The 72,089-nt window shown below is 36.4% G+C and overlaps 4 protein-coding genes across 7 annotated transcripts; 2 read left to right on the top strand and 2 right to left on the bottom strand.

Annotated features, from left to right (window-relative positions):
* Positions 1–20,679: 20,679 nt before the first annotated feature.
* LOC128193886 (protein FAR1-RELATED SEQUENCE 5-like) lies at positions 20,680–24,975 on the bottom strand. The gene is made up of 4 exons (XM_052868077.1): positions 22,822–24,975; positions 22,655–22,729; positions 21,042–21,395; positions 20,680–20,955 (listed from the first exon to the last, which is right to left on the bottom strand). The coding sequence occupies exons 1-4, from the start codon at positions 24,973–24,975 to the stop codon at positions 20,680–20,682; spliced, it is 2,859 nt and encodes a 952-aa protein (XP_052724037.1).
* A 907-nt stretch (positions 24,976–25,882) lies between these two features.
* LOC128193885 (uncharacterized) lies at positions 25,883–26,986 on the top strand. The gene is made up of 5 exons (XM_052868076.1): positions 25,883–26,141; positions 26,227–26,288; positions 26,455–26,556; positions 26,654–26,719; positions 26,810–26,986. The coding sequence occupies exons 1-5, from the start codon at positions 25,883–25,885 to the stop codon at positions 26,984–26,986; spliced, it is 666 nt and encodes a 221-aa protein (XP_052724036.1).
* Positions 26,987–28,869: 1,883 nt separating this feature from the next.
* Positions 28,870–31,536, bottom strand: LOC128193884 (uncharacterized). Its single transcript, XM_052868075.1, has 11 exons — positions 31,265–31,536; positions 30,994–31,177; positions 30,781–30,906; positions 30,188–30,681; positions 30,013–30,094; positions 29,836–29,925; positions 29,630–29,752; positions 29,413–29,541; positions 29,244–29,347; positions 29,056–29,146; positions 28,870–28,971 (listed from the first exon to the last, which is right to left on the bottom strand). The coding sequence occupies exons 1-11, from the start codon at positions 31,534–31,536 to the stop codon at positions 28,870–28,872; spliced, it is 1,797 nt and encodes a 598-aa protein (XP_052724035.1).
* Positions 31,537–33,853: 2,317 nt separating this feature from the next.
* LOC108346995 (uncharacterized) lies at positions 33,854–40,243 on the top strand. 4 transcript variants are annotated; one of them, XM_017586081.2, is made up of 10 exons: positions 33,854–34,406; positions 35,289–35,457; positions 38,185–38,588; positions 38,676–38,757; positions 38,836–38,925; positions 39,012–39,137; positions 39,224–39,352; positions 39,434–39,537; positions 39,653–39,743; positions 39,824–40,243. In XM_017586081.2, exons 2-10 carry the CDS (start codon positions 35,362–35,364, stop codon positions 39,956–39,958), a joined length of 1,257 nt encoding a protein of 418 aa, XP_017441570.1. In that variant the 5' UTR covers positions 33,854–34,406; positions 35,289–35,361; the 3' UTR covers positions 39,959–40,243. The 4 variants fall into 4 exon arrangements, with proteins under 4 accessions (XP_017441570.1, XP_017441571.1, XP_017441569.1 ...); XM_017586082.2 differs by having other exon boundaries at positions 35,285–35,457; positions 38,203–38,588; XM_017586080.2 differs by having other exon boundaries at positions 35,285–35,457.
* The last annotated feature ends 31,846 nt before the right edge of the window (positions 40,244–72,089 follow it).

Raw genomic sequence — 72,089 nt, 5'->3', positions numbered from 1 at the left:
ACTTAGGAAGCCACTACTGCTGCTCTGGAGTTTTGTAGCTGTTGCTCAAGCAATTCTTTCAAGCTTTTTTAATTTGTTTTAATGATGAACTTGTGTCTCAACAAGTAGTGTTTAAACTTAGCCAAAGCCTTTATGATGGCATAAAATTATCTGATATAAACAGACTGTTTCTACATTCAAAGAGAAAGTTTCTTTGAAAAATAAGTAATTGTATGTTGAGCTTGGCTAATAACAACTCTAATTCCAAACCCCGAAGCATCAGTTTCCAAAACAAATGGCTCTTTGAAATTAGGAATGGCAAGTAGAGGAGCATAGGTCATTTTGTGTCCATTGAATTGATTCCTTTTTTAGCAAATCTGTTAGAGGTGCAGTTATTGTGGCATAACCCTTGACAAATCTCCTATAGTAACCCATGAGGCCTAAAAACCATCTCAATTGTTTGACTGTTGTAGGTAGATGCCACTGTTTTACAGCCTCTAATTTAGAAGTGTCCATAGCAACACCCGTACCTGATAAGGTGATGTGATCATGGATGGGCCAAGTAATGAAGAGAATAAAAGAATGACAAGAAGCATGACTAAAGGGAATCATTTTACTTCTTGTCTTCTTTACACGTTTGTATCAAAAAAAGTAGAATAGGTTCTATTTGGGCGTGTATTTGCCTTTTGATTTCTTTCTCTTAGTTCTTGTGAATAATTGCTTATAAACTCTTCTTTCTCTTTAAGAGTAAGCAATATGGGACTTTCCATAGCTTGGTCTTAAAAAAGAATAGAAGAGAAAGTGAGCATTTTTAGGCGTGTAGGAGTTAGGAAGCATAGCTAGTGTTAGTTTTTGAACTCTAGGAGAGCTAGGAAGCTTATAAACCCTTTTGGAATGAGAGAATTAAGCAATGTGGGGCTCCCATGCACCTAGGGACGTTGCAGCTGCTGCTGGACAGAACTTGGAGCCTTCCAAGTCCCACATCTCTTGAAACTCATCACCAAAGTCATTCCAAAAGCTATATAAGCAACCTAGGGGTTCTTCTTTGTAGACACCTTTGCATTGAATGAAATTTGAGTTGAATTGCAATCTTGCATTCTTCTTTGAGATAGAATTCTGTCTCTAAAGTCCCAAATTTGGGCAGGCCTTATCTTGCTCAAGCAAGTGGCGGTCCTCTTCATGATGCTTATCTTGGAAGCTTGTTCAAGTGGCGCATCTTCATTTCCTAAGTTTCCTTTTCTCTAATCTCTTCCATTTTTAATTTCTCTTCCATTTCTTAAATGTCATTTAGTATATTCTCTCTAGGTATGCACTTCCCCATCATGTGGTATCATGAGCCTTAGGGTTTTGATCTCTTAGGAATTGCATGCTAGAGTAGAATAGCTTAGATATGTTCATTTTCGCTGAGCCATTTTCTGTCTCGCCCAGCCTCTGCGTGAAAATACAGTGAACTTGTATGATTTAGTTTAGCTTCATTTCTTGTCCGTTTTCCATGAAATTTTTTTTCCTAGTTTCGTCTGGATGTCTAGTTTCATGAACATATTTTACTTTTCTCAAATTCGTTCTGTGCTGTTCCCAGTAAATTGTTTTCTCCACTGTGTTCATCCAGTTTTCTGCTGTTGAATTAATACTCCACTGTTTTGCTTGTTGTTGGCTGTTTGGACATTTTGGTGGCTGGAATTGCTCCCTGGACGTTGCTACACCCTCTCAATACTCTTAAGCAAGGAATCAACACTTCAAATCAATGCTTTGAGGGACTAAACCGTGGCTGTCCAGAGCCTTGTGCAAGTAGACATTTCATCAAACAGCAACAATGCTATTGGAGGTCTTCAACAAGTAGGTGTCCTTTTTCCTTTTGTTTGTTTGTTCCAGCTATTAATTCTTTGTCTTGGCTGGATTGTATGTGTCTTTCTTAATTTCTTAGCTTTTAATTGAGTCATATGTGTTTCCTCTTTAGGAGTTTTCTAGAGTATTTTTCTGAAATTGCATACCTAAGAGTAAATTTTACATCTCCTTGATGGTATGCTGAATTGAGCTTGATCTTTATAGGATTTAAGTGTGTGAACCTTGCTTATATGTTCTGTATTCATAGAGGCATCCATCCATTCTATTTGGCATATTAATCAAACACACTTAATGTGTTAAACTTAGCTTGGCCGAGAACATTCTTGCAAACTGCACCAAAACAACAAAACAAATTTTTGGTAATTGGTGTGCATGCTTGCTGGCCGAGACATCTTCCTTGTGTTTAGTGTGTTTGAGCATTGTTTTCAAGCCTCTTTTCTCATTTAAATACAGAATATATTGGTTTGAGGTTTGCCAAAATTATTTCCAGCATTAATTTGGTCTTGCTCTTCATGTATACTTAGTATGTTGATGTATATTTGCTTCTTGGTTGTGTAAATTTCTTTGCTGTCTTGTTCATATTGTGCCACTGTTTTGACTCCATTTTCTTGCTGTTTTGTCTTCATAAAATCATTAGAGTGTTGCCTCCTTGTTTTTGTGCCAAGTTTCTTGATTTTTTAGGTTCCATTTTCATCATTTGTCTTGTAGTTTTCATTCTTTCTTTGGCCTCTACCATGTGCTGTCTTGATTTGGCTTCTTTGCATTAAAGTGGATTGTACATCTTTCCATTTGCTTTGGACTTGAGTTGGTGCTCTCAAAGTGGACTTGTGAGACATTTTACTATCTTAAAAGAAGGGTGCTGCCCTTTCCTTGTTTTTTGAGACACTTGCCGTGAGTTTTGAACCATTTCATTGCTTTATTTGAGTGAAACCGTGACCAGAATTGTGGCTGCTGTATTGCCGTGATTTTTCATTGGTTCTAACCTGTTTTTGGTGTTAGTTTTTTGTGGTTGTTGCCTTACCATGTCTGCAGGTTCCAGCCGTGCTTCATTTCATGGCGATAGCCCCCATGGAAGTCCTTCTAGCAAGTTTGATGTGATGAAGGCTTTCCAACAAATGCAACATCAACTTGATGCTATTAGCAAGCGGTTAGACGCGGACACAAAGGCTAAAGGGAAGCAATCTCATGGTCATGAGCATGGTTCATCCAAGAAAAAGCAAGAAGACAAAGCTTTGGATCCCAACCTTGCAATGCCAAAGTTGTCTTTGCCAAGTTTCAAGGGAGATACCGATCCTAGTGTATTTTTAGAGTGGATAGCTAAAGTAGAACAAGTTTTTAGTTTGTATGCTGTAGATGAACATTTGCGTGTAAAGTTAGCTACTTTAGCTTTAGAGGGATACGCCATGCAATGGCTAACTAGGATGAACATTACCAGGGGCTCACCCGCGAGCTCTTGGGAACATTTTCGGTGCTTGTTGTACCAGCGATTCGTACCTCCATACTACCATAGGGACCTCCTGATTAAGCTCCAACGGCTTACTCAGGGTAGACGAAGTGTGGAGGAATATGCACGTGAGCTCGAAGTGCTCTTATACCATACTAACACTAATGAGACTGACCACGCGAAAATAGCTAGATTTATTAGCGGTCTCAATAGAAACATCCAAGATGTTGTAGAGCTCTATGATGATGAGGATTTAGATGTTGTGGTACATCGGGCTATGAAAGTAGAGAGACAAATTTTAAGAAAAGAGTCCTACCGCAACAAATTTTCCACTTCTTCAAAAGATAATTTTTACAAAACCTCATCATCAAGGGACAAAGGAAAGGATGTTTCTAGAGAGATTCCTCATAAATCTCGGCCATCTTCTACTAACCCCGCACCTTCTTCTTCTAAACCTAAGTCACCAACGCGACCTAGTCAAGTCAAATGTTTTAAGTGCTTAGGTCATGGTCACATTGCATCTGCATGCCCAAACAAGAGGGCAATGTGCATTAGGGGAGAAGAGGTTGTCACCGATGACTCTCCTCCTTCTTCACCTTCACACACTTCTCACTCTTCTTCTTCCTCTAGTGAAGATGAGTACAAGGTTCCATTTGATGGCGACCTACTAGTTATAAGACGTCTCTTGGGTCAAGTCCACACGGACTTTGACACCACTCAAAGAGAAAATATTTTTCACACTAGATGTCTTATAGTTAGCAAGGTTTGCTCCATGATCATAGACGGGGGAAGTTGCACTAATGTAGCTAGCACACGTGTAGTGGAAAAGCTCAAGCTACCCATTATTGCGCATGCCAAGCCATACAAACTTCAATGGTTAAGTGAGGAGGGTGAAATCTTGGTCAATAAGCAAGTCCATATTTCCTTTTCTATTGGCAAGTATCAAGATGAGGTTCTTTGTGATGTTGTACCCATGGAAGCTACTCACATTCTATTAGGAAGACCATGGCAATTTGATAGAAATGTTCAACATGATGGTCTTACTAATAGGATGACATTCACTTACCAAGGGCGCAAGGTCATATTAAAACCTCTCACTCCAAAGGAAATACATGAGGACCACCTCATCATGAAGTCCAAGAGAGGTGAAGAAAAGGAGAAGGTCAAGAATAATCTCCTCATCTCTCATAAAGAGGTAGTTAAAGTTATTGAAAAGAGGGAACCTATCTTTTGTGTTGTTCCGTCCCAATGTCTTACATCCACTCCTATTATTACGTCTTCCAAGCTAGATAGTTTGCTAGAAGAGTTCCAAGATGTGTTTCAAGATCCTCCAAATGGTTTACCACCTATTAGAGGAATTGAACACCAAATTGATTTTCTACCAGGAGCTTCTCTTCCAAACCGTCCAGCCTATAGAACAAACCCCATGGAAACACAAGAAATACAAAGACAAGTAGAGGGGTTGTTGTCCAAAGGGTGGGTGCGAGATAGCATGAGTCCATGTGCTATGCCGGTCATACTTGTTCCTAAGAAAGATGGTTCATGGCGCATGTGCACAGATTGTAGGGCCATTAATAACATCACCATTAAGTATAGGCATCCCATTCCTAGGTTAGATGATTTATTAGATGAGCTTCATGGATCCACTATATTTTCCAAAATTGATCTTAAGAGCGGATATAATCAAATTCGAATCAAAGAAGGGGATGAATGGAAAACCGCTTTTAAAACCAAATTTGGACTATATGAGTGGCTTGTCATGCCTTTTGGTTTGACTAATGCTCCTAGCACATTCATGCGTCTCATGCATCATGTTTTAAGACCTTTCATAGGCAAATATGTAGTGGTCTATTTTGATGACATTCTCATTTATAGTGTGTCTCTAGATGATCATTGCATGCATGTTAGGAGTGTTCTTCAAGCTTTAAGGGAGGCATCATTGTTTGCTAATTTAGAGAAGTGCATCTTTGGCATGGAGCACGTAGTTTTTCTAGGCTTTGTTATTAGCTCCCAAGGAGTTAAAGTCGACTCCTCCAAAATTGATGCTATTAGGGAATGGCCTATTCCTCAAAACATCAAGGATGTGAGGAGTTTTCATGGCCTAGCTAGTTTTTACCGTCGCTTTGTGCCTAATTTCTCTTCTCTCGCCGCTCCTTTAAGTGACATAGTAAAGAAGGATGTTGGTTTTAAGTGGGGGGATGAACAACAAAAGAGTTTTCAAGTCCTTAAAGACAAGTTAACTCATGCTCCCATTTTAGCCTTACCCAACTTTTCTAAGTCATTTGAAGTTGAGTGTGATGCTTCTAATGTAGGCATTGGGGCCGTACTTCTTCAAGAAGGACACCCTATTGCTTACTTTAGTGAGAAGCTTAAAGGGAGTCACTTAAATTATTCCACTTATGATAAGGAATTATATGCTCTTATTCGAGCTTTGCAAACTTGGCAACATTACTTACTTTCCAAAGAGTTTGTGATACATAGTGATCATGAAACTCTAAAACATTTGAAAAGCCAAGGCAAGCTCAATAAGAGACATGCTAAGTGGGTGGAATTCTTAGAACAATTTCCTTATGTAATCAAACACAAGAAGGGTTCTTCTAATGTAGTTGCAGACGCACTATCAAGAAGACATACTCTTTTGACTACTCTTGAAACCAAGTTTCTTGGGTTTGATCACATAAAGGAATTGTATCAAGATGATAGTGATTTCTCTTCTTTGTTTAACCAATGCACTCATGGACCACACAAGGATTTTTTCATTAGCAATGGTTTTCTTTTCAAAAATAAATGCCTTTGTGTGCCCAAGAGCTCATTGCGACTTCTTTTAATTAAGGAAGCACACGAGGGAGGTTTGATGGGGCACTTTGGGATTGCAAAAACTTTAGCTATTCTTCATGAGCATTTCTATTGGCCACATATGCATAAACATGTAGCTAAGTTTTGTAGTCAATGCATTCCATGTAAGCATGCTAAATCCACCACCCACCCTCATGGCTTGTATACTCCTTTACCCGTGCCTAGTAGTCCTTGGGTTGACATTTCTATGGATTTTGTTTTGGGCTTACCTAGGACACAGCGAGGGATGGATTCTATCTTTGTGGTAGTGGACCGTTTTTCAAAAATGGCACACTTTATTCCCTGCCACAAAGTAGATGATGCGGTACACATTGCTAATTTATTTTTTAGAGAGGTTGTTCGATTGCATGGTTTGCCTAAGACAATAGTTTCTGATAGAGATTCCAAGTTCCTTAGTCATTTCTGGCGATCTTTGTGGAACAAGTTGGGTACTAAACTTCTTTTCTCTACAACTTGTCATCCACAAACCGATGGTCAGACTGAGGTGACTAATAGAACTTTGGGACAATTGTTGAGATGTTGTCTTGAGGGCAATCCACGCCAGTGGGAAGAGTTGCTACCCCATATTGAGTTCGCTTATAATAGGGTTGTCAACTCTACTTCCACTCATTCTCCTTTTCACATTGTCTATGGGTTTAATCCCCTTACTCCATTGGATCTTCTTCCACTTCCCGACCTTGAGTCCATGTGCTTAGATGGTGTGTCCAAAGCGCAATTCATTAAAGATTTGCATAGTCGAGTTAAGACGCGCATTGAACACACCAATCAAAAGCATGCATCTAGTGTCAATAAGCGTAGGAAAAAAGTTACTTTCTCTCCTGGTGATTGGGTATGGGTTCATTTGCGCAAGGATAGATTTCCTTCGCAACGGAAATCCAAACTCAATCCTAGAGGCGATGGTCCTTTTCAAGTCCTCTGCAAAATAAATGATAATGCATATGAGATTGATTTGCCCAACACTTATACTGTACATCCTACTTTTAATGTGGCTGATCTTTCTCCTTTTGCAGATTTCACAGATTCGTGGTCGAATCCTCTCCAACCTGGGGGGGATGATGTGATCATGGATGGGCCAAGTAATGAAGAGAATAAAAGAATGACAAGAAGCATGACTAAAGGGAATCATTTTACTTCTTGTCTTCTTTACACGTTTGTATCAAAAAAAGTAGAATAGGTTCTATTTGGGCGTGTATTTGCCTTTTGATTTCTTTCTCTTAGTTCTTGTGAATAATTGCTTATAAACTCTTCTTTCTCTTTAAGAGTAAGCAATATGGGACTTTCCATAGCTTGGTCTTAAAAAGAATAGAAGAGAAAGTGAGCATTTTTAGGCGTGTAGGAGTTAGGAAGCATAGCTAGTGTTAGTTTTTGAACTCTAGGAGAGCTAGGAAGCTTATAAACCCTTTTGGAATGAGAGAATTAAGCAATGTGGGGCTCCCATGCACCTAGGGACGTTGCAGCTGCTGCTGGACAGAACTTGGAGCCTTCCAAGTCCCACATCTCTTGAAACTCATCACCAAAGTCATTCCAAAAGCTATATAAGCAACCTAGGGGTTCTTCTTTGTAGACACCTTTGCATTGAATGAAATTTGAGTTGAATTGCAATCTTGCATTCTTCTTTGAGATAGAATTCTGTCTCTAAAGTCCCAAATTTGGGCAGGCCTTATCTTGCTCAAGCAAGTGGCGGTCCTCTTCATGATGCTTATCTTGGAAGCTTGTTCAAGTGGCGCATCTTCATTTCCTAAGTTTCCTTTTCTCTAATCTCTTCCATTTTTAATTTCTCTTCCATTTCTTAAATGTCATTTAGTATATTCTCTCTAGGTATGCACTTCCCCATCATAAGGTATGGCCCAAATAATCAATTTCCCTCACCCCAAATGAGCATTTTGAGAGTTTGACATATAATTGCTGCTGTTGTAATGTTTTCAGAACTAATTCCAAATGATACAAATGATTTTTTCCATGTGGCACTAAACACCAATATATCATAAAAAAAGACTAACAAATTTCCACAAATACGCTTTGAAAATCTCATTCATTAGACTTTGAAAGGAAGTCGGGGCATTAGTTAACCCAAAGGGCATTACAAGTCATTCATAATGTCCATGGTGGGTTCTGAAAGCAATTTTATATCAATATTCTAGATTCAACAATATTTAGTGATAACCAGATCTTAAGTCTAGTTTTGAAAAGAAAATTACTCCAAATAACTCATCTATAAGTTCATCCACTATGGGAATAGGAAAATTATCTTTAATTATAATGGAATTAAGGGCTCGATAATTAGTACATATCCTCCATGAGCCATCTTTCTTCTTGGCCAGAATGATTGGAGAAGAGAAGGGACTTTTGCTTGGTTGTATTATGCCTTCCTTAAGCATTCCTTGCACTAGTTTATCAATTTCTTCTTTTTGACTATATGGGTACCTGTATGGTTTAACCTTGACAGGTTGAGAGCCTTCCATCAAAGGAATTGAATGATCCTAGAATCTAGGAGGTGGAAAGGATTTAGGTACATCAAAAACTGAACTGTAAGTGTGTAACAATAGGGCTAATTATGGTGCTACATCAACAGGCAGTTCCAACAATGGGAACTGATAAGAACTATCTTTGCGCAGTTGCATACTAAAAATCTCAACAATAGAATCAATGTTCATCATTCTTCTTATGCGATGTAAATGTGCCTGCGTAGGTGAAGAATCAAGATTCCCTTGTAAAGTCAATTGCAATGCATCATAATCCGCAAATATGAGATCCTATGGTTTTTAACCAATTGGCCCCCAAAATCAAATCAGTGACTGAAATTGGTAACAAAAATACAGGTAATTCAAATCTAGCCCCTTGGACGTGAATATTGAGAGCTTTAATCAATCCTTCAGCTTTCATATAACTTCCATCTCCCACCATGACTTTGAACAAAGAAGCTGGTTCTATGGCCAACTTAAGAAACTTAGCAATCCTTGGCTGTAAAAAATTATCTAAGCTACCTCCATCTTCTAATACCGTGATTGACAAAGTATTAATATGAGCAACAAAACGAATGATGCCAACTCCTAAGCCTCCTTTCATAGCATTTAAAGACAGACGATGAGTATTTTCTCATCCATCTTCACTATTTGTATGAGTGACAGATTGAAGATTTTCAGTATCATTATCATGTTCAAAATCCTTCTCTTCAGCTTGTAACATCAACAATTGTCTATTAGCACATTTATGATTAAAAGTAAATTTCTCATCACAGAAATAACATAACCCTTTTTCTCTCCTCAATTGCATCTTCGTAGATGTAATTTTTTTACATTGGAATTTCGGATTGGTGGACTGGTAAGTGTGGGAAGTAATGAAGGTAATGGTTGTTTCACTGTATTCTTTGTTGTAGTAAGATTGGAACTGGTAGATGATAGTGGAGAATATCTATGAGTATAGGTGGTAGAACATTTGTGCACAAGAGGAACATACTTTTCTTCATACAATTTGGCCAAAGACACTGCTCTAAGAAGATTAGTAGGACATTGAACCACCATATCCCTTCTAATATCACGATTTAAACCACTTAAAAAATAGTTTAACACCGCTCCATCAGTGAGACCCTCAGATCTATTAGCTAGTGCCATGAATTTTAAGTAGTACTTCGAAATTGTTCTTGACTAATACAATTTGAACAATTTTGATGTGGGCGAATCGAAAAGAGATGGTCTGAAATGGCTCTCCAAAGCTCTCGTCAAATCTGACCATGTTCGGACTATTGTCATATTGTGTAACATTTGAAACCATGGAATCACATCCTTCTCAAAATGAATATAAGCTATCTCGACTCGCTCTTGATCAAGAGTATGGTGATAATTAAAAAACTACTCAGCTTTGAAAATCCACTCTAACAGTAGTGTTGTGCCATCAAAGTGAGAAAATCCCAAGGAAATGTTTTGTACCAGCACCACATAAGTAGAAGGAGTCACCAGCAACGACGAACCAGATGAGTTCGAATTATCAATGTGTCGATTGTTGCCATGCGTTAACGAATCGAATAATTTTTTTCATCTGATCCATGCGGTTGTTGTTTGTTGTTTGAAATTGAATTATCAAATCGCGATTGACTTTATCACGATCTAGTTGTTTCTCGATCCAATTCAAAATGGAAGTGAGCTGGGTTTGCATCTTGCTGATAGAGGGAGCTATGTGAAAGCTAAACCCAAACCCTTGTGTGTTTTTGATGATGACAACAACATAAATGTTTCAATAAGTGACTTGTACAACAACATAAATGTTTTAATATGCAAAGCTACGTTTATATGTTTGTTTGAGCTTAAACTATTTGTTCTGCATACTTACTGTGGTTATACATGAGTTTATATTTGTGGTATGCATATTCATGGTTTTGAATGATAAAACTCTTTGCACAATGCATATCTGTATGAATTAATCAATTACAGTGTTTATGTAATCAGTTAGATTCATTAGATATAAGAATATGCTTAACTGTGACAAACTGCAAGTTTTAACCGATTACATTATATGTGTAATCGATTAAAACTTGTGTCTTTGCTTATACCTGTTTGTTGAGTATAGTGATGTGTTTTCAAATGAAAAAGTTTTCAAAATTGCTTAAGTGTTATACTTAACCGATTACACGGTTTTCTTAATCGGTTAAATCTCGTGCACAGTGAAAACTGTTTTCATGATAAGTTTTAACTACCATAACGATAATATTTTGAATTGTTTTAACTTACATTAATTATGCAATCGATTACATTATATGCGTAATATGTTAAATGTGTTTTAATGTAATTCTGGTATAACAGTATTAATTGCTTAACCGATTACATTAATATTGTAATCGATTAAGATGCGTCAAACTTGAGAACACTATATATTGACGCATAGTTCTCTGCATAAAGAACTTTTGAAATTACATTGTTAATATCTAACAAAGTGAGTTGAGATGAGAAATTGCAGGGTGCTCATTCTCCAAAAATCAAGAAGCGTTTAGTTTGGAAGGGTCTCTATAATTCATGCTATATAACTCATCTATATAGTGAAGTGACTTTCAATCTCAAGTTGATTGAAAGAGACTGGATGTAGGCATTGAGGCTGAACCAATATAAAAATCTTGGTGTTTGTTTTTCTATCCCTTATATCTTTTATTGCATTACAATCTTTATTTTCTTGTGTTTCAAGAAAGGGTTAAAGATTTTCCAAAGGTTTTGAAAAGAACAATTTTTTATACAAAACCAATTCACCCCCCTCTAGGTTAGGAATTAAAGCCTATCTTTTTCTACACATCTCTTTCATCCGAGTACTCAGCCATTGACGTCAACGAAAGCACCAATGAAGTAGGGGATTTTATTGATAACAATATTCAATCAGTATAATTTGTGAGTATGACTTACAACATGAACAAGAAAGCAACAAATAAACTGTAATAGAAGAATCAAATGCTCTTCAATTATGTATTCTCCTAAGCTATCACTAGTAAAAAATTGGGTTTTTACAGCGCACATTATGCCACGGTTCACTAGAAACCGCAGCATAATGGTGCGCGGTGGCAGTTTTGTAAATAAATCGAAGAAATATGCCGCGGTTCAGAGGGGAACCGCGGCATATACGCCAGTCAATCATTCCCTTTGACGCCACGTCTGAAAAAAAAATTAAATAACAGCTTATATGCCGCGGTTCTCTGGAAAACCGCGGCATATACCCCTGCCAATTTATTGCAGGGGCTGACTGAGTCAGAGAATTTCAGAAGTTACAAGGGTATATGCCGCGGTTCTCAGTGTAACCGCAACCTATTCTCCTACCTGAAATAAATTTAAAATGAATTTGAAATATTTAGAGGAATATACCGCGGTTGCCCTCTGAACCGCGGCATATAGTTTAAAAATAATTTCAAAAATGCCATCTTATACCGCGGTTGCTGCCGAACCGCGGCATATAGTTTAAAAATAATTTCAAAAATGCCATCTTATACCGCGGTTGCCGCCGAACCGCGGCATATAGTTTAAAAATAATTTCAAAAATGCCATCTTATATCGCGGTTAAGTAGTGAACCGCAGTAGATTCCCCAGTCAGAGTTAAAAAATAAAACTTTGGAACAGTATCGTCTTGTTCGCGCAGACGCTCGCTGGACTTCGAGTTTTCTTCTCCCGCCGACCACCCATCTCAGTTCCCTCGTTTCTTCACCGTTTAAACTCAAAATTGTTCGGTCATTTCCCATTTTTGACGATAAGAAACACTTTTAGCCGATCAAAATCGTTTGAAACGCCTGTCATTCCTCTCCGCTGCCATTCCCCTTTGTTGCACCAAGCTTTTTCGCCGCCCCTGTTCCAGGTATTTATGCCCTTTTGCATTCTTAACATGATTTCTTCATTAGTGGTAACTTTAACAAATTTTGATAACTTTAACAAATTTTGATTTTTTCCCAAATGTTGAATTCATATACACTAATTAATATGAATTGTCTTTTGCAGAGATTCAAGACACTACTCTATGCAGGTCTGTTTTTGTGGTAGTGGATATCACAAAAACAGACCTGCAATTTTAAAAAACTGCAGGGGAATATGCCGCGGTTGTAACCCCAACCGCGGCATATAGTGGACAATTTTTTTTTTTTAAAAAAAAGGATTTAGGCAGCGGTTCTTTGGACAACTGCGGCATATTCCGCAACCTATATACCGCGGTCATAACCGCGGCCTAAAGTCTCTGACTTACTACCGCGGCTGAATATGCCGCGGTTCGTAAACCGCGACGTATAGTGAAAAATAACCGCGGTAAAAGCCCCTCGCTGCACTAGTGTATATGGTTCTACCTGAAGAAGAAGAGAAATATGGGTGAATGAGAAGGTTTCACTTTCAGTTTCAGAGAGAATAGGAGATAAGAATTTAACAGAAAAAGTAGAAAAGTGGTTCATACCAAAGTCATGCTCTTCTTACCGAACAATGTCCTTTAATAAAACTCTCTCCTTGCATACTCTTACCCTTTTACACGTGTCTCTTCTTAAAGTTTTTTCGTGTGTTCCTTTCTAGCAGTTGTATTTCCTTCGTCATCTCCTTCACTTATTACATACACTTAGTAAAAATACAAACGATAAACTATGTAAAAGTAAACTTTATAAAATTAGAATGGGTATAAAATGCAGAAAATGTAAAGACTAATGATCCAAAAGTACAAAAGATATACCATAAAAGAATGTATAATAAACTTTCTGAAAAATATTAAAGATAGATGATGTAAAAAAATATAAAAAATAAACAATTTAAAAATACAAAAATAGATAATACAGAACATGTAAAGAGTAAACACATTCTAAAAATAAAAGGTAATCTGCGCTTTGAATTTCAACGGGATACATGTAGACAAAAAAGTACATGATTTAGTTAAGGAAAATGATACTCGAACAACCAAATTTGACAACATTTGAACACGGCACACGTGTCAGCGTTCGAGCGGTCCACGTTTTAAAGAGAAAAAGCTGCTGCATTTTGAGAAAACCTGCTGCAAGTGTGACGTGGCGAGGGACGGGCACGGGCAGCTTAGGGTGTGCGTTCCAAATTTGAAATGATATTCGTAGAGAGAGAAGCGGGCGCGAACATTGGAGACGCTGAAATGTGACCTAGACAGAGAGACGAGAGAGTTCGAGAAAGGGTTGACGAGCGACAAAGAGAGAGACCGAGTCCGCGCCGGAGTGCCGCCGTCCACTGTTGAAGGCCGTGTCGAGAGATCGAACGCCTCCAGCCCGTTCCGTTTGACGGCGCCGCAGCTCCTTCGTCGAGCGCTCGACGCGAACACGACATCGTCTTTCCTCCGTTCCGGCCCAGCGACCTAGGGAGGCGTTGAAGGTGTCGCATCGTCCCAGGTGGTTCCGTCCCTGTCCCGGAGTGCCGCCGGAGGGTCGCCGGAGTCTCGCCGGAGTGTGGGCTGTCACACATTTGTCCAAAAAGAGGGGTTTTCCGCCACACGTCGTCTTCACTGAAGGTTGGTTTGCTTTTTGATTTTTCAGTGGAATGAATGTTGAATACATGGATCATGTTGTTATTGGATTGGATTTGGTGTTGTTCTATTACTCATTTTTATACAAGTGCTGTGGTTAATCTTACATTGTTGCTGTAATTCTGTTCGATTGGTAGTCATCGACCTAGTTGGCCTTGCTGTCAAAAAATGGAATTTAATAACCCACTTCATTTGGGTTTGGTAGCAGTGATGTTGGTGAACCTAGGGTCCTAGAGAATGTATATTTATGGGAGACGATTTTGTTAATAAAATGTTAAGAAATTGTTCCCAGATTACTTAGAAGTAGCTGAAATGAGGCAAAACAAACAAGCCACCCTAAAATGAGAGTGATGGACGTAGGTGGTCTTGGTGTGCAAAAACTGGAACCCAGGTACCCACTTATATTGCATAACGTACCATTTCTGTTCCTGTAGCTTGAGTGTTTGAAAACCAGAGTGGTTTTATGTGGCACAAATTATATGAAATAATGTTAACATGAGTGTTCCCCGATTACTTAGAAGTAGATAAAATGAGGGAAAACAAACAAGCCACCCCAAAATCAGAGTGCTGGACGTAGTTGGCCGTGGTGAGCAAAAACTGTCACCCAGGTACCCACTTATTTTGCCTAAGGTACCAGTTCTGTTGCTGTAGCATGAGTGTTTGAAAACCAGAGTGGTGGACGCAGTTGCCTGTGTTGAGCAAAAACTGTCACCCAGGTACCCACTTATTTTGCCTAAGGTACCAGTTCTGTTCCTGTAGCATGAGTGTTTGAAAATGTTGTTTTATGTGGCACGAATTATATGAATTAATTAATGACTATTATATTTTTGTTGTCTTTTTTGTTGTGTTTTAACAAATGCTGACAATGTTTGTTATGATTTCCAATTAGTTGTTTTAGTTGATTGTGTTGGTGTAATGTAATTTCATTTTTTGTGTTGGTGTAGTGTGATGGAGGAAGAACTTGGTGAACAAAGTGACAAAGGAAGTGATAGAAGGAAGAAGGTACGTAGGATTGTATTTCATTTCCATACATTTGTTGTTTGACTGTATTTAATTAGTAAGCATGACTGTCAACACCCAATTTCGTCCGGATTGATTATTTTGGTTTTACTGTAGTCTATTATATTATTTACTTATTTTTATTTTTTATCTTTCATTTTCGTTTTTTATCTTTTATTTCTTTATTTATTGTGATTTATTTATTTATTTCTTTTCTCATTATTTTTTTTATTATTACTATGTTTGTATTATCCTAGTTTTATTTGCATATATTATCTTATTTTTCTCCATATATATGTATATATATTTTTCTTACATTTTTATTATTTTATTTTTATTTTTATTTTTTTTATTTTTTTTATTTTTATTTTATTTTATTTTCTATTTTTATTTTATTTTCTATTTTTATTTTATTTTATTTTCATCTTTAGTTTTACCTATTTAAAGTTTATTTTGTTTAATATAATTAATACGGTTAAAAATAAAATAAAAAATAAAAAGAAGAGAAGAAAAAAAGATATGAGAAAAGGAAGAAAAGAATGTTTGGTTTGGAGGGATGTGTGTACTGGGAAGAGGGGGCAGAAACTGTTTCTAGAGAAAGCCAAGGTGGTGGCAGAGACGTTTTGGAAGAGAGCAGGGTGGCAGACGCGATTTGGTGCGTACGAAATTAGTACAAGCAATTTGGCACAGAGAATTACACAAAAGAAGCACGGAGAGCAGATTGGAGGTGGGAGGTTTTTGAGGAAAAGAAAAGGATTTTTACACAGCTCCGTGCCTTCATCTTGGATCATCCATTGCCGAGGAGTTTTTTCACCATTTTTTGCACCCGCAAAGAGAGAGAGAAGTCAGCCACTCAAGGGAAAAGAGTACTCATTGGAAGCACGGGATTGACCATAGCAAGCGGATCTTCGAGAAGTAAGTAATGCTGTTGTTTATTTGCCCTTACACGTATCTCTGTTGAAGTTGCTGTTTGCGTATGATTGTTGTTTGAATACTTTCCACTGTATATGTTCACTGTTGCATCATCACCCATCATCTTCATCCCTTCCCTCTTCATTTTCACGGCCAATACCCATCATCATTTTTTTTTTCATCCTTATACCTCACGGCCAAACACCCATCCTCCATATTCACCCACTACCACAGCCATCTTGACACGGCCCACATCATCATCCATCCCCTGCTGCAACTCCCACTGGCCATCACGGGACACACAAACTTTCTATTTCTCCATTCACTCAACAGAACCTCATACTTCCACCCAACTTCAACTTCATCTTTCAACTGTCAAAAACCCCAAAGCCATTTTCATTTTTTTCACACACACAGAAAAACACCTTTGGAACTCACTCGGTTCCTAACCTCAACCATGTTTCCCATCACATAAATTCATCCCAACACCCAAAACAGAAAATAAATATGGGAACAATTGTCGGCAGCAAATTCTAATTTCAAACGAAGGAGGGCAACTGTCAGAGTTAGATTAATGGCAGTGTCGTATGAAAAATGAAGGGGAAAAGGATTTCCTCCTTGTCAGCGAAGAAGAGAAAGAGAAGAGAAGGAGCTGGCGGACTGGAGCTTGGGCTGACGCTGACTCCGGCAGTGCGCGTGGTTACTGGTGATGCCACGGAGGAGGTTCCCGATGGTCTGGTTCGAAGCGGCCCGCGTGCTTGCACTGGCAGAGGCGAACCCCTCCCTGGGTTGCCGTTTTCGAAGCGAGGAAAAGGAGAGGACGGTGACGCCGTAGTATCGCCGACGACGTCAAGGTGGGTAGGAGGTGGTGGCACCGTGACTGGTCGGACGGGAGCGGCGGCATGCGCCTGTGTAGGGGATGCTCACCTGGGATTCTTGCTCAGAGAAGAGACCTTGGGTCTCATGTGTTTCAGAGTGAAATGTGCAAATGGGGAGGAGGATAGGAAACCCCTAGGGAATCCTAGGTTAGGGAGCAGAAACAAGCCCTGGGCCAGCGTTTCAAAAAAAATAAAAAAATTATTCTGCACCCCTTTCCGCTTGGGCTTAGGCCTAGTCCGTTGTTAGTAATAAACTTGGTTCAGACACTCCGTTTCTCACCCACACACCCCTATCCATTCCCTTGGCCTGCGCTCAGGCGCGTTCTGTTCCTAAAAAACAAAAAAACTAATTTCTTCCCCGTGCCCCCTTATTCTCATTCTCGCACCCCTCTTCGCCTGGGCTTTGGTCCAGTTCGTTTTTTTTGTTTAGCACCCCAGTTTCTTATTTAGCACCTCCGCACCCCTTTTTTATTTACTTATTATTTTACTTTTATTTTATTTTTTCCTTTTACTTTTTACTTTATTTTCATTATTTATTTATTTATCCTTTTATTTTATTTTTATGTTTTTTTTTCTTTTTTTCTCTTTTGTTTCCATTTTAAATATTTATCTACTTTTTAAATGCACTTTCATAAGAAATAATAAAAATGTTTTTAAGGTTTAAGCACATGTGTGATCGCACGCATCGTCCTTGTGCTAAAACCTTTTCTTCTTCTCTTTTAAAAAAATAATAAAATATTTTAAAGGTTAAGCACATGTGTGATCGCACGCATCGTCCTTGTGCTAAAAACCTTTTTTGTTTATAAAAATACCAAAAAAATCAATATTTTAAAGGTTAAGCACATGTGTGATCGCACGCATCGTCCGTGTGCTAAAAACCTTTTATCTTTCTTTTATAAAAAATACAAAAAATATATTTTAAAGGTCAAGCACATGTGTGATCGCTCGCATCGTCCTTGTGTTAGAAACCTTTTCTCTTTCTTTTATAAAAATACAAAAATATATTTTAAAGGTCAAGCACATGTGTGATCGCTCGCATCGTCCTTGTGCTAAAAACCTTTTCTCTTTCTTAAATAAAAAAAAATACCAAAAATATGTTTTAAAGGTTAAGCACGTGTGTGATCGCTCGCATCGTCCTCGTGCTAAAAGCCTTTCTCTGTCTTTTATGAAAATATCAAAAAAAATATATAAAAATCTTCAAAAACTAAAAACAACACTTTCAAGCAAACAAACAATATTTCTAGCTAGAACTACGTGATCCTTGATTCTCCATCAAAAGTGGAGATACGTAGGAGCAAGGCTAGTACTTGTCAGGTTCACTTCCCAAAAATCCCAAAATCATTTCAAGACAAATCTTTCAATCAATTTCTCAGACAAATATTTCAATCAATTTCTCAGACAAATCTTTCAATCAATTTCTCAAACAAATCTCTCAAGCATTTTCAAAAAGAACTACGTAACCCTGATTTCTCATTTTGAATGAGAATACGTAGGAGCAAGGTCAATCCTTGTCGGGCCCAAAAAAACTAAAAAATATGTTTTGTTTATTTAGAATTTTATTTTAGGGGATAGTTAAACATTTTGAAAACCACATCATATTCGTGCATTTAGTTAAAGGTACTGCCTTAGGGCAGGCGTTGTGGGGTGCTAACACCTTCCCCACGCGTAACCGACTCCCGAACCCAGAATCTGGTTTTCGTGGACCGTGTCTTATTATTTTATGGTTTTTCCGTAGTTTTCCAGAATAAACTATGGTGGCGACTCCAAAATCTCTTTTTCTAAAAACCCGTTTCTTTTTTTGGATCGTCGTCCCGTCGTGATTTCCGGTTGCGACAATGACTTCGTATGCAGTTAGTGTTCAGACACTACTGCAGAACCAAGATGATAGGTGTTTTGAATGAACGGTTGACTATTGAGCACAAGGGTTACATTGAGAACAATGTTTTTGGTTGGTTGTTATACTTGCCAAGTTGTATTAAGATAGGTCGGAATTTATTATCTAAGTTATGTGGTCAATGGGTAGATAACATGAGTGGGTTTTATTTTGGGGGCAAAGTTATTAAGTTTACTGAATTTGATGTGTGTCTGTCGTTAGGGTTGCCTATTGTTGGTGAAGTGATAGATTTAAATAAAGTTGGGCATCGTAGTGTTTGTAGGGAGTACTTCCCTGAGGGAAAAGTGGATGTCAGCATGGTATATGACTTTTTGTTAGAGGAACATGAAAATTTTCCAATAGAACATTTTTGCAGCTTGTATATATTGGTAGGGATATCAGAGTTCTTGCTTCCGAATCGAAGTGGAGTAGTGTTTCCAATCATTTTTGACCTTGTTTGGGAGTTGGGGTGTGTGGCTAAGTACAATTGGGGCAGTTTAGTTTTTCAGTACTTTGTTGAAAGTGTGTGTAGTGCTTCAACAACAATGAAGAATGAAACAACCAAAAGCCATATTCATGTTCAAGGATGTGCTTACCTGTTGCAGGTACGTGTTTGTTATGTAATTGTTAGTGAAAGACAATCATTGTTTATTGTTTGAATAATTTTTATTGTCTTAGTTGATGGATTAAACATTTCCAGGTATGGTTTTGTCACCATTTTGTGACATCGAAGTCCATTTACAGTACACGGGTAACAAAATTCCCAAGGTTGTTGAATTGGATTGATATGAATATTGGGGATAAGTTTATCAAAACTGCTTTGGCAAAGGGATCAGTGAGTAGTTGTTGATTACAGGAAGGTGCAAAGTTATTTATGATTTGTGTTATTATGAAACAAAAATTGTTAATGACATTGCAGGTTGTTATTGATGTTGGTGTGTCCAAAGAGGAGCTTTGTTATGGTATGGTGAAAGACGCTTGTGAGAAATTTGGTATTCCATTTAAGAAGCAAAATAGAGGAGATAGGGAAAAATTAATTTTTGTTGTACAAGATCAAACACGGGTAATCGCGGACATGCAAAGCAGTATTAACGATTTAAGAAAGTTGGTAGAAGCAAAAAATGAAGATAAGAATGAAGAATTTGTGGAAGAACCGTTGTGGGGAAGTGAAGATGGTTGTCAAAGTACACCGGTTCAGCATGACCAGCAAACCCCTGTGGTTGAACGTGGATTTCAAATGCAACAAAGCACAATGTATGATCGTATGAAAGCGCAACCCCGAATACGGGTTAAGAGTGTCGTAAAAAGAAGTCCTTATACTGCAGGTGTTAGAAGAAAAAAATGAGTACCTCAATAAGTTGTATTACATTACGAATTTCAGTTTTAGATAATGTTATCATGTTTGGAATCATGTTGAAATAGTTGTTTTAATTTTGAAAACATTGGAATCCTTTTTTGAATTGTCATGATTTCATTCTTGTTGTCTGTAATAGTTTATGACAGAAGCAGGGAGTTCAAATGAAGTGGGATGAACATTAAATCAAGTTCTTTGAATGTGTTTTGATGTGTAAAAGGTTAAGAAAATTATAGTAATAAACCTTTTGTTTGTTAGAATGTTTTAGTTCATGTTCCAAAATATTATTTACTTTTCATTATTTATTACTATCTTATTCAGTAAATGGGAAATGTTAGTGATCATTTTGACAACAAATGTTTTATTGCAATGGTTTTAATGAATTAATTAATTTATTCTTTTTTACCTTAACAAATGAAGTTAAGTCAAAATTATTGAAGTTGAAGTACATCAATTGTATGAAGACCAACGTGGTTGACAGAAATAAGTAATAATTGCATTTTCATTAGATCATAAAAATTCAAAGACAGTAACATGAATTCGTAATGTACATTATGGTTTACACTGAGATTGGATGTATCACAGTACAGAGACATCCATTAATATAAACTTCAACTAAAATGTCATTTCCAAGATTGTTAACCTCAAAGACTAGCACGTCTCCCTCCTTCAACCCATATTCCGTGCAAAATTCCTTCCATCCTTTGCCAAACTTTGTGGAATTACGAGTGACAGAAACCAAAACACTACACATGACGCCGTCCTTCTGTCCAAGGAGCATAACCTGTGTCAAGCCTTTGCTCCGGATAAGATTCCCAAATGCAATTTGCAAGTCCTGTGGCAGTAACAAAAATGAAGTAAATCACATTGTCCAATTTATGACAACTATATATTAGAAAAAAAAAATTAGTGAGGACATACCAAATGACTTCCCCGTGCTTGTGATTTTGTCAACTTCACCGAAAACAATGACGTATCAGGATAATTGGTACCATCATAAATGAAGGATTCCCTACGCTCTTGGGAGCAAGCATCGAAATATATGGTGATATGGAAATTATTATTACCCACATAGTCGAAGCTTATGTGGGAATCATTCAATCTTTCAGGGTATATGTTTCTCATTTGACCCCAACCATTAGTTATTCTTGGATTGACGGTATCCATGTTATAAGTCACCACATGCGTGTGACCATTGTTGTCGAGCAAGGACCATGTCGGTCCTAATTCATTTTGAAAGGCCGCAACAAAGTGCCTATCAACGTACCCAATGTCCTGCACAAATTTTTTCCAAGTATAAGGTCACTTTCATGAGAAGAAATTAATTAAGAAGAACATGCTTACTGAATGAGAAAAGTGGATGGATCCAAATTTCCACAACACTCGTAATGTTAGAGCGGAGGTTGAGGCAGCCATAACTTGAAATAGCAAAACCAATATGTTTGGCTCTTTCCATTTACCCAACCCTAAACCACAAATATATATACACAATGAAGAGGTTTCACGAAAAGTCAGAACAGTTCACCGTCAGACGTGTCCAATGAATTGGTAGAGTAAATTAATTGGTTGGTTACAAGAACGTTGAATGGCATTGGGAGATGTGGAATTTGAATCCGTTCCACGAAGCAGTAAATGTGTTGAACCGTTTCAACAACCATTTATTTCATAATAAATGAGTCGTAATAGTTTATGACGTGGTGGTTGGGGTACATTAAATGGATAATAGAGGAATAAAAACCACATTAAGAACGAACGCTACTAACATTGAGAACGAACGTTGTCGGAATAAGAATATTTCGGAACGGGCGCCAAATAAGGACGGTCCTAAGAACCAAGTTCAGAAACCGAACGGCTCTAAAAATGGGTCGAACGGTTACCATGGATAACGAACGACCTCTTCAGGAACGGCCTGTTAACGAACGCCGTCTTAACCAACGATATAAAAATGCAACAAAGTGCATGGCAACGGTCAAATCAACGTAAACAGTACGTCAACTGCTGAACGTTCGTAGCCGTCAAGGAACGCTATGGAAGTTACCAACGAGCGCTGTGTTAACTAAATCTGTGAACTCGTTCGGCAGTTACTACGGCAGAGCGTTCGTTAACGAACGTTTTGTAGTGGTCCGCGTAAGTGGAAGCTTGAACTCAAGAGTGGGTAGTGATTTAACGGTCGGTCGTTGACGGTTGTTCGTTGACGCTCGTTCGTTGACGTTCATTTTGGAGGACGTTCGGTGTCCATGCTTAGCTTTATGCGAATTCATGTGGACAGCGTTCGGTATTCAACACATGGTTCGGTATTAAACATTCCTCAGTAACCATATTCATGAAAAATAAATGTAACCAAGTAATACATTAATGTTATTTATTTCAATGTAAGGACACACATAATATTGAACACCATACATACCCCAAAAAATAAGTTTATACCCACAGTGCATGGGTTAAAGGTGTGTATAAGTATTTGGTGAAAAGTCATCATTGTGAACGATGCATTCTCCGGATGTCAATAAAGACATGAATTCTGATTGGGTGACTTGAGATTCAAACATATCCTCATTTGGAAGTTCCTGAACATTGTGGACATCCGTTATGTCTTGGTTACTTGTATCCTGAAATAAGAGTAGTAGTCAAGGTTTAAATCAATGAAGTTGATTACTAAGAAAGTACATCAAAACAAACGAAATGTGTGTCTGTTACTGACATTGGAATTCCTTGCATGTTTGGTTTTAGTAGCATGGGACTTTTTCTTTTTTGTAATTTTTTCAACTGTTGATTGCAACCTTTTTGTCCTGGGTCGGCCTTTGCGTTTGACAGCTACAGGACTGCGCACAAGTAAGCCGTCAATTTCAGAACTAGGTCGAACGTCTTCATTACAATGCAGACGTCCATCCATGTGAGAGGCATCATTGACCATCGACAATGTCGTTGATGTACATACACCCAAAGTTTTGGCTATACAGTTTAAATCCGACAGCAAGTTATCAGATGCAGTCTCAGAATCACAAGCAACCTCTGCGATGTCATAGAAACACTTACACAAAGCTTGGTACCTTTGCATCTTACGGTCTTCAATGTTGTTGGTGTAAGATGCTTTAATGAGAGTATGTCTTCTACGGACGTTTTTGCTCCACCTACGCAAAACATATTTTGTTGGTACATTACGCACATCTTCCTGCCCTAGGACCAATAACGAATGTCTACACAAGATTCCCCTAAACTCAAATAGTTGGCAACTGCAGTGAGTGTCGGTTGTCACAGGATCAAAGACTACTACATGAAATTTTGAACGACACTCACCCTCCCATATGACGTCTTCTTTAACAGTGTACCTAGTTATTGTACCTTCTTTTGTCATGTTTTTAATGAAGCAGTTCATGCGTGACCGAAATTCGTTTTGAACTTCCACAAATTTGGCCTGTGTGTACTCGGTTTGGTATTGTCTTTCAATAAGAGATTGAGATCCGCATGGTAGAGTCGTATTCATTGAAGAAAAATCGGCCTCAAGTTCTTTTTGCGCTTTTTGTCGCAGGGCGTTATCGTACTGCTGCACAAATTGTTGAAGTGTTGTACTTGAATTTATGAATCCATCAAAGAATGCATTCATGCCCTCACTTCGTTGGGTAGTTGACATTCCCGCCCAAAATTGATGTTTCATATAACAAGGAACCCATCGTTGTCTATCTGCATACAATGAATTTAGCCAATCATTATTCTCTAACCCTTGACATGACATAAAATTTGCCCAGCCTAACTCAAAGTCTTCATAACTGACTGTGTCATACACAAGCCTCTTAAGTTCACTTTTGATTGCTTTATAGCATTTGTAGCCTTGCAACTTCTCAGGTATTTTTTTCATTATGTGCCACAAGCACCAACGGTGTTTTGTGTTTGGAAACACAAGATTTATGGCATTGGACATTGCCTTGCATTGATCAGTCACGATACCTTGAGGACCCTTGTTTGACATACATCTAAGCCAAGTTGAAAATAACCATGTGAATGTCCTAGTGTCCTCTGTAGAAATCAAAGCACAACCCAGTAATATTGAATGACCATGATGATTAACACCAACAAATGGTGCAAATGGCATATCATATTTGTTTGTTAGGTAGGTTGTGTCAAACGACACAACATCACCAAAATCTACACATGCTGCGCGACTTCGTGCATCGGCCCAAAAGACACTGCTTATTCGGTTGTCGTCGCCCATTTCCATATCATAGAAAAAATCATTGTTTAATTCTCTCATTCTTGAAAAATATCTTAAAAGTGTTTGGCCATCACCTTCCTTACAAAGAGTTCTTCTCTGCTGTCCAATGTAATTACGGGCATCACGTTCCACGAATTGCATATTTTCAAACCCACCGGCCTCATTCACCAAAGATATGAAACTTTTGTTAATGCGAACACCAGAATTATCATTGATATTAAGGGTGTGCTTCGCATGCATATTAATTCTTCGATTACCACGTATAAGGTTGGAGTTATTTGGACACATGTCATGGCTGTGTTCAATAACAACTGTTCTCACCTGCCATCTTCCTTCTTTCATAACAACAGTTATTCCAGCTGGACATTGGTTTTTCTGAGTTGGCTGGGTTTTCCATTCTGGAGCAATGGAAGTTAGGTACTTCCCTTCCCTAGAGCAAACTAATTTAAGGAAGATTAAGTCGTTGTTCTTATTTCTCCTAGAAGTCCTTATCCGAACACCAAAACCACTCCTCACAGCATAGTCAGTGTAAAAACTTTTAACCTCTTCAATTGTATCAAACCACATATGAATTTTAGGGACAATATCGTTCACATTCTCAGTGGAATCGTTGTTCACCGCACAAGCTACTTCTTCACACGCCATAATACGTGACAAACACATTCAAAAGCAACGCCTAGTCCAACATCACATGGACGTCAAAGGTTAATGAAATCAATCATTAAAACATGACAACAACATATTTCATATTCCGGCACCACTAATGTTCATGCCCACACTTTCTCATAACGAAAAATTTGTTGTATTTGCAACTTTCAAACAATATTGTAACAAAAGACAATATTTTTCTTTGTTCAATCAACCAGAAAATAACTGTTTAATACAAGGCATATCATTTGAAATCAGTAAAACATTAACTTACTAAGAGAAGGAACGTCCTTTCACAACCGCTTCAATAAATGGCCTTCAATATCCCACCAAGGTCCAACGGCCAAGCTCCTGGGGATTAAATGCTCTTCAATGTCTGAACAACTTGCTGGGATTAAATGCTCTTCAATGTCTTACCAACTTCATACACGGAAGCTGTTGCTTTCGGCCATACACTGTAATTCTTGAATGACAAAAGGTGAGTAATGCGAACAAACAAATTAATGACAAAAGGCCGGGTTTATTTGGCTTTATACTGCATTAAATGGAAGTTCGTGGATGGGCGGGAAACTCCATCGGCTGGAACGCCTAGACATTAATTGCATGACAAGCCAATTAAGGGTTTTAGCTGGACAAACGTCATTTCAAAATAATATAATATTATTATATGATTATTCAATTGTTAAGTTATCCCTGCGTCACTTGTGTGAAAAAGGTTTGAAGTGTAATTATGGCCATTTAAGTCAATATTATAATATTATATTCCTCTATATAATACAGCTTTCGATTTCCTATTGGCATACCTCTTCAAAGTAGTTTCGACGTCAGGTACAGTTGCTTATCCTTTAACTACAAGTTTATTGTTTTTTCGTTGGGCCATGCATAACCTAATTCGTTTTCAACGATGCAGTTTGAAAGAATAGAGCCATGGGAGGGACTTGATATAGACGACAGTGATCTCAAAGCATTCTTAAAAAAGTGCAACTCAACTGCAACGTTGATACCAGGACCTGCTGGAAATGTACAAGCGGCCATGCTAAACAGGCAAACAGATGAACCTAAGTCAACACAGGAATTTGTTAATGACATTGCAAAGGCAACATTTGATCGAGATTTCAAATCTAATCCTTGGATATGGGCTGAGAAGTTCATTAAACACCATGGTGAACTTTTTCATAATCAGTGGACACGGTTATATAGTTTAAATGTTTAATGTTTTGAATAAGAATGGTATGATATTGTTTGCAGGACTTGTACAAGATGGCAACATTAACAACGTCACCCAGCTAGAACGCGTTAAGTCAATGCATGTCCTTCCGTGCATGCATTGTTAAAGAGTGCAACCCAAATGGATTGGGTGACATGAAAATTGTTGTCAAGGTCTATCACTAACAGGATTGAACTACCACACTGTCTACATTGTTAACTTTGTGAAAAGCGTGGTATGTTAACTTCTTTGGTTTTCCTTCCTAACAGGATCAAAGTACCTCATTGTCTGCTTCGGTTCACAACAAAGTCCTTCTGCATCCAGAGTTTGGGCCGGATATAGGAGTTGGTGCTGTGTTATTATTGCAAAGTGTAAACCAACTACAACTTCTAATTATAACCTTTAAGAATCATGGACCACGTGAACTTATTCGTTGTTTTAAAATGTTATACATGTCTTTACGCACAGGTTGGTGCATTGAGTTCTTTTGGCAGGATTTACTATTTGAATATAACAGTCCGGAACGTTGTTAAGGTAATATGGTCAACTCATAAGTAAATCTTAATTATTTTGTTGTTTACGTACGGGCGTCGTATTGTTAAATTGACTTTAACCAATGTGTAGGTCTTCAAAGCTGACATAGGTCCTCCAACTGAGGAACTACTTAACGCTTCATCAAGACCTGTAATTCGACCCAACCCATGTGCCGAAAACAACAACAAAGACAAAGATGTTGGTCCATCTGAAAAGGCTTGTCCTTCTCGCTCTAATAATAAAACAACAACCACCATGGAAGATTGATGAGCGTTTACAAATTGACGTTATGTTTGTATTTCAAGCATTAGTTAACATAAATATTAGTTATGTTTTGTAACGTACTGTATGCACTTATTTCAATATCAATGAAGGTTACCTATTCACAATTGAAAGAAATGAATAACCATAATTTACGTTCGACATCATTGTCACCCACCTTACCTACCCTTGCTTTGCTTTCAGCATTTGCTATTGGATCCATCCGACATCGTTCATGTCAAACAAATTGAGCTGAATTCATATCTAGAAGGCCTGTATGCAAGGACAACATACCCAACAACCAAGTCGTCCGTCCTAATCATCCCACAAAACCCCACTTCATCAAACGAAATAGACGACATACTAAGGAAACTTGTTAGTCCCTGATGCGAACGTTTTCTTGTTAAACATTTACGCACATTCTGTTTTCCGTCATGCTGTTTTCATTAAATTTTGGCTAATGTGTTCGACTTCTACGTAATTTCGAAACAATTATTTAATGATCTCCACTGGTATCAATGGGTAAATTAGTGGGTACTTAAGTTTCACTTTTTGCACAGACATGCCAACTTCGTAGACCACAGTCATCAATGGGTAAATAAGTGGGTGCCTAATGTCCTCACATATCATTCCTTCTGTTTGTCATCAATTTGGAAACAATTATTTCTTAATTTATTAACAAATTCGTGCCACTGGAAGCTCAATTGCTAACGCTTATACTGCACCACCAGAACGGGTACCACAGGGTAAATAAGTGGGGACTTACGTATAACTTTTTGCACAGAAAGGTCAACTTCGTAGACCACAGTCATTTACGGGTGCCTAATGTCCTCACATATCATTCCTTCTGTTTGTCATCAATTTGGAAACAATTATTTTTTAATTTATTAACAAATTCGTGCCACTGTAAGCTCAATTGCTAACGCTTATATTGCACCACCAGAACGGGTACCACAGAGTAAATAAGTGGGGACTTACATATAAGTTTTTGCACAGAAAGGTCAATTTCGTAGACCACAGTCATCAATGGGTAAATAAGTGGGTGCCTAATGTCCTCACATATCATTCCTTCTGTTTGTCATCAATTTCGAAACAATTATTTCTTAATTTATTAAGAAATTTGTGCCACTGCAAGCTCAATTACTGACGCTTATATTGCACCACCAGAACGGGTACCATAGGGTAAATAAGTGGGGACTTACGTATAAGTTTTTGCACACAAAGGTCAACTTCGTAGACCACAATCATTTACGGGTGCCTAATGTCGTGTCGCTCCGCTCGTTCAGCCCTTCTTGCTTCCACTCGCTCAGGACGCTCGTCCTCGGTCGTCGCTTAGGACGCTCGTCCGCACTCCTTGTTACCTCCACTTGCTCAGGACGCTCGTCCTCGCTCCGCTCGCTCAACTGTCTTTGTTTTCCCCTTCTCGTTCGTTCATCGTGCTCCTCCCTTTCAACCGTTCGGCCACTGTCCTCTCCCGTACGGTCCCCTTCTCTCTCCCTCCTATATCTTCTTCTCTCGTAAACTGGCCAGGCCCTAACATTTTCCCTCATTGCTTGTGTTTGTCATTCACTTCGATACAATGATTAGTCATTTTATTAACAAAATCGTCCCACACCAACCTCAATTGGTAACGGTCCAGCTGCAGGACCACAACTGTTACGAAAGTCAAAATAAGTCCTTACTTTGGCATAATTCTTTGGACACACAGGACCAATACGTACCTGGATAAAACGTTTTGCACATGAAAGTCAAATAAGTTCAAATCACTTAATTTGAACTACCAAATATATTTCCTTCTCAAAATTTTCAAAATTCAGATTGGATGTGCAACCAATACATAAATATCAAATGTATCAACAACTGTTCAAACATCATTAATCCCCTACATTCTACAACATGCCTAAATCTTCCAAGACTTCATTCCTCCGGACGTTGTCCACATCCAAAATCCATTGACATACATAATGCTCCCTAACTTGTTGTAGTTCTTCCTGCCAACACAATAATGCACAAAACATTAATCCAATGCAACATTTTTATCAACGATGCACAACATAGAAATATAGACAACTTACAGTTGTGTAACTGGGCATTGTCTTTCTTTCATATTTGTCAATGCCATCCCACAACTCCATAATTTTCAAAACAATTACTCCACAATCAAAACTACATCAAAACAAGTCCAACAACGTCACTATCATATTTAACATATGAATTATACAATAAAATATTATACTTAAAATAATGAACATTACAAACATACTTGTTTGGTTGGATTGGAGTATGCAAGTGTTGTACCTCCAATGATGGTTTGTTCTCTTCCGCACAATTCAACAAATGTCCAAAAAGCAATGCAAGATTATGTGCCTGGAAACAACAAACTTCCCTTATAAATTTGGAATCACAAAGTAAACATCAATTACTATACATACAATGACATTGTCAATCTTTTGTCGTTCCTTTCTTTTGTGCCCAAAAGAGTCCAGTGCAAACATTTCCAATGATGGAATCTTCACAGCGTAGCACCACCAATGGCCGTCATGGATAATTGGGACAAACAACTACAACAAAAATAATATCACACCATCAACTACTAATAACCATAAACATACTCTCCACATAACTTAAATGAAATGTAATTGCACTAACAAATTCGGCATTAACAATGTCATCAAATCCGATGATATTAGACTGGAAGTAGTGAGAGTAGTCATTCAATGTCCAAACTTTCCGATTACTCTTTCTCTTTCTTGACTCAATTAAAACATGGGTCTGCAAGGAACTGACACGGTTAGCTTTCATTTCTCATGTTAATAGATTATTAGGAGCATAAAACAACTAATATTTTAACCTACCGCATATAATGGACTAAAACATATCCTTTTCACTACTCCAGTGCTCCTTCTTTCAAAGAACATGAACACTGATGTGGCAAACAAAATCCCCTACAGAACCAACAACTTCTTAATACTATACAATTCAAATCACATTTAAAATAAATCATAAATTCACACATCAAATTTCATTATTACCGTGTTGCCAACCTGCATCCTAGGTCCAAAAGAATAACACTCTTGGGTTCCAAATGTTTGACCGGAAATTTCAGAAACAACCCTTCAAACAAAAATATGACATAAGTCAACATGTTTCATCATCACACTATTAATAAATGGAATTTAAGAATTGTCAAAGTGTGAAATTCATTACCTCCAAGGAAGTTTAAACGGAATCACCATGTTGTACAACTGTGTTCGATTTACATTCAATAAATTATCATCCTCAGTGTCATCATGTAGTGGCATAGTGCTTACAACAGGTCCAATATCCATAACGTCCTCAACGTCATCCTTCAGTCTTGAGCAACAACCACCCACATCACTATACGTGAATGTTTGAAAACATTGCCCTTCCCCATGTGCCCCACCATGACCATGAACATCACCATCCTCTTCTTTACCATCATTCCCTTTCTCATAATCTTCCTTCCCAACACCTACCAATGTAGCCAAACTTCTTAAATCTTTATCCATTGCAACCATTTTTCTTTGGTTGTCTTCGATTTTCTTCATGACCACTTGTTCCCAACTTAACCCTAACTCATCTCCATCATCTTCCGCTATTGACCCTTCTTCCAAATGAAGGGCCACACAAATGATTGAGTTTTGACGGTCCTCGTCCCGCAAAAACCACTCCCAACATATCTATAAACATCCTTATGTAAGTAATCATTTAATAACAAAATTACACAATTCATGTACTACATATCAAAAAAATGTCAATTAAAATAACACCTAACTTACCTCTTTCCGTTTAAACAATTCCTCTATTTTGTTACACCTTAACTTAAGCGAACGCCAATTCATTATTCGCGGGAAGACAATGTCATGTGCACCGTTCGCTAAACCCAAACGTTCGACCACCCATAGCTAAAAAACAAATATTAACCAAAACATTAATCATATAATAAACAAATTATGCCCACATCAAACGTAATAAAATTTTCAATTTCTTACCTGCAACACGGCAACATTCCCACTAAGACCGAGGTCCCTTATGTCACCTTGCCTTATCTTCCTTGAAGCATTTCCTAAACTATTTAGGACAAATGTGTGCACAGCTTTTGCCCAATTATATTCGTACAAATTATCAATGTTATCTAATACTCTAAAAGGCATGTTACTAACTGCCTTTGAATGTCTAGGAAAGTAGAAAACAATAAAACAAACTAAAATATACAAACGACAAACACAATCAACATCTGTCTCATTATTTTGTATTAACAACTTTATCCTATGTATGACATCTTTTACAGTGAATGACTTTGACGAAAATTGATGACAAACAACAGCATCAAAGTCATCATCAAAATTTACATCTAAACCACCAACACCCAACCCTAAACCCATGCAAACATCGCCTACTGTAAATGGTGCCATTGTTTGCTTCAAAACAAAAGATTCGTTGCGGCTAACCCAACGTCTAACCATTTCCTTCAACAAAGGAGTGCAGAAGTCAATTGGACTGTTCATATAAACACACCACTTGAATGGAGTCATTTCGATCCGTGTCCTATGACTGTCGCGTAGTATGGAATTAAGGTCCACTATCGGTTTTGTGTCACTCCATGCCCGCAACCGCAACTACAATTCATTTTCAAACAATTAAACCATTATACCCTGTTTTGAAAGAAAGGTTAAACTTTTTGTATTGTTAAATATACTTATATTCTTGTAACCTTCTTCGTTATTGCAATCCATGACTACCAATCGAACAGAATTACAACAACAATGTAAGATTAACCACAACACTTGTATAAAAATGAGTAACAAAACAACACCAAATCCAATCCAATAACAACATGATCCATGTATTCAACATTCATTCCACTGAAAAATCAAAAAGCAAACCAACCTTCAGTGAAGACGACGTGTGGCGGAAAACCCCTCTTTTTGGACAAATGTGTGACAGCCCACACTCCGGCGAGACTCCGGCGAACCTCCGGCGGCACTCCGGGACAGGGACGGAACCACCTGGGACGATGCGACACCTTCAACGCCTCCCTAGGTCGCTGGGCCGGAACGGAGGAAAGACGATGCCGTGTTCGCGTCGAGCGCTCGACGAAGGAGCTGTGGCGCCGTCAAACGGAACGGGCTGGAGGCGTTCGATCTCTCCGACACGGCCTTCAACAGTGGACGGCGGCACTCCGGCGCGGACTCGGTCTCTCTCTGTCGCTCGTCAACCCTTTCTCGAACTCTCTCGTCTCTCTGTCTAGGTCACGTTTCAGCGTCTCCAATGTTCGCGCCCGCTTCTCTCTCTACGAATATCATTTCAAATTTGGAACGCACACCCTAAGCTGCCCGTACCCGTCCCTCGCCACGTCACACTTGCAGTAGGTTTTCTCAGAATGCAGCAACTTTTTCTCTTTAAAACGTGGACCGCTCGAACGCTGACACGTGTGCCGTGTTCAAATGTTGTCAAATTTGGTTGTTCGAGTATCATTTTCCTTTAGTTAAAAACTATGCATTGCAATAGTTATTCCAAATAACTTGTGATATTGGAACTTACACTTTACCGATTTCATGTTTGTCAGTCTAATCTTCCCATATTTGGTCAAAGTAATTCAAAGTAAGAGTGGTATAGATTTAATATATATTTTTTTAAGAAAGAGTTGTTTGCTACAATTTGCTCCATTCCTAGTTCTATTCTTCTTTTCATCTGGGATGTTAGTTCCTTTAGCTTGTATTTAGCTAGGACTGTAAATATTATATATATATAAAACTCATTATATAATTATACGATCCTATTAAAAAAATATATGATAGTTTTTGAATCTGATATATAATATAAATAAAGACAATAAAAGAAAAAAGACATGTCATAATCTAGTAGATCCAGTAGATTAATAAGTCAACAAAACTTTACTATAAATATTTTGTTAATAAGAATCATTATCCTATAGATAAAAACACGATAATTACTTTTTTGATGAATTCAAATATAAATAATATTTACAAATTATTACAATGCAAGTATAACTATATATATAATCTATGCATCACAAAGAAGGTCCAATAACATTGTACCCGTAATAAAAGCGAAAATTCAATTGTTTTTTCGTCCAACAAGTATACACAATTTTTTTTTTAAAAAAATGCAAAACTTACACTTACAAAAATAGAAGCTAAAAACTATTCTATGAGAATTGCAAGTTATGTTATTTAAATTTCAATCTTCATTAAACATTATTAACTTTAAATAGATATGTTTTGTTCCTTGATCTTCTAAAAAATCATATGAAGTACAATTACTCCTCTTTAAAAATTCTTTTCTTATAAAAAATTTCTATCAACAAATGTCCTAATTTACTTGAATTAGACCGAATCAAGCTCTTCTTTGTATAAATAATTTTTAAAAAATATTTTTTCTTGTAATGATAATAGGAGAAATATTTTTTTTTCTCCAAAACATTGAGTTGCAATAATATACCATTGCAAATCTCATTCAAGAAGTTTTGGGTAAACTGTGAACAACTAATTTGGTCTGATAATAGTATAAAGTTAAGATATATATATATATATATATATATATATATATATATATATAATAATAATAATAATAATAATAATAATAATAATAAAATTAACTTGAAAAAATGAAAAAAAATCGTTTGAAATAAAAATTATTTTCTTTATTTAATTTGAAAATTTAAAAAATACTATTAGATAAAACCATACATTTTCCTTTGAATTGGATAGAATTAAAAATGAAACAAAAATAATAATGTCTAAAAATTAAAAATATTGTTTTAATAAAAATAAGAAAACGTCAACTTACTGTTCTGGGTATGATATCTCTAATTCTCTCATATGCGAATCAACTCGGTTTAAAAAAGGAAGATCTCCATATCAGCTAAAAGAAAGTTGTTGCAGTACGCTTCAGCTCTGCATTTTCGGTTGGAGGAGACACACCAATTTTGCCGTTTTGGTGGAGCAGCATTGTCCGGCATGCGCAACACTGGAAAGAGGGGAGAGAAGAAAACCAGAAGAATAGAGAAAGAAGAGCGGTTGTGTGGTGTGTCTCGCGAAGTGTAATGTGATTAAGATCATATTTCTTTGCCATGGAAATCCCAACACAAGAAATCAAACAACCATAGTCACAGTCCACACCTTCTTCAAGCTTTTGTATCTCTGCCACAACACCAATCTCTCTGCGAACCATGGACCAAAGCACATTGGGTGTTATTCCCTTCTCCGGAAGTTGATTGTGAAGTTTTCCCTAGACTCAGCGGTGCCCCTTTTCAACAAAGTCAGTTAACGACAGCATTGTTGGGTTTGAGGAAAAGGTCGTGGTGGTCTGGGCGGTGGGTTCCCTTCTCCTGAGGCCATCTCCGTGCATAGGCAGAGGGTGGTGTTGCGCCGTCGGTTCTGTAAGTGCTTTGATATTGTAATTGCTTTTGTTGGTTGATATATATGTGATCGAAAGTTTTTCCAAATTGGTTACCTTCTCAACATTCTGATTAGAGAAATTAATTTGGGATTGCTTGATTTCGTTTTTGCAAAACTTGTGATGCATTTTTTACTTGTCCCCTGTTGTGGGTTCCTGAGGTGATGATGATATCGTATGTAAAGTCTCCTTCTGTCCAGTGTTTGGCATATCAGGTTCTGTGTTTGGATGTCTCCCCTATGAGTCTAAGTAAAGTGAGAATCCTGTCTTACCGCCCATGGTGGGGAAGGGAAATGTCAAGATTAGGCTAGGCTACCACTAAGACTGGTTTAGCTGAGTGAAAGGACTGGTTTAGTCGAACCCAAACTATGGTCTCGATTTCCCAGCAAATATTTGCCCCTCCCTTTTGTGTTAGTCAGTTTCGTCCTCAAGACAATTAGTGAAATTAGAAATAACAAAAAGCATAAAAGCCTAAAAATTGGTGAAAGTGGAAATGAATGGATAACAGAAAACTGAATGGTAATCGAAACTACTAATGGTATGCGCATGATCTAAAAGCAATACAAGAATGATTAGAACTGGAATGGGTGAAAAAAAGTGGAAATGGAATTCTATGTAAGTGAATTAGAAAACAATAAACGAAGTAATGTGTAAAGAACATTCAAGACCTGGCTCATCCTGTTCACGCTTCAATTGCAAAGAGGTCAATCTGATGTCTTTGTTTTGTGAGAAGGAAGGACAACCAATCAGTGGTCCAATTCTCATAAGCATTCGATCCTTAATGAAAAAACTAAAAAGTAAAATTAAATTTGTAGAATTATAGAAAACAAACCACTTTGTTGAATGAATTCTTCTGTGTAGACAGTTTGTTTCTTTATCGAAGACCTTGCCATGGAGCATAAATGGTGGCCTAAATTAAATGCCGAAAGAAAAATGGTATGAATGAGTACATTGAAGAGAACAACAGAGAATCTAAAAGGGCAATTTTACTGAAAGGCAAAGAAGTGGAACACAATTGCTGGAAAATGATAAAAGTAAGTTACTGAAACTGTACATTAAAAACTGAACTATTTAAACTGTGTTGTGGTTGACTCCTGTTTATAGAACTTCAAATTATACAATGTCACAGTCCAATGAAATGTGAACAGGCTAAAACAGGTTTCAACTTACAAGATTGCTTCTAACTACAGGTGAACAGTAGTAAACTAAAGCTACCGCAGCTGCAGCTAGTTTAGAATTCTATGCTTTAGCTGACTTGAATGGTCTAACTCCCGTGCTGGTTCAGTTGAAACTTTATTTTCTGCAAAACAAAAGTCAACTAAACTGGTATTAAAATCATAATTTCTAGGTTTAATACGTATTTTGGTCCCTACTTTTGGAGTTTTTGTTCAAAATGGTCCCATTTTTTGAAAAAGTTCAGTAAGGTTCCATATTTTGTTTAAAAATGTTCAATTCGGTCCTTTTCGTGGACGCCGTTAAAAACTTAACGGTGCTGATGCCACTGTGGCCAAATCTGAGTGAGCTGTTATGTTTGATGAATACGTGGCACGTTGCACTGTTAAATATTTTAAAAAATTAAAAATGACGTAATAGGTAGGCACTTGAAGTTGCAGCAGGGCCACCGCCACTGTCATCACTACGGCCACCACCGCCACTGTCACCGCTACGGCCACCGCTACGGCCACCTAAGGGGACACCTTCATCACCCATCCCTGTAACAGCTCCCATCACTCTCTCTCTCCACTCCTCAACATCAGACCTTCACCTTCAAGAATCCTCGGCCTCCCTCTCGTACACGCTATAACAGATCAACACACAAAAATCCATCTTCGAACCCCAACCTCCATCGCCCATTCTTACCATTTTCCAATCGCCAAGCCAAACTCTCACAGGGGGAACCCACTCACTTACTGGATAACCTTCTCCGCCCAATCCCTCTCCATTCTCTATCAACACCAATAACCTATTTTTCCTCCATCACACACAACTCGTATTCACCCTCACCAACCTCATTCGTCCTACACTGGAAATCATCTCCAGCACCTTAAGAAAACTCCTTCTTCTTCTTCTTCTATTCTCATTTTTTCACCAATTCTTGGCCTACACAAATCATTGGATCCAGAACATATAATTTGCATCTTCCATCTCCCATCTTCTTCTAGTGGAGAACACATCTGCCTCCATCATCACCACTTTTCTCCCACGCACCGATCCGCCAACCAATACCATACAAAACCAAATTCAAACTAGTGAAGTACGGTCAATAAGATTGAAAGGGGAAATGAAGCAATAGACTCAGCGGCTTTGTCAATGGTGGTTCCTAGTGATGTTTCCAGTTGCAATCCCGGTGCTGACCAGGTGCGCCAATGGCAGCGACGCTGCAAAAAGAAAAACCCAAGCAAAGGTTTGGTGTCGCATTCGTAGAAAATGATTAGACTCGAGTAGAGACGAGAGGAACGACGACGGAAGTGTTCACAGACCTCTGGCGGCGGCGTTGACGGTGCTTGAACAGTGCTGAATTGGTGATATTGGCACATAAAAATGGTGGAAGGCGCCAAAGAAACTGGGGAAAGAGAAATCCCCACACGCTCTAGTAGAGATGAAGACAGTGATGGTGGCGCGATGGCGGTGGAGAGAGCTCGATGGAGAGTGACGACTGATTTTAGGTGGAGTTTATCACCAACAACCCTAACTTTGATTTTTAATTTGGGAAAAACAACCATGAATCCTTTGCTTTCAGGATGAATCACCAATTCACAGTGCCACCTCAATGAAAAATGTACAACTCATCAGTTTTGTGCCAGTTGGGCAGCTGTGCCGTTAGTCTTTTTAACGCCGTAACCAAAAAGGACTAACGTGCATCGTTTTTGCGAAAAGTATGGATGTTAGTGAACTTTTGAAAAAAAGGAGGACCACTTTGAACAGACCCTACGAAAAGAGGGACCAAAATACGTATTAAACCTAATTTCTACTACAAGGCTAGAACTAATACCACTTTAGCGAAACAGCTAATTGTTGAAAATAAAAAAATTTATTCTATGATAAGAATTTGAAAATAGAAACAGTTCTAAAGAGTTGCCATTAGCCTATATATTGAAGATTAAAGCAAGAGTAATCATTGAGAGAATTAATAAAACCGAAGACATAAATAAAGCAAATTGCATGAAAAGAAGAAATATTGTGGCTGGTTTAGTGTATGACTCTCTTTGCTATATTAAAATTTTCCGCAGACTTGTTTTAGTGTAAATTGAGGGATGGTAAATTATTAGAAGATATTGAATGTTTAGGGAAATATGATTGGGGTGGGGTAGTATATAAGTTTTTGGACCACAACCTCACTAGGACTTCACAGTGTTATGTTGAAGGAGTTAATAGTAGCCAAATCCACCTCGTGGGTTTCGCTGTAATATTGCAGATGGGAAGAGTTGAATAGTGAAATTTATGTTTTGCTGTTATAGATATAAGTTTAAAGAACTGACTTACTGTTTTATTTTTTATTATGTTGTGATATTGGACATGTCTCACTTTCTAGTGTGTAGAAGATGAGTTTCCCTTGAATGGTTTGCAATGTGGTAAGACATAGGTAAGAAATTTTGAATTTAATTTGGCTGTAGAGCTTGGTGGTTACGTTTGGTGGATTTGTTATAGTTGGTATATTAATTGGTAGGAGTTTTTTTTTTTTTTTTCCTTTTTTTTGGAGTGGTTGGTATATCCATAAACATATGTTGTGTGGAAGTTAATTTTTATGAGTTTTGATACAGATTATTCATAATTTGAAGGTAGATGATGGAGATAAAGTTCATGTTGTTGTGACGGAAACATTGGAAGCTGCTTCAATGGGTTCTATGTGCGATAATTATGGAGACTTTAACATTGAAGAAATACTAAGTGAGCATCACACTTTGAAGAAAAGCAATGCAGAGCTGGAGGGACGAATTGCCAAACTTGAATCAGAAGTAAATTTGTTAAAAGAACTTGTTAGAAGTGGAAGTTGTGTAATTGCAGCAGAACAGGATCCTTCCGTTGAGGTAGAAGGAGTGGAAAAAATAAAATCTTTCAATATAGATGCTATGAGTTGTTCTATGTCTGGTTCGATGTTGAAGAAATTGTACTTGAGATTGTACAATTTTTGTGTTCAAAGATGTTCATTAACTGAGGGAAAGCGGTATGTGGAATTATTTTCTATAGTATAGTTCACGTAAATTAAGTTAAGGAGGATAAACTTTTCGCTGACAAGTAACAATTTTTTTAGAGTACTGGTGAGTATGTATGATGGGTATTTGGAGCGTAATAATTTGCAGTCACTGAAGTCAAGGAATTGGGTTGATAATATGGTTAGTATTTAAGCAACGATGACTTTGTTGTCATTTAAAGCATTGATGAGTATTAATGTAATTATATTATTTGTATAGGTTGTGTACTTTGCTGCAAAATTCTTCATGGCAAATGAGTTAGAAAAAGGTGTAGGAATTAAGCGTTATATTTTTACACCACGTTTTTCGGTTAGTGAAAGGAGTTTGTTTTTATTGTTGTGTTTGGTTCATTCTATACTATACAAACTAATGTTTGTTGTTTAAATGAATGGTAGGATATTGTTGTGGCCAAGGTTGGATGCTTCGGAACAAAGTCTGTAGGCAAATGGACAATGAAGGAGTTTAGTTGCTTGGCCACGAATAGAAACACTCCAATTAGTTTAATTTGTGGTTGTGATTTGGTAAATATGTATATTAAAGTCTATATTATAATTGTCACTTTTTCTGAAATGGAATTGAAGCAAATGATTTTGTTGATGGTGCGTAGGTCTTTGTACCCACCATATTGAATAAGCATTGGTATTGCTACGTGCTTCATTTGGAGGATAGAAAAATATTTGTGTTGGACTCCTGTCGTGATACTTCAACCGAACGAGAACGTGTGGACGAGGCAATGGTATTATATAGAACTTGTAGTTATTGGATTGTGACGTGTTTAGGTTTTAGAAACTTTTTATGTGTTATTGTTGTTTTGCAGAAAGAAAAACTTCAAGAACTTTTTCGTTTGTTGTTGCCAACAAGGACAATTGTCGATGCTGATTTTGAACTTATATATGATCCGCTCCCTCAACAAAGAATGATGTTTGTATCCTTAACTTTTGCAGTTTCGACTTTATGATATAGCATTGATTTTCATTTTGTAAATTTGTTTCATTAGGTGTTGAAGAACAAATTTGATATTTGACTTTATGAATAGGTGTGATTGTGGTATATATTTGCTCAAGTACATGGAGTTGTGGGATGGAATCAAGAGTTGGGATGGAATGCACATGCCCGACTTTACTGTGGTAAACATAAGCATAATTATCTAAATTGTTAAAATTGGACTGAGTTTATGGATTGTTAATGTTATTTTATTTATGTGCAGGATGAAATTCAACAGTTTCGTAGGGGACTTGTCTGTCAATGGGTCTTGCATCCATTAAACGAACACAAGACAACTACTTTGATGTCAGCAAACTTGGTAGAAGATTTGTATTATGATGAACAATTTGCATTATGATGCACTTATGAGTCTGATTAGGGGATTTAGTGTGATGGGAGTACGAATAACATGCTCACAAGAAGAAGAATGTCGTTAGTTGTGTTGTAATTGTGGTTGTCTAACAAAAATAACAAGTCAGAGTATTGTGCGTGTTGTGATGCACAATTTGTAGCAGGGTCAAATGTGGTAATATTCAGCCTTGATTATGATGTTCCAACCTTGTATTAGGTTCATATGTTTGTGTTTGTTGATAACGAGGGTTGTAAGATTTCATCACAAGTTAGACAAATTTTTGTAGTTTTACTTGATGTGGTTTTTGTATTTGTGATTAAGCATTAATGGTATTTATAGAGGTTAGCTGGAGGGACTATTTTTGGGATGTTCCAATCGAAAATGCAAACTATATATCTTATCTAAAGTTGGGTAATTGTTTTAGTGTACTTGTTTGATTTCCAATAATTTCTAATAGGTAAACACAAATCAACTCAATTGCAATTCAAAGGTTTGTTTATATTGTTAATGAAGTTAAAGTGTCTTTCAAGGTTAAAAACTAGAATACATCATAAAAAAAACTTGTATAATAATTTGACTATGTTTATAACCTTTTAACTATTTTTTTTAACAAATTTAACCTACTTTTTTGTTCTAGAATTTAAATGAAGAATAAATAAAGTTTTAAAAATTGGAAATCATTGATAACCATTTAAATTATGAAATTCAAATGTTTATAATCAGTGTTAATGAAGTCCTAATGCTTCTCCATGTTCATATGATCATGTAACCAATTCTATAAGCTGTTTAACCACTTGTTTAAAAGGATTTAACTCACTTTTTGTGTTAGGATCTACATAGACAATAATTCAAGTATGTTTCCAAAAAGTCTCAATCATTTGTAACCATTCAAATATAAAGAAATGGAAAGGTTTAAGATTAATTTTTTTTGTTTGTTAAATAAAAATTAAAATTAGTATCTCTTTGAAACTGAATCAATTTAGTTTCTTAATTTTAGAAATTTGTGGATTTAATCATTTTAACCAAATGTTAAATTTATTTAACGTTTCAAATACGTTTCTTAACTAATGTTGAAATAAAAATGTATTAAACTGAGTAAACAACTCAAATGATATCCTAAACATGTTTAAAATGTAAAATAAACTTAACAAAAATTTGGTTAAAAAAATTAAATTTACATATTTCTAAAGTTGGGGAACTAAATTAAACTAATGTTTTGAAAGAAGACTAATTTCAATATTTAATTAAAGTTAAGGGATTAAAAATATATTCAATCCAAAGGTTTATAAAAAGAGGTATTAAAGTCCTAAAGTTTTTTCAAAGTCATATGATCATTTAACCTAGTTTTATAATTTGTTTAACCACTTATTTGAACTCATTTAACAAACCTCTCTTTGAGAGAACATAAATAAAGAATAATTATATATGTGAGAAAGTGTTCATTGGTAACCATTTAAATATAAAATAAGTGAAAGGTTTATAAAAATTGTTACTGAAGGTCATGTGATCATTTATCCAAATTTATAACCTATTTAACAACTTTGTTTAATTGACTTAACCACTTTTTTTTTGTGTCAGAGTAAAAATGGAGAATAAATGAAATATATTTTCAAAAACTCTCAATTGGTAACTGTATAGTATAAAATATTAACCGAGTGGTTACAAACAACCAACCGGATATTCAGGTAATCTGTTTATATCTTAGTCTGTTTATATTTTGTTGGGCTTATATCAGCTTAGGATCCATGAGGTAAATTATAAATACAAAGTCAGGGCCAAAAGCCAGGTACGTTCCAATTACGTATTATTCAGTCTACGCTACTCTAAAATACTCAGTAGTGAAAATCATTCACTAAACATTCAACTGAGAGCCGAAGCTCCTCAAAATCACACGCCTAACTTGAGCGTCGGAGTACCTTTTGCAGGTACATCCACCCCCGTCCAAAAGGAGACCGATCGGCTTGCGCCAACACCGATCGACCAACAGCTGGAGTTTGAAGGCGAGCGAGCGGCCCAGACGCGTTAGTAGGTTAGTCTCTCGGTCCCAAAACTTTCCACCGAAACATTTTGGCGCCCACCGTGGGGCCGAGCGTCAAACCCAATGATGACCACGAGGAGCATGGAGGAACAACAGAGCACCAGAAAGATGATTAGAAACCACAAGAAACCAAGACGAGCGTTTGGTCTCGACATCACTATTTCGGATCAACACCAGAAACTTTCGACAAAGTAAAAACTACAGTAGATGAATCATCATCTCTACGTGAGGCGTCGTCAACAAGATAAGTATTTTTTGAAATATGAATATTTCATAAAATATCTAATTGATAATAGATATTATAACAACTATTTTTATGTTAAATATATAGTATAATCCATAATATATTATATGATATATGATATATAATATAGTACATAACTATAGATATAGTTATCTAATTATTATAACCGAAACATTTTTTGGCATGATTAAAATAGTCAAAGAAATTGTTGTGTTAGAGATAATTATCAACAATAATATTATAAAATCTCAAGGCGGTTTTGATACCTTGTTTATTATATATGTTATTTATTCGGTGCAATTCATAATATCTGGTAACCGAATCATTTATTATACGGTTATATACCATAATATATATCATCATGAGAATTTCAACAAGACAACATCTTGAAAAAAAAATATATATCAAAATCCACGCCATCAACTATGCAAGTGCAGACTAAGATCTAGTCATAAACGGACTTCATGCTTAAAGTATCATGGAATTCAATTAACGAAGGAGAGGTCTCCTATTGCAAACACTGATTGCCAATTTCGTCAGCAAAGTTCATAATTAACCATCAAGTCCAAGATCGAGCGGTAAATCCCTCTCGGGAGAGAGGTAAAGCCGTCTCAAAGACGAACGGTAAATCCCGTTCACTAGGAAACACTCCTAGCTCAAAGCAGAGGTAAAACCCTCTCAAAGCCGAACGGTAAAGCCCGTTCCCTAGGAAGCACTCCTAGGTCGAAGACCGAGCGGTAAATCCCCCTCGGGAGAGAGGTAAAGCCCTCTCAACGATGAACGGTAAATCCCGTTCACTAGGAAACACTCCTAGCTCAAAGTAGAGGTAAAATCCTCTCAAAGCCGAACGGTAAAGCCCGTTCCCTAGGAAGCACCCCTAGGTCGAAGACCAAGCGGTAAATCCCCCTCGGGAGAGAGGTAAAGCCCTCTCAACGACGAACGGTAAATCCCGTTCACTAGGAAACACTCCTAGCTCAAAGCAGAGGTAAAACCCTCTCAAAGCCGAACGGTAAAGCCCGTTCCCTAGGAAGCACTCCTAGGTCGAAGACCGAGCGGTAAATCCCCCTCGGGAGAGAGGTAAAGCCCTCTCAACGACGAACGGTAAATCCCGTTCACTAGGAAACACTCCTAGCTCAAAGCAGAGGTAAAACCCTCTCAAAGCCGAACGGTAAAGCCCGTTCCCTAGGAAGCACTCCTAGGTCGAAGACCGAGCGGTAAATCCCCCTCGGGAGAGAAGTAAAGCCCTCTCAAAGACGACCGGTAAGTCCTAGGTTAAAGTTGAAGACTGAGAGGTAAATTTCTCTCGGTTCCTGTTGAAGGACGAGCGGTAAATCCCGCTCGGTTTATGTCGAGGTCGAGAGGTAAAACCCTCTCGATAAATGTCCAAGACCGAGAGGTAAATTCCTCTCGGTTCCTGTTGAAGGACGAGCGGTAAATCCCGCTCGGTTTATGTCGAAGGTCGAGAGGTAAAACCCTCTCGATAAATGTTGAAGACCGAGAGGTAAATTCCTCTCGGTTCCTGTTGAAGGACGAGCGGTAAATCCCGCTCGGTTTATGTCGAAAGTCGAGAGGTAAAACCCTCTCGATAAATGTCGAAGACCGAGAGGTAAATTCCTCTCGGTTCCTGTTGAAGGACGAGCGGTAAATCCCGCTCGGTTACTGTCGAAGGTCGAGAGGTAAAGCCCTCTCGATTAATGTCGATGACCGAGAGGTAAATTCCTCTTGGTTCCTGTTGAAGGACGAGCGGTAAATCCCGCTCGGTTAATGTCGAAGGTCGAGAGGTAAAACCCTCTCGATTAATGTCGAAGACTGAGAGGTAAATTCATCTCGGTTCCTGTTGAAGGACGAGCGGTAAATCCCGCTCGGTTACTGTCGAAGGTCGAGAGGTAAAGCCCTCTCGGTTAATGTCGAAGATCGCGAGGTACATTCCTCTCGGTTCCTGGTGAAGGATGAGCGGTAAATCCCGCTCGGTTACTGTCGAAGGTCGAGGGGTAAAGCCCTCTCGGTTAATGTAGAAGACCGAGCAGTAAATTCCTCTCGGTTCTTGTTGAAGGACGAGCGGTAAATCCCACTCGGTTACTGTTGAAGGTCGAGCGGTCAAACGCTTTCAGTTCCACCAACGTAGCCTCCCTCAAACTCATCAGTCCTATAGTTAACCACGGCTCAAGCCAACCGCTTAACTCGGACTTGGGGGGCATAATGTATAGTATAAAATATTAACCGAGTGGTTACAAACAACCAACCGGATATTCAGGTAATCTGTTTATATCTTAGTCTGTTTATATTTTGTTGGGCTTATATCAGCTTAGGATCCATGAGGTAAATTATAAATACAAAGTCAGGGTCAAAAGCCAGGTACGTTCCAATTACGTATTATTCAGTCTACGCTACTCTAAAATACTCAGTAGTGAAAATCATTCACTAAACATTCAACTGAGAGCCGAAGCTCCTCAAAATCACACGCCTAACTTGAGCGTCGGAGTACCTTTTGCAGGTACATCCACCCCCGTCCAAAAGGAGACCGATCGGCTTGCGCCAACACCGATCGACCAACAGCTGGAGTTTGAAGGCGAGCGAGCGGCCCAGACGCGTCAGCAGGTTAGTCTCTCGGTCCCAAAACTTTCCACCGAAACAGTAACCATTCAAATATTCTAAAATTCAAAGGTTTATAAATATGGTTATTATGACAATATAACCAAGTTTTTTTAAAACTTTTTTGGGATTGGTTGCACCAACATTTTTGTTCCATAATCTAAATGAAAAACAATTCAAGTATGTTTCCACAACGTCTTAGTCATTGGTAAAATAATTAAATAAAAGAAATTGAAAGGTTTATAAACATTCTTATTGAAGTCTTAACGCTTCCCAAATTCGTGTGATAATTTATCCACGTCTATAACATGTTTAATAATTTTTACAACTCATTTAACTAACTATTTTGACAATGTAAATGAAGAATAATGATATAAATGTGTGAAAATCCAATTTTTTGCGGATAATAATACAACAATAATGTAAAATTTTTAAACAATTATTACAAAAATTAACGGATAAGGATATTTGACAACATTTTTTTGACAAAATTTTAACATCATCAACGTGTCATTCTGTGATTGGTCCAAAATTACTCCACAATCAATAATAATAATCATAAACATCAACATGGACCAATCATAAAATGACATGTAGATGATGTTAAAATATTGTTAAAAAATGTTATCAAAATATCATTATCCAAAATTAAGATAAGATTAACCTGAATAGGGACAAAAAAAATACCAAAAAGATACAAAAATATTAAATCGAGAAAAATGAAAAATATATCTTTTTGTGATAACAAGTATTTGCTTTAATTTCACAAAAATTCTTAACCTTTTTTTAAATTGAAATCTTTTCTTTAGAACATCAAATATAAAAAGGTATTTTTTAGATGTATAATATTAAAAATTATCTTAATAAAGAAAACAAAAAAGTAAAAATACAATGGGTACTATTATTTTGACACCCAACAAATTTTTACACACTTTCATGGTTGTCTTTGTCACGATTATTTGTTGTGGAGTTTGGTTAATTAACATATTTGTATCTTTTTTCAGTAGCTTGATACAAGTTTTGCTCGTAGTGCTCTCGTCAAGAAACTGAAGCACTATATGCTCTCTAATGTTATCTGAGTTGTGATTGGAAAAAGCTTTTGTGAGGACAATAACTTAGCTGCTGTAGATGTGATAAGATTAGAGGTTGACAAAGAACATGACAACTTGATCAATGTTGTCGAAGTGTAGAATGTCTTAGTTTAGGACTACTATATTTTAACAACTTTTTTTAACAACTTTTTAATAATAGACTATATGTTATTATTTTATTGGTTTATATATTTGAAACGAATCAATCACGAGTTATATGTGATTGTAAAGTTATAAAAAACGTTATTAAACAAATATTTTCCTTTAGTTTAAGTCGGTTGGCACAATGTTTTTTGTTTTTTTTTTGTTGGGAGATTTATGATTTTGACGTTTGTATATTTTCCCCTTATGCTTATAACAATTATGGTAGTGTTATGTTGGATGAGAATGTATGTATGCTTTATGTCTATCAGGGTAGTAAATTTAATGTGACCACAATTTCTGTTGGAATTTAAGAGTATTAGAGACCGTTTTCGAATTCATGAAGAGTTACATTTATTCATGAAGAGTTATAACCAATGAAGAGTTACAGTTATTCATGAAGAGTTACAATCATTCATGAAAAGTTACAATCATTTCTGAAGAAATGTAACTAATTAGAATTTGGTATTTCTTGGATTTGAAAGATGTCTGATCAACATCTATATAAAGGGATCTTGTGCTCTATTGATGTACACAAAAAGAGAGACTTTTTCTCTACATTATGTCATTCACTTAACACACAAATCAATTCATGAGAATTTTATTTTTGTTTGACGTTAATACTAAGAGTGAGTATTATCGTTGTATTTCTTCTTTGTATCTCAAAAGTGGATTTCGTGATCCCTTTCACTCTTATAAGGGACGAAATATTACTTTTAGGAAAATGTGTATTCATTCCTAGAAGATTATATCAAGTCTACATTGTTGTTCATCTTATTGTTTCCCTAAGTTCTTGGAAAATTGTTCCAACAGTCTAAAAGCAATATTTGCTCTAAGATGACAACAATTCGTGAGATGTCTGCAAACTTTCACAAATTAGACAAGTTTAAAGGCGTTGGTTTTCGATGTTGGCAAAAGAAGATACATTTCCTTCTCTCGGCTCTAAACGTGGCATATGTTATAAGTTTTCCCCGACCTAAAGAAAGTGAAACCGAGACATTGGAGGAACAACGAAAAAGGAACAAATGGGAGAATGATGATTATGTTTGTCATGCTCACATTCTGAACGGTATGTCTGATCCTTTATTTGACATATATCAATATATAGGTTCTGCAAAAGAACTTTGGGATAAACTTGAAAGCAAATACATTTTTGAAGATGCATCAAGCAAGAAATTCCTGGTTAGTAATTTTAATAATTACAAAATGATTGATGCTAGACCAATAATGGAACAATTTCATGAAATCCAAAGAATCCTAGGAAGTTTCAAGCAACATAATATTGCAATGGATGAGACATTCATTGTTTCTTCTATAACTGACAAATTAGCACCAAATTGAAAAGATGTTAGAAATTCAACAATTATGAATGCTCTCTTGTTTCAACCCCTATGGATCCTAGTTTAAAGATATTACCTAATAATGGTAAAACAATTTCACAACTGGAATATGCAAGGGTAATAGGATGTTTAATGTATTCAATGGCAAGTACAAGGCCAAATATTGCTTTTGCGGTAAGCAAATTGAGTAGATATACTAGTAACCCTAGTCTATCACATTGACAAGTAGTACGTCGAGTACTTAAGTATTTAAAGAAAACTATTAATTATGGATTAACATATAGTGGTTATCCTTCAGTTTTGGAAGGATATTCTGATGCAAGTTGGATTACAAATGCAAAAGATCACTCTTCAACTAGTGGTTGAGTGTTCCTCCTTGGGGGAGGTGTAATTTCTTGGTCGTCCAAGAAACAAATTTGCATTACAGATTCCACTATGGCTTCAGAGTTTATAGCTCTAGCCTCGGCAGAAAAGGAAACCGAATGATTGAGGAATCTCATGTTTGAAATACCATTGTTACCAAAACCAATATCACCAATAGCAATACATTGTGACAATGCTGCAACATTGGCAAAAGCTTATACTCAAGTGTACAATGGAAAATCAAGACATATTGGTGTGAGACATAGTTATGTCCAAGGACTCATCAAAGATGTAATTATTATAGTAGATTTCGTACGAACAAAGTTTAATTTGGCTGATGGATTTACTAAAGGCATTGGCTAAAAATTCCATTTCTAGAATGACAATTGGAATAGGAATGGAGCCCACGATTAATCACAAGTAAGGGAATCTTAACTTAATGCTTAATATGACATTGAGTCTTAAGTTCAATAAGATTAAATCTCTTATTTGATGATTGGAAGCACAAATAATTATTTTAAGAGTGCTTTAGATCTGTGATGCTTAGGAGGTTGACTAATTCTTAATTGATTTCTTGAATTTATGTTTTGTCACAGAAACATGTTTACCTAAGAAATCAACTTATGTAAGTGCGAAGTTTGGCCGCTTCAAGAAGTCAAGGGGGCATGACTTTATTGCACTTATGACTAGATATGGATGCATGACCCTATTGTGTCAAGTATAACAAGAATATGTAATTTATCTTATATGTAGAGTATCTTCAAGACTTCATTATGTATTATGTTGGTTCAATCGTTTTGTCACCAATACAATACGAATTTCTGAAATGTGTATTCTACTAAGTGAAAGTTCAAGTCTATGTACACTTTCATTTATGTGTAAGATTGCAATTATTAAATTGATGTTTGTGTTAAGTAATTATACAATACTCTCAAATGGTGGAGGATTGTTGGAATTTAAGAGTATTAGAGACCGTTTTCGGATTCATGAAGAGTTACATTTATTCATGAAGAGTTGTAACCAATGAAGAGTTACAATTATTCATGAAGAGTTACAACCATTCATGAAAAGTTACAATCATTTATGAAGAAATGTAACTAATCAGAATAGAATCTGGTATCTCTTGGATTTGAAAGATGTCTGATCAACATCTATATAAAGGGATCTTGTGCTCTATTGATGTACACATAAAGAGAGATTTTTTCTCTACATTATGTCATTCACTTAACACACAAATCAATTCATGAGAATTTTATTCTCGTTTGACGTTCTTGTGCTCTATTGATGTACACATAAAGAGAGACTTTTCTCTACATTATGTCATTCACTTAACACACAAATCAATTCATGAGAATTTTATTCTCGTTTGATGTTAATACTAAGAGTGAGTATTATCATTGTATTTCTTCTTTGTATCTCAAAAGAGGATTTCGTGATCCCCTTCACTCTTATAAGGAACGAAATATTGCTTTTAGGAAAATGTGTATCCATACCTAGAAGATTATATCAAGTCTACATTGTTGTTCATCTTGTTTCCCTAAGTTCTTGGAAAATTGTTCCAACAATTTCTCGTATACAATATAAAATATTGTTTTTAAATTGATTCTCATATTTGAATAATTGGATTTATTGAATGGTAATTGTTGTAATTGACTTTATAGAGTTATTATTGACTTAGCGTTTTGAAGTAATTCTTTTTTACTCTAACAAAATTAACTTTAATGTAATTTTTTTAAATATTAGAATTATAAAGAAAGTAAAACACCTAATAAAAGGATTTGAACTAAAATTATAGGTGTAGTATATTATTTTAACTTGCTATGTATGGTGTTATCATGTAGGTGAATAAAAGTATTGTGGTGGTGTAGTTAGGAAAACATACGGTATGAGTTAGTCCAAAAATGAATTATTTATTGTTGTTGTGTTGGTTGGCGTTTGGTTGATCTTATTTTAAATGATAAGGCTTTTTTTGGGTAATAACATATTACATATGTGTCGGATGAAGGTCCCATAGGAGGAAAAGAAAGGACAATGCTGTTTTTTGTGTAAGAAATTGTTCACTCCAGTTTGTATCTCATTTTTGTTTAGTTGAGATTAGGATGCAGCGTTTTGTTCCAGTTTTTATTTCAAAATGAAGTAAGCCTTAGTTTTCCTAAATATCTATTAATGTTTTTAAATTTGGTAGTCATAGCGATATTAACTTCAATAAAAGTCTGTAGATATGTTTGAGATCTTTGTTTGATTTACTACTGTCGTTAGAAATCTTTGAATTTATGAGACCTTTATATTACTGTTCATTACTGTTCATGTTGTTTTGTCTTGTTTATTTTTGAGTCTTAATCTGATTTTGTTTTTTTATCATATATGTGTTTTCATTAACAATATTATGTATTATAGTAACATAGAGTTAATTGTTATTGATTTTATTTGAGTAATTATGCAAGACTTAAACATTCTATATCCAAGAAAATACCTCTGTAAATTGTAGGAGTCAATGAAGTCAGTTTACAGAGTGGTTATTATGTATTATAGTAAAATAAGTTCATGGTTATTTATTTTATTTGAGTAATAATGCTAAGCTTAAACTTTCTATATACAAAAAAATACCCCTGTAAATTGTAGCAGTAAAGAAATAATGATGTCCATGAATTCAAAATTTACATAGTTGTTATTAGTAAAACATTTTGGAAGACTTGTTTGAACAGAACATTGGTTGTTGAAGTCAAAGGTCTTTTCTCTGCATCATGGATCAAGATCTTTAATCATGATTTACTCTCTAAATCCTAGATACTGCAACATACAATTGCATACAATTCTGAATTTAGAATGTATTGTTCTTGCTCCCGGTAATAAAAGAGATGCTATACCACTTGATGCTACTGTTAGTACAATTCTTCCCTTTGAACGTAATGCTGAAAGTTTTTCCTATTCTTCCATAGCCGTATAAAAAGAACATGCCTCCTTCATTTTTTATGACAACTTGGTTGATCTTTTCAAATATCTGCCTGTGTTCAGTTGTAGATATATGTATATTAAGTTATGTCAACTAAACCAAGCATATATTTAGGACAAATATGTATGAAATGAGATAAGGATGCTTAACTTGTCATGGAATTATAGTTTTTTTGGAATAGATTATGTTCATGAGCACCGTTATAATCAAGTTCTGAGTATATCAATCTGTTTCCACAATGTTCTGTAACGAACCCATTTGGATAAGGCATTGATGGGTATTGTTTTAAGGTCCTTTTATTATTTTGTAACAACTGCTCTATTTCCAGCAATGTTAAGTTTTGTAAGGTGTCATTATTTAGTTGCAGTTCTCCATGAAAACATAATTTAGGTTCGTAGTATGCTATTGTATTGGATGATGAAATTGTTGTAATATTACAAAAGTTACGTTAGTTTTGGAACGTTTTACAACGTTCATATTCCTTTATTAATTGGCAAACGATAATGCTAATGTGCCAACGTTCAAATTTTTAACGTGAATTAATTTTGCAACGTAAAAATCACTAATTAGTTTTAAATGTTTAAACTCTTTTATTTTTTTTATTCTTTCCTAGTTTTATAAATAGAGAGCCCCCATTCCAAAACATATCAAATTCAGTTTTCTCATTCTCTTCTCTTCTAAAAATAGTCTAGATTATTTTATACTCTTTTTAGAGATTCTTACTAGTTTTGTGAGATCCTCAGAAATTCTGAGAAGTTCCTGTTGTATCTTGGAGAACTTGCGCAATACACCACGGATAAGTTCTTAAGGACATTGACTCTACACGCCTCAGGAAATACTGTTTTGTCAGCTTTTTACAACAATCATAAGGAGTTATGGCTGACATCAACAACAGGCCTTCGGAGAGCCAAACCATCGTTTATGGAATCCAGACGGTCTTCGCAAAATGACTTCCGGACGTGTAAAAAATCGAGGTTTTCTCTGGACATAACTTCTGGCGCTGGCAAGAACGTGTGTCCACCCTTTTAGACACGTATGGAGCTGTTGCTCTTTCATCTCCGAAGCCCGACTCCACTATTCCTTCAAACTCAAAACTCGTTGAAGAGTGGACTTATGAGAACAAGGTATGCCGACACAATCTACTTAGTGCACTTTCTAATGATTTGTTTGATGTGTACTGTTCCTACAGGGAAACAAGACATTTGGGACTCGTTGATTCTCAAATACACTGCCGAAGATGTCGTTAGACAAAGATTCGTCATAGGAAACTACTACCGTTGGGAGATGATTGAAGACAAGGACATCAAAACTCAAATCAATGAATATCACAAGCTGCTCGAAGATATCAAAGCAGAAAATAATCTTCTATCGGATTAATTTGTTTCAGAACTTCTGATCGAGAAATTGCCGCCATCCTAGACAAATTACAAACAACAGTTGAAACATAGGCACAAATAAATGTCACTACTAGAATTCATTACATACATAATAATTGAAGATACCAATAGGAAGGAGTCTGCTACTGCAAGGGCCAAAGCTTTATCTAGAAAAGCAAATATGGTAGAAGTAAAACCTGTTCCCAAAAGGTATGAATACAAACCTGATCACAAAAAGAAAAATAAATTTCTTAAATCCTGTCCCAATGAATCTAAACCCACCTTTAAGAAGAAAGGAAATTGCTTCGTTTGTGGGAAGCCGGACCATCATGCACCACAGTGTAGACGTAGTGCGAGAAACGACAATCCTCCTAGGGCCAATATAGCCGAAGGAGATGACATTATTGTTGCGGTCGTTTCTCAAGTAAACTTGATGACCAATGTGAGCAAGTGGGTGGTAGACTCTGGTGCTACCAGGCATATATATGCAAACAAAAGTGCCTTTACCTCTTACACTAGTGTAAGGGATGGAGAATAACACATCTACCTCGATAATTCCAGGACCACTCCTGTTCTGGGAAAAGGAAAAGTTCATCTCAAACTCACATATGGAAAGACTCTAGCCTTGAGTGATGTGCTATATGTGCCATCAATCAGAGTTAATTTAATCTCTGTAGCACTATTGGGAAAAGTGGGATTAATTAAAGTGTCATTTGAGTCTGACAAGATCATTATGACAAAAAATAATGTTTTCGTGGGAAAGGGATATTGTGATCAAGGACTCTTCATTTTAAATGTTTATGAAAATATTAATGAATCAAGTTCTTCTGCTTATATTGTTGACTCGTATGATATATGGCATGCTAGATTAAGACATGTGAATTCCTTGTATGTTTTGAAATTACAACGCCTAGGATTGATTAATATGCATGATAAACAAAGTAGTAAGTGTGATATATGTGTAGAATCTAAAATAACAAAGAAAACATGTTTTTTTGTAGAACGCCAAACTGAACTATTAGGCTTAATTCATACTGATCTAGCCGATTTGAAACAAACCATGTATAGAGGAGGTAAAAATTGTTTTGTGACCTTTATAGATGATTTTTCTAGATACACCAAAGTTTACTTAATCAAACATAAAGATGAAGCCTTTGATATGTTTTTAACCTATAAAGAAAAAGTAGAAAATCAATTGAATAAGAAAATTAAGAGAATTAGATCAGATAGAGGTGGTGAGTATGTACTGTTTAATGAATTTTGTGTTAAAGAAGGTATTATTCATGAAGGGACCCCACCATATTCACCTGAGTCTAATGGAGTAGTTGAGAGAAAAAAATAGAACCCTTAAGGAAATGATGAATGTTATGCTTGTTAGTTCTGGTGCACCTGATAACCTTTGGGGAGAAGCCTTGCTTACTACATGTTTCTTAAAAAATAGAATACCCCATAAGAAAACCGATAAAACTCCTTATAAGTTGTGGAAAGGTTACAAATCTAACCTTAAAAATCTAAAAGTGTGGGGGGTGCTTAGCTAAGGTGATGTTACCTGATCCTAAGAAAAGGAAAATATGCTTTAAAACCTCTAATTGTATGTTCTTAGGTTATGCTGAACATAGTGCTGCCTATAGGTTTCTAGTTGTTATAAGTAACATACTTGAGAGAAATTCTATAATTGAGATGAAAAATGCTGAGTTTTTTGAACATGTGTTTCCCTTAAAGGTTAGTGAGATTTCTCAACCTATTGATGGTAATAATAATAATAATATTAGTACCATGAATGAGGATTTGCGAAGAAGTAAAAAACAGAGAAAGAAAACTTCCTTTGGAGATGACTTTTATACTTATCTTGTTGATAATGATCCAACAAGCTTTTTAGAAGCTACTAGTGCTCCTGATGCAAAACAATGTGATAAGGCCATTAGGACTGAAATTGAATCAATTTAGAAAAACAATACTTGGACTTTAGTAGATTTGCCTAAAGGAGCAAAACCCATTGGTTGTAAGTGGATATTTAAGAAAAAATATCACCCTGATGGATCCATAGAGAAATATAAGGAAAGATTATGATATGATCATACATAGGTCAAGAATGAAGAGTTTCAGAGTGACAAAAAAACACAAAAAAGTAGAATAGGTTTCATAGGCGTGTATTTGCCTCTTTGATTTCTTTCTCTTAGTTATTGTGAATAAACGGTTATAAACTCTTCTTTCTCTTTAAGAACAAGCAATGTAAGACTTTTCATGGCTTGGTCTTAAAAAGAAAAGGAGAGGAAATGGGTGTCCTAGGCATTCGTGCAAGATAGCATAGGTAGTTTTCATGTTTTGAACTATAGGAGAACTAGTTGCCTTATAAACCCTTTGGAGTGGAGATATTTCATCATTGTGGGACTTCAAAGCTCCTCGAGGACGTGCAGCAGCTGGCTAGCCGGCCTCCTCACTCTAAAGTCCCACATCTCCTAGATCTTGCATCCAAGCTCATTCCAAAGGCTATATAATAAGGCTTAGGGGTCTCGTTTGTACACTCACCTTTGAATCAATTGATTTCTTGAGTTGATTTGCACATTTGCAATCCTCTTTTGAGATAGTATTCTGTCTCCAAAGTCCCTCTTTGGGCATACCTTATCTTGCTTAAGCAAGTGGCGGTCCTCCTTTGATGCTTATCTTGGAGGCTCCTTCAAGTGGCGCATCTTCAAGTCATAAGTTCCCTTTTCTCTAATCTTTTCCATTTTTAATTTCTCTCAATTCTTTTGTATTCCATTTAGAATATTCTCTCTAGGTATGCTAAATAGGAGATACTTAACCATGGCCTCACCCACGAGTACATAGGAACATTGCAGGGACATTTTGTACCAACGTTTCGTACCTCCATACTACCATAGGGACCTCTTGATTAAGCTCCAACGGCTTACTCAAGGTAGACGAAGTGTGGAGGAGTATGCTCGCGAGCTCGAAGTGCTCCTACATCGTACTAACCTTAAAGAAAATGATCATGCAAAAATAGTTAGATTTATTAGTGGACTTAATAGTAACATCCAAGATATAATTGAATTCCATGATGATGAGACTTTAGATGTAGTGGTTCATAGAGCCATGAAAGTAGAGAAGAAACTCTTGAAAAAAGAAGCTTGTCACAACAAATTTTCCAAATCTTCAAGAGATGTTTTCTACAAATCCTCATCATCAAAGGATAAAACCAATGATGTTTCTAAGGAGCCCACTAACAAATCTTGTCCTCATTCTTCTTCTAACCATTCCTCTTCCCCACCTAAATCTCCTTCTAGACCAAGTCACATTAAATGTTTTAAATGCTTAGGACATGGTCATATAGCCTCTGCTTGCCCCACCAAAAAGGCAACATGCATTGTGGGTGAAGTAATTATGACTAATGAGTCTACCTCTTCCTTACCTTCACCAACCTATATCTCTTCTTCCTCATATCAAGTGATGCCAAAGAGAAGGTCATGCTTAATTGTTTAAATAAAGCAAGAAAAGAAAGAGAGGAGAGAGTAAAAGAAGAGACTGAGAGGAAAGAAAGAAAGGAGAGAGAAAAGAAAGGACAAGAGGACCTTGTGAGAGAAATGGACAAGGAAAATGTCCTACATACACAGGAAGTGCTACTGAAGGCACCTTCCACTCCCATCATTCTACATGATTCAAGCAAATTTAGGGGAGTTTTTCCATCCTTCCACTTTTGTCCAATTATTAAGCTTTCTTCTTTTCCTCAAAACTTTTGTGAAAATATCCCACCTTTCTCATCTCTTATTCCCACTTCTTCACACACCCTTTCCAAACCACATCTTGAATTAATGTTTTCTTTTTCAAAAGACAAAAATAAAAGTTTTTTCAAAAGAAGGATTTTTAGTTTTCACTAAAAAAATAAATCCAATTTCAAAGACCCATTCTTTCAATATTCCTTTTCTATATACATTGTTTGGTAAAAATTAATTCATTCACAAAATGTTTGATGTTTTTTGCAGGTTAACAATTGATCTAGGAGGAGTTCCTTTGGATTATCAACCAAATAAGTCACTCATCTCTCTTTTTTGCAGCTTTTTCAAAGATTCGAGGTCGAATCCTCTTCAACCTGGGGGATGATATGATCATACATAGGTCAAGAATGAAGAGTTTCAGAGTGACAAAAAAGCACAAAAAAGTAGAATAGGTTTCATAGGCGTGTATTTGCCTCTTTGATTTCTTTCTCTTAGTTATTGTGAATAAACACTTACAAACTCTTCTTTCTCTTTAAGAACAAGCATTGTGGGACTTTCCATGGCTTGGTCTTAAAAAGAAAAGGAGAGGAAATGGGCATCCTAGGCGTTCGTGCAAGATAGCATAGGTAGTTTTCATGTTTTGAACTATAGGAGAACTAGTTGACTTATAAACCCTTTGGAGTGGAAAAATTTCATCAATGTGGGACTTCAAAGCTCCTAGAGGACGTGTAGCAGCTGGCTGGCCGGCCTCCTCACCCTAAAGTCCCACATCTCCTAGATCTTGCATCCAAGCTCATTCCAAAGGCTATATAATAAGGCTTAGGGGTCTCCTTTGTACACTCACCTTTGAATCAATTGATTTCTTGAGTTGATTTGCACATTTGCAATCCTCTTTTGAGATAGTATTCTGTCTACAAAGTCCCTCTTTGGGAAGACCTTATCTTGCTTAAGCAAGTGGCGGTCCTCCTTTGATGCTTATCTTGGAGGCTCCTTCAAGTGGCGCATCTTCAAGTCATAAGTTCCCTTTTCTCCAATCGTTTCCATTTTTAATTTCTCTCCATTATTTTGTATGCCATTTAGAATATTCTCTCTAGGTATGCTATTCCCCATCAGATTAGTAGCAAAAGGCTTTACTCAAAAATCCAACATAGATTACTTTGATACTTTTGCTCCTATGACTAGGATTCCTCTATTCGAGTGTTGTTAGCTCTAACAGCTATCCACAAACTAGTGATACATCAGATGGATGTTAAAACAACCTTTTTGAATGGTGATTTAGAGGAAGAAATTTATATGACTCAACCTGAAGGGTGTGTTGTATCTGGTCAAGAGGATAAAGTATGCAAACTCTTAAAATCCTTGTATGGGTTGAAACAAGCACCAAAACCGTGACATGAAAAACTTTATAATGTGTTGCTTTGTGATGGTTTTTCACCTAATGATGCTGATAAATGCGTGTACTCTAAATTTGAAAATGGTGATTTTGTCATTATATGCTTGTATATGGATGACATGTTAATCTTTGGTACATGCAATGAGATTGTCGCTACAACTAAATTGTTTCTAGGATCAAAATTTGAAATGAAAGACATGGGTGAAGCCAATGTGATTTTAGGTATTAGAATCATAAAGAAGGAAGATAGTATATTACTATCTGAAGAACAATACATTGAGAAACTTCTTAAAAAATTTGGGTTTTATGACCTAAAACCAGTGAGTACCCCTTATGATGCTAATTCTAAATTAGTAAAAAATAGAGGAGAATCATTATCTCAGCCTCAGTATGTCCAGATAATTGGGAGCTTACTGCACTTGATGAGCTTTTCTGGACCTGATATTGCTTATGCAGTAGGTACACTCAATGTCCAAATCAGGAACATTAGGATACACTTGCTAGGCTTATGAGATACTTAAGAGGTTCAATGAATTATGTCATTGAATATAGTGGATTTCTTGCCGTACTAGAAGGGTACAGTGATGCTAACTGGATCTCTGATTCAGATGAGACAAAATCCACTAGTGGTTATGTATTCACACTTGGGGGTGGTGCAATTACATGGAGATCAGCCAGACAAAAAATTATTGCAAGATCAACAATGGAATTTGAGTTTGTTGCTCTTGAGATGACTGGTAATGAGGATGAGTGGTTAAAAAACTTCTTAGCGAACATTCCACTAGGAATGAAACCAACCCGATAGGTATCAATACACTGTAATTGCCAATTGGCAATAACTATAGCTAAAAATAAGAATTACAATGGAAAGAATAGACATATATAATTGAGACACAATTTGGTGAAGCATCTGCTAAAGAGTGGAAGTATTTCCATTTATTATGTGAAGTCAGAACGAAATCTTGCAGATCCTCTGACAAAACTCCTAGAAAGACAAATGATATTAGAAACATCGAGGGGAATGAGACTTAAGCCACTTGCAAACAAACAAGTGATGGTAACCCAACCTTTGTGATTAGAGATCCCATGAATAAGGTTCATATGGGTAAAAACAAGTCACTTGTTAGTTCTGATAGCACTAAATTGATTTTAATCAATTATGTCCCATCCTATGGTGTCTGTATGAAAGTGCTAAAGACTGCATTGTTGAGAGGCTAAACTTTGTCATTAAAATTCTATATGGTGAAAGAATTTTAGCTTAAACAAAGTTTTTAATGATTTTCATATCCCTTATGGGTGGTGTATGATTTGCAGCATACATTTGATGAAATCGCCTATATGAGTGTCAAGTGGGGCCTCTTGCATGAGATCTTGGCATGATCTTTAGAGCTCTCATGAATACCGGGCATGCACATGACCTAGTAAGCGCAACACAACGATAACAACAAGGATTGTGGGGGTGTATTGTGATTGATAAACCTCTAACACACGTCAAGTGTCTTTGGTTCATATAGCTTGCTATACCAACTACACTGTGTGTTAAGTTTCTAAATCTAAGACTGGTTCATATAGCTTGCTATACCAGCTCTTATGCATTACATCCTTTGAGACCAAGAATGAAAATTTGTTATCTTTCTTTTAGTATTTGAACTATTTGAGTAAAAGACTTTTCTTTCAACTTCTTTTGCTATATGTGGGGGATTGTTGTAATATTTCAAAAGTTACATTGGTTTGGAACGTTTTACAACGTTCATATTCCTTTATTAATTGGCAAACGATAATGCTAATGTGCCAACATTCAAATTTTTAACGTGAATTAATTTTGCAACATTAAAATCACTAATTAGTTTTAATTGGTTTTAATTTCTTTTATTCTTTCCTAGCTGTATAAATGGAGAGCTCTTTCCCCATTCCAAAACACACCAAATTATGTTTTGTCATTCTCCTCTCTTCTGAGTTTCATTCTTTAGCTCTTTGCTTCTTCTAAAAATATTCTGGGTTATTTTGTACTCTTTTTAGAGATTCTTGCTAGTTTTGAGATCCTCAAAAATTCTAAGAAGTTCCTGTTGTATCCTAGGGTACTTGCGCAATACACCGCGGATAAGTCCTTAAGGACAGTGACTCTACACGCCTAAGGAAATACTGTTTTGTCATCTTTTTACAATAGAAATAGTTTATCAATTTTCTATACCTGACATTGCAACTGTAAATCTTTCTCTATATAGGATTGCATTAGAAAGCCACTGCCAAGTTTTCTCGCATAATTCAGACTATTAGAAAAAAGCAAGGTTACAAAATGTTTCCTTAGATAGTGGCCATACCCCCAATTTTTTCTTCTTTGATGGCTACTATATATTCATTTTCATATGCTAGAAATCCTGAAGCTATACATGCTTCTTAAATGTAGGGTACTTTATATTTTGAACTATCCTAATGTCTTTATAAGACAACGGTTCTATTACCACTATAAGCATTCTCCTTAGATAGAAAAGTTCTCCGCTACTTGGTGGAACCCAAATTAGTCTTCCAATTGTGTGACTCATTTTCCTTGATTGCCAACATCTATTGTTTTTGACATAAACAAACTTTAACACAAACTTAGGATATCTTAATCTTCTTGCATCTTCATATTTTTTGTTACATTCCATCCAATATAATCATCATCTTTAAAGTAAACTTCTTGCTCGCTAGGAATATGAAAAAAAAGGCTTTCAACAGTTGGATTTATGCCATAAACAAAACCATTCTTTAATTGGGAGCCGATTTCTCTTTTTCTTTTTTAATCCATTCACTAACAAAAATAGACTTTTAACATATGTTATTTTAGGCTTTTGACGTTTATGAAAGGTCAGATGTCATAACGCAGTAGTATAATGAAGGAAAACGATAGCGATTAATTTCGACATTTCCTAGCAGTTTTAGAATCGAGGCATATTAAGACGAGGTAAAAAGAGAGAAGGCCCAGGTTATTAAATGAAACAAAAACAGTTAGAATTTTGCCTCGGTTAAAAAAACTCGAAGCAGTAAACCAACAGTTGCTCTAGAAGAAACCGTTGTCATAGACCCTTATAGATTTAAAGCAATTATTTAATATAAATGATCTATGACAACGATTCTTGTAGGAACCACTGCCAAAACCCTATAAATTAAATAATTATTTAAAATCTGATATACTCTATGGCCTCGGTTGTTTCTATAATAGCTACTAAAAGTACTTTATGCTTCGGTTATTTTGGCAATCGTTGTCGTAGGTCAGGATAATCGATTATTTCAAGCAATAATCGATTATCTGCGAGAGCAATGGTTTTTCAAAAAGGCTCGTGATAATCGATTATTACATCAAATAATCGATTATATGCGCAAATATTCTAAAGACAGGAAACTTCTAAGTGTTTACATGTTCAAAGTTATTCCTAATACATTTTCAGTCTACAAAAGTGCTTTTAAATAAATTACAACTTCATTCTTCGAGTTCTTCTCTTGCAGCATCATCAAAATCATTATCTTTTAAAAATAACAATGCACCTTATTAGTAACAATCACCCCTTTTTGATGATGATAAAAAAGCAACTTTGTGTTATCTGCATAAAAAATTCAAACTCACAAACAAAGAAACAAGTTAGCAACTGCACTATGAATTTGTTCTTCTCCCCTTTTTTGATTAGAAGCAAAAAGAATAATCATGCTCCCCATCAAAATGTGCTCCACTCAATAAAATAATGTATGCACTATATTGGAACAAGAGAGCATTTTATTTAATTTTAGAGAAAATTTCATTCTTAGCATAAGGAAATACATAAATATTTAGAAGCATCTTACTAATTTAAAACAAAACAAACAAACAACCAAACAAACACAAGGCCTAAAGTCTAAAATTTTGGACTGGGTGGTTTTTCTGGAGGATGAAGATTGAGATGATTTTCAATGTTCCCAAGACGGGTGTCAAAGTCGTTAACTGGTCAAACACATATTCTTCATGAGTTTGCTGCCACTCAAAGATTTGATCAAAATGGACTTGTTGAGCAAGACTCATGTCCTCCAGTATTTTGGACAAATTGGCAAAATATTCTTCCATGAATAGGGTGGAAGATGAAGGCATTTGGGAAGGACCAAAATCATAAGGAGTAACAGCTCTTACTGGTTCAACCATGTGAGCCTCCATATCATCATCTTCATTATCTTGGTGATCGTCATACTTGTGAATGATCACACGCCCACGAGCAACAAAACCCATTTGGGGAAACGTTGTCTCCCCAATTTCAGTGCCAATTGCTCAGATTGTTTAGGTGAGCTCTCCTTCTATATTTACTCCTTTGTATTCAAGAATTCTAGAAATGAGGAGTGCATAAGGAAGATGATAGGCATGATAATTTTTAGCCTTCAACATAGTATCTGAGATGAGTGCAGGCCAATAAATATGCATGTGATTTAAAATCCCATACAAAAGAAGAAGATCCTGCTCAGAACCCTGAGCATGATTTGTGGCATGAGGGCACAAAAGCCACACAATCAGATAATGAATTAAGAGTTCTTCAACTTTGAAGCCGCCCACCAGTAATTGACGACGATTTGTTTACTATTAAGGATGACGAAGAAGGGATTGGAAGGCAAGGAGGCGGTTGAAATCTGGCACCCCAAGATGAACTTTCGCAACATCATCCCAAATGGTGAGCTGTGCAACATTTGTCCAAATGTCATTATCCAAAATAATGGGAACCCCTTTTACCTTGGTTGTGATGATTCCATCGCGGTACCTCAGGTTGAAATAGAACACCACTTATCATCTTGAATAGATTCTTTTATATTCTTGGGTTCTATTTGAGACACAAAAGCTATTGTTAAGCAAAAAAAATTTAGATTGTGTCTAGTAGTTACCCCTTTTGAAATGTCTCCAATGATGTTGTACAGGGAGAGGACACGAGGTTGTTTGTAGGTCTTAGGATCCACTTCTTGATTTTGAGTTTCTCTATGATTGTTTTCATTTAGATACATCTCTTCAAGAGCTTCCCTTAAATAATCCTCATCACCTGTAATTGGTTTATTTTACTCAAGAGGATTCACCTCAAGGTCCACAATTTCATCAAAGACAATATGTATTTATTCCTCAATTATCAAAGTTCTTCTATTAAACACCCTATATACTTTGCTAGTCAAAGAATAGCCCAAGAAAATTGCTTCATCAGATTTAGCATCAAACTTACCTAGATTATCTTTACCATTATTTAAAATAAAGCATTTGCATCCAAAGATTCTTAAATGAGACACATTCGGTTTTCTTCCTTTAAACAGTTCATAAGGAGTTAACTTAAGAATAAGCCTAATAAGCATTCTATTGAGTACATAACAAGTAGTACTAACTGCATCAGCCCAAAAATATTTAGGTGCATTTATTCATTCAAAAGAGTTCTAGCTAATTCTTCTAATGATCTATTTTTCCTTTCAACAACCCCATTTTGTTGGTGAGTTCTAGGAGTAGAAAAATTATGAGTTATTCCATATTCATCACAAAACTTTTCAAAAGATTCATTTTGAAATTCACCACCGTGATCACTTCTTAAGGTTTTGATTTTCAAATCCTTTTCATTTTGAACACGTTTTGCAAAGGTTTTGAATGCTTTAAAAGATTCACTTTTCAAAGTTAAAAAGAATGTCCAAGTAAACCTAGTGTAATCATCAACAATCACAAGTGCATAATAGTTTCCACCAAAACTTTTAATTCTAGATGGACCAAACAAGTCCATATGTAAAAGTTTCAAAGGTTTTGATGTAGAAATTGTGCTTTTGGATGAAAAAGAAGATTTGGTTTGTTTTCCTTTTTGACAAGCATAACATAATTTATCTTTTTCAAATTTTAGTTTAGGCAGACCAATTACAAGATCTTTAGAAATTAGTTTATTTAGATGTTGCATATGAATGTACGTAGCTCTTTTATGCCATAACCAAGGATTTTCCTCTTTTGCAACTAGACATGTTATGTTATGACTAAATGCACTTTAAATGTCAATCAAATAAATATTATTATGCCTAACACCTTGCAAAGCAATATCAGAATAGTTCTTAAAATAAACAGCGCATTTATCACTTTCAAATGTTACCTTGAAACCTTTGTCACAAAGTTGACTTATGCTCAAGAGGTTGTGTTTGAGACCTTCTGTTAATATGTCGGCAAGTGTAACAAATCGTATCAAGTAATATAAAATGGTAAGATCAACTATCATATCCCAAAGGACTCACGACACTAAACAGTCATGTAATCGCTTAACTAATTAAGACTTAAGAACATTTTTTGGGGTTTTTTGAATGCAAATGCAATAAAAGTAAACATGAATGCAATTTGATCAATTGAGGCTAAACACTAGAATGGATGGATGAAGTTGATAATATGAGATGAATATGTTGTTGGGGTTTAGATTTCACCTAATCACTTTCATGCATATAAGAATTCATCTTCTTCATTCAATTGTTAACATCACTTTCTAAATTACTTAAAACCCGGTCCCTCGGTGAAGAAAGCCTATCCTTAATTACTAGAACACAATCCCTTGCATCCTTAATAATTAATTATGTATTACGATTATAAGCTTAAGATGACCAAAACTCATACCCCCATCCCTGAGGAATACTGCTTTTGGGAGAAATTCTCCAGATCGTGGTTTGTAGGTATTTTCCAATAATAAAGAAGACCATAAAATCATGCCATGAGTGATCAAAACATAACAAGCATAGAGCAAAGGAGAAAATTTCTAACCAATTGGCGAAAGAAACATATAATAATTCAAAACAAATTCAAATACATGATAGTTTAAAGGTTACATCTTCCCCAATAACAAAAGAGTTTAGTTCCCCATCGTCATGGAGAAACTAGGCGTAGAATGGAATGGAAGAGATAGAAAAACCCTAGAAACTGAAGAGGAGAGCTCCTGCATCCCCAAATCTGCCTCTAAAGGAGCAAAACGTGTGTTTCTGTGCCCAAGACATCAAGAAATACCAACCCTAGGTCATGCAAGTCCTTAAATAGATCAATATTGGATCTTGGGCCAACGTCGTTGGCGCTCAGCGCCTTAAGTGGGGTGCCTAGGCGCCCAACGACACAAAAATTAGCGCTCAGCCCTGCTGGCTGGTGCTCAGGGCCCCTTTCTGGCGCTCAGCTTAAGCTTCACTTTTCTATACTGCGTCTTTTTCTGTTTTTCTACATTCCAACTCCTTGGTACTTTAACTCCTCTTTTAAATCATTCCAATAACCTATAAAATCAAGAGCATTTAGTGATAAAATCATCAAGTATACCCGCTACTCACTTATTCACAAAACTATACTAAAAATATGAGTTCAAGCAAGCTTCTAAGTAAAAAAGGATTGATTTAATATCAAAATTGAATCACAGATAACAGTATTTTCAACCGTTATCACAACCCCAAACTTGAAACTTTGCTTGTCCTCAAGCAAAATGTAACTTGGCTTAAACAAAATAATCATATTACAATGGTCTAGCACACCAAAAAGCATTTTCCTCCAGGACATGTAAATCACTCATGTTTGCTCATGATAGAAAGATTAGTCAAGATATAATGATCTTTAGCCAATCAAGCTTCAACTATGGGGCTCACATAATCAAGACATACACAATAGATGCAACAACCTTATGAGTGATCACCAAGCAGACAGAATGTTAACCTATGTGCATGGAACTATTCCTCACCAAAGACAGTGTTTCACTCAAGCACCCAAAACTGTTTGACTCAAGCACTCAAAAATGTTTCACTCAAACTCAACGGTGTATAGTGAGGTGACACTCTTACACTCTACCATCACAATGTCACATGAATCAACTTTGCCTTTCATTTAAATACCATCAAACACACTCACAAGCAAGTTATCATCACAAGGACTTTTTGAGGTTTGTATTGAGGTCGGGTTAAGAAGAAAATTGGTTTTTCTAGACAACAAAATCCTTGAGTTAAGAGAGTGCATAATTCATTTATTTACATTAACAATAATCTCTCCTTCTCCTTTTATGTGAGAAACCAATCTTCAACTCATTCCCAACTTTCCTTTCATTGAGCTTAACCTTTTGTTTTCTTTTGTTTTCTTTTTCTTATGTTTTTTGCTTTTGCTCAATGCTCTTTAAAGATTTTCACAAAGTTCTTTCCGGTTTCTCACAACCCCAAACTTGAACCAGTCTCCATTACCATATAAACATACTATACTCAACTCAAGGCAAGGATTTCAAAAAGGTATTTTTCAAATTTAGGCTCAAGGTTCAAATGATAGAAAAAAACATTGTTCTTTGATGGGTTCACATATTGGCATGAGCTTATATGGAAGAAGAACAAATGGCCTTGATTATGTGTAACAAGCAAGCAAGAAATTTAATCATATAAACTTAGGCAAAATCAATCATGCTTCCAAAGCAATAACATTCAATCAATCAAAAACTCTAGAGTCCAACCTCTCACCGGTTAATTCAAGTTCCACAATTTGATACACATCCTGCCCAGCATATTAATCACAATTGAAATCATGCATATGTTTTTAACAAAACTATGAGCAACCACCATCTATGCTTAAAAGCCTCACCAATCATTAACTCAACATGCATCATAGAATAATAGAGCAAACACAAGAATCACTAGTACAATCAGGCGAAACGAAAATGGTTGATTTTCGTTATAGGCACCGGTTCTTGAACCGAGGCATATGCAGGCGAGGCAAAAAGTGTACTACTTTTGGCCTCGGGTCTCAACCGAGGCATAAAACGAGAGGATTTGACATCGATTCTATCATAACCGAAGCAGTAAGGTTTTTGGTTTTTTTCTTTTTTTTTTCGAAGGACTATAGGCCTCGGGTTAGGGGAACCGAGGCCATATGTTCCACCCTAATGCCTCGGTTGTAGCTTGAATCGAGGTAGTAGAGGTCTTTTTTTTTACGCAGAACTTTCTGCCTCTGGTGTGGTCATAACCGAGGCATAAGTTGCTTTTCTACCTCGGTTTTGACCCTAACCGAGGCATATGTGCTTGTTTTTTTTAAAAAAATCAGGTCTGTTTCTGCAACATTCCCAACAACAGAAACAGACCTGCATATATATTTACAGCCATAACAGTCGAAAATAATCCAAAAACGCATATTTTTAATGAAAATTATAATAAAACATAAATACATTCAATTGAATCATAAATCAACTTCTTATAAGCATAAATCAATCCAATTATAATCATAAATCAAGTTTGAAGCCTAAATCAATGTAATGTACAAAGTTAAACTAATAGTAATGTAGATAAGCATCAAACAACTTAGAAACATAAACTTAGAACTTACTATATCCTAATATCTACTATATACTATTATATAAATGAATTACATATTTAGCCAGTGCTTTCCTCACTAGTTGAAGTGACTTCTCTGGAATTGGAGCAGTCCTATTGAATCTCTACATAAAATACAATGATTTAACTTAGTGTATTTGAAATCTAAACTATAAGGAAAATAAAATTGAAACCTAAATAATATCGTTTCCCATCCACTGGTGTAATGTGCACGAATAATGGTCATCATCCAAAACATGACGTAGTAACCACATTCATATGACCCCGTTTGTATATTGCACTACAATATATCATCATAATTATAAAATGTTAAGTAACATCAATTGAATGGAACCAAATGTAACAAAGTATGGACTAAAAAACCAAACCTTAAGGGCAACCCATGCAAGCTTTTTAGCTGTAGCAGTAGATCTCCCAGATAACATCATATGTGTTGCAAGGGAACTATTAAAAACAATTCCTTTAGCATACATTTATATAAAAAAAAAGTCGAAACATTGAGATTCTTACCAATCTACTACATGTCTAAGAGGGCTGGGAGGAGACTTCTGCAATGAACAAAACCAGACAGCAGTGTTCTCCGGTATGGAGATCACAAGTAGCTACCAATGACACCTGAAATTGGTAATAACTTATGAATCATATACCAAAATTAATAAATGAATGTGTTGAAGTTAACAAACTTCACAAAATTAATTTCTTCTCTACCCGACGCAAGCTCCCTAACATCTTGATGATGCAAGTACAATGGAATCTGAGCTTCTCTTCCAAATGTAGTACAATCCCAGTGTACATTCATCGGCGCATCTGAAATGATTTTAGCAAGCTCGTCTAACGCACCAAGAGGGTCATCCTCAGATAAATGAGTCTTCTTCGGTGTAGGACTTCCCTCTTGACCTATGTGCTGTTAAATGCAAAAATGGTTATGTTATAATGCCAATTAGAAGTCAATATTAAAATTGAGAAGTATATAGTACGAGTGTTTACCGGGAGATTAGATACATCACCAACCAAATGTCTAGGCCAGGCGACAAAGGACATAAATGCTTCTTCCACAATGAAGAACTCATCTGTAGGCATAGGAAGAACGGCATCTGCTATGACAACTTCATCCACTGTGACCTTGACCTCATCTTCTAAAAGTTGTACACCATGCACTACAGTGGCTGTCTCATAAACTATACCACGAGCCACTAGCATGGTCCCAGTATCAGAAAGAATATATAACTGACATGGATGAGTTTCATCCATGTCGTCCCCTAGAGCACCGGCAGCTGAACAACTTCCTTTACCACTTCTACCTGTCAAATTAAATGTTAGGTTATGCAAAAAGTAAATTAGTAACCAAAAATAAATAAGTTCACCTGTAGGGGGCACAACATGTTCTGCTACAGGAGATGGCAGAGGACGATTTCCATAACCCTCATAATGTTGTTGGAACTGGCGCGCAACCATTTCAGTAACTTCATCATACAACTCTGCCCGAACCTTCTTTGTGATCTCCTGCGTCATCTCTTTTCTTATGTCCTCCTTCATCTTTTCGTATGAATATGGACGCGAGGAAGACCCAAAAAACTGTTGTATGCCTATGCCAGTCCCAGCACCACGCACCCGTCCTGGATGCTCAGGTCATCCAATAGCTGTGGCAAGAATATCTTGACGACCTTGTTGTGTAAATTGACCTTGGGAGCTCTGCTCAACCAAGGAGTCCTGTCACATAACAAAAGTTCAAAATCATTAGAAAGATCTATGTAATATATATAACAAAATTAATGTAAAAATATAAGAAATGACATCTTACAATTCTTTCAGATATTTCTCTGGCAGACTCGGAAGTGTAGGAGCCCGATGGTCTTATATGGGCTAACTTCCACTTCTCGTGCCGAGATGGTGGTGAAGGAGGAGGAGGAGGGTCACCACCCTCAAAAAGTGGAAGTCTGCTATCTGACTTCTGCTTCATTATTTTCTCTTCAAGCTTCCTATATCCACCACGAGACAGTAAGTGTGGATTTTTATTCTGAGCGCTTATTCCCTGTGCTTTTGACCTTTTTTCCTGTGACAAAATGAAACAATTATCATAGTAGAGAATTATGAATGATGAATTGAATGATTTTCCTGCACTTACCTGCCACGCCTCGGATGAACGAAGCTCTACAAACTGACGCCATGTTTCTTCGTCAATTGCTGAATATTTGGAACATGGATTTTCGTTACTTTTTGGTCCAAATATATATCTAGACGTCAATTTTGTCTTAAACCCTCGAAATCTTTCTGCAATTGCAGATAAAAACACTTATTCCTTAAGCTCTCGACGTTTGGCATATCAAATGTTATCTACAACAAAGAAAGTAATAATCTTATATCAATACAGATTTATCAATATAATGAATATAGAATTTGGAGCAATATTGCTTAACTTACCAATAGATCTTGCCAGATAAGATTCCGATCAGCCTCAGAAACATGGTCAAAGGATGGAGTAAGTATAGAGATACGATCACGTGCCAATACTCCAAGGTAAGACCTAAATACATCTGCATTTGGGCCAGATGCAACTTGTTGAACGGGTCGCACCGCTCACAAAAGTTGATTGCACGAAAATATGCAGTATAGCTAGGATTTGACTCCTAGGTCGTCTCTCAAGGACCAATTTGTGATTCAGTCTCAGATTAAACACGAAAGGGGGGGTTTTGTGATTTTTTTTTGGTTTGACACGGAAAAATAAATTTAAAACTGACTGGAATTTAAATAAGACAGAATTTAAAAACACTGAAGTAAATTTTAAAGATAGTAAAATCAAAACAGTAAAAGACGATAAAAATGAAAAGTGGTAAATTGAGAAATGGAAAAATTAAACGATGTAGAAAAAAATAAACGGTAAAATAAAAGAGACAGTAAAAAATAAAAGTACTTGACTGAAAATGAAAAAGATTCATGTAAGGATTCAACACTTTAAATAAAATTCTTAAAGGTAAAAATAAAACGAGTAAAACTGATCCAAACATTACATGCTTTTAGAAATAAAATTATACAATTTTTACTGTTGGAAAATAAAAACACAAGAGAGAGGAATAGAAAGAGGCGAGAGCCTCCTCCCAGGCCGTCCTCCTTCTGCTGCTGCTTCTCCATTTTATATCCAAGATTCAGAACCAACTCCCGTTTCTCCTCCGTCATTTGAGCCAGCTTTTCTGATGTGGTCTCCCATTAGCAGCCCCTTGTTTCAGGAATTCCTTGCGGTTGTCTGCTCCTAGCCATGTCAAAGAAATAAGGTGGGCCCCTCAAATTTCCACCTCAGCTTGTCTTCTTCTTTAGTTACGTTGTACACCATTCCAGCCTTTCCAAGGTTTCTCCTATTGCTTCCAGCTGAAATAAGACCGTGCACACCATCTCCTTCAATCCAGCCTTTTGCTTCACACTTTGTAGCTGCTGGACATTGTCTTCTTTGCTGGACTGTGAGCTGCTTCTGGATGGGAGGACGCTGCTGGAACATGGAAGTGGCTGGAGCATGATGTTCTCGCTGCCCGTGCACCTCTTGCTGCTCTTTCCAAACTGCTGAACGTATGACATTCTTTATACCAGCTGGACCAAGCTGCTGCCCCTCCAACGCTGGCCGTGATTTCTTCTTCAAGGTGCTGCACCGTTCCAGCTCCAAAATAAAATGTGCCTCTCCAAATATTAAATGCCCAAGTGTCTTGTTTTTTCAATTGAGAATAATAGGAGGCGCCACTTTTATTCCATGTGTACTGGATGCTTGTTAAAATGAAAGGGTCGTGTGCTTCTTTACAAAATGAAAGTCCAAAATCAAATGCTTATGTGGAAGAGTGGGAGAGCACGGAGAGTGAAAAAAATCTGCACTCCAAACCGTGAGTGGTGGCTGATGTGAGCCTTCAATGTGGTCCCCTTCATCATTTATTCTAAATGTTTGCCAAAGAAGAAGCCAAAAGTTTTTACTGCAAATGGCCGTGTGTTTGTCTCCACCTTTATTCCAACTTCTATTTCCCTCTTCTTTCTTTACGTAGCTGCACCCACAAATAAAGAAAACCATGTGGTCCCTTTTTGATTCCAAAAGCTTTTCCAAAATGACTTCTCCATGGGCCCTACGTGAACTTTCATTTGGTGGCCCCTTGACTTTATTCCATATCATGTTATGCAAAATGAGAGAAAACCGTGAGCTTCTTTTGCTTAGCTATAAATTTAATTTGTTCATGGCCCCTCCTTCATTTCACTAAGTCCATTATATCCTTTGGTCACCAACGTGAACGGTTCATTCCACCATGCCATTGTCTTCCAAATTTATTTTGACAAAACCGTGAATGGGCGTGTGGTATGTATATTTTCCAAGCCAATTTTACTTCTTAAAAAAATTTTAAGAAGTGAGATGTTTCCAAATGTCACAAAATATTATCCAACAATTTCCCTACAATTCATAATGCAAATAATTAGTCTCAGACAATTCAAATTAATCAAAATAAGAATTTCTGATCAAATTGAGCATAATTAGGAAACATGGGAAAATACTGGACAATTAAGCACAATTCTCTAATTAATTTTAGTACAATAAACTAAGTGAAGTGAACAAAATATTGACTCATCACAACTCTAGTGACCACGTCAATAACGACAGGTGTCCTCTCACCTGCATTTCTTCTAAGTATAAGCTGTCGTAACCTCATTGCTCCTCTCATCCGTCTAGAAGTGGTGGGGACTTCATCGCCTGACGAATGAGGTGACTCAGCCATATATCTGTCACAATAAATAAGATGAAAGATAAATAAAACACTTATAAAATAACATATATTATTTAACAAAAGCCATAAATATTTACACAAACATGAAATTCATACATAATCATATGGATTAGTCATATATATATTCCCTCATTGTGATCTTCTCGTATTGCTTGTATATCATCAATTAGAGGGTTGTCATCCAAATTTATTGTCGTTTTAAATGGATGGTTGTCAGCAATATGAAGATTACTTAGATTCTCTTCTTTATCTTCAATTTGCCTTTTTCCTTGGAGAGCAACATACCAATGGTCAAACGCAGGATCTTTGACATAAAAAACCTTACTTGCTTGATATGCCATGATGAACGGTTTGTCTCCATAACCAACCTTTCGAAAATCAACAAGTGTCATACCAGATTCATCTATTTTGACACCACTCTTATTGTCTACCTACTTACATTTAAAGAGTGCAACGGAAAACTTAGTGTAATCAACTTCCCATATCTCTTCAATTCTACCATAATATCTCATGGATCCAACTACAGGATGTTGATCTTTGGATGTGGAAAACTGTAGCGACTCAGCTTCTAGACTGACGCCACTATTTTGTACTGTGCTTTTATCATCCAAAGTCTTTGTATAGAATGTGCAATTATTAGTTTCGTAGCCTGTACAACATACAACATCAAACTTCAAGCCATTTGCTAACCACAACAAAGTCTCTGAGGACCGTGATTCTTTCGAAACTTCAGACTTGAACCAGGACAAGAATGTTCTGTTATGCTCCATCAACTGCCATTTCTCTGATTGTCGTGGATAGTTGTCCTTTACAACGGCTTTGTG

The sequence above is a fragment of the Vigna angularis genome, chromosome 9, assembly GCF_016808095.1.
Source record: "Vigna angularis cultivar LongXiaoDou No.4 chromosome 9, ASM1680809v1, whole genome shotgun sequence".
Classification (NCBI taxonomy): Eukaryota; Viridiplantae; Streptophyta; class Magnoliopsida; order Fabales; family Fabaceae; genus Vigna; species Vigna angularis.
This window is presented reverse-complemented; position numbering and strand designations above follow the sequence as displayed.

Excerpts from the sequence above, each read along its gene's own strand:
- LOC128193885 (XM_052868076.1), top strand. The coding sequence starts at position 25,883 with ATGCAGTTTGAAAGAATAGAGCCATGGGAGGGACTTGATATAGACGAC. Across the intron at positions 26,557-26,653 it reads CTGTGTTATTATTGCAAAGT|GTTGGTGCATTGAGTTCTTT; the intron begins GTAAACCAACTA and ends CTTTACGCACAG. Across the intron at positions 26,720-26,809 it reads CAGTCCGGAACGTTGTTAAG|GTCTTCAAAGCTGACATAGG; the intron begins GTAATATGGTCA and ends ACCAATGTGTAG.
- LOC128193884 (XM_052868075.1), bottom strand. The coding sequence starts at position 31,536 with ATGACTCCATTCAAGTGGTGTGTTTATATGAACAGTCCAATTGACTTC. Across the intron at positions 29,753-29,835 it reads GTTTTAGTCCATTATATGCG|ACCCATGTTTTAATTGAGTC; the intron begins GTAGGTTAAAAT and ends AGTTCCTTGCAG. Across the intron at positions 28,972-29,055 it reads CAATGCCCAGTTACACAACT|GAAGAACTACAACAAGTTAG; the intron begins GTAAGTTGTCTA and ends TTGTGTTGGCAG.
- LOC128193886 (XM_052868077.1), bottom strand. The coding sequence starts at position 24,975 with ATGGCGTGTGAAGAAGTAGCTTGTGCGGTGAACAACGATTCCACTGAG. Across the intron at positions 22,730-22,821 it reads AACATGCAAGGAATTCCAAT|GATACAAGTAACCAAGACAT; the intron begins GTCAGTAACAGA and ends CTCTTATTTCAG. Across the intron at positions 20,956-21,041 it reads AAGCACGGGGAAGTCATTTG|GACTTGCAAATTGCATTTGG; the intron begins GTATGTCCTCAC and ends TTACTGCCACAG.
- LOC108346995 (XM_017586081.2), top strand. The coding sequence starts at position 35,362 with ATGAATGAGTACATTGAAGAGAACAACAGAGAATCTAAAAGGGCAATT. Across the intron at positions 38,589-38,675 it reads TCATTAACTGAGGGAAAGCG|AGTACTGGTGAGTATGTATG; the intron begins GTATGTGGAATT and ends CAATTTTTTTAG. Across the intron at positions 39,744-39,823 it reads ACATGCCCGACTTTACTGTG|GATGAAATTCAACAGTTTCG; the intron begins GTAAACATAAGC and ends ATTTATGTGCAG.